Consider the following 60,948-nt stretch of genomic DNA (forward strand, 5'->3'; position numbering starts at 1 on the left):
ATGCATTTTTTACAAGGAATTTTTAAAATCTTTGTTAGAGTTAAGAAAGTGAAGGACTTAGGTCTTTTTCTTCCCTTATCAAAATGAAATTGTTAACACTAATAATTTATTTTTATTTTGAACACAAGCAAATATTTCCTATACATTAATACATTTTGTGGACCAATATTTGCCATTATCATGTAAGTTGTCACTTCTTAATAATCTACCTTCTATGACTATGTTGACAACATTTTCGATGAAGATCCTAACTGGTCTTAGACACACATAGGGAGAAATTTGCTCAGCCAGTGTCAGTCTTAAGCATGTGTATCAGAAGACCTTTATATACCTGGGGAATTTTCCCATGAAAGAGACTCAGTTATGGAAGACACAATTAACAACTTTTGCATTCTTTTTGAACACTACTTAAGGAACTTAAATCCCATGTCCATTTGGATCTCTCTCTGCACAGAAATTTGTCATGCCAGTCCTTGAAATTCATCTCAAAGAGAATTCACTCTTAAAGATGAATGAGGATGGAAGGGGTCTGTGGGGCTTGTCAGGTCCAAACCCCCTGCTTAATCTAGGATACCTAGAGCCTGTTGCCCAGGATCATATCTGGGTATTCTTTTAATGCCTTCAAAGACCCAGACTCCACAACCTTTCTGGGCAGTCTGAGAGATGGTTCAGTCACCCTCACAGTAAAAAATCATTTTGTGATGTTCAGAGGCAATCTCCTGTACTTCAGTGTGCACCCACTGCCTCTTGTCTTTTCACTGAGCATCACTGAAAAGACACTGGTTCCCTCCTCTTTGCACTATTCCTTCAGGTGTGCTGCTATGTAAATGTCAAAAACCTCCCTGAAGCCCAGGTAGCCAATATTGCCAGGCAAGTTGATCCATCAGAGGAGTCTAAAAAGTTCTCAAGCATGAATTTCCCGTAGTAAATCCATGCTGACTACATTATTTATGCTGACTACATTATTTTGTCCTCCTTAATGTGCCTGGCAATGTTTTTCAGGAGCAGCTGCTCCATAAACTTCCTGCACATAAAAATGGGCTGGATAGCTTGTACTTTTCTGAGTCCTCCTAGTTGCCTTTCTTGAAGATGGGTGACATTTGCTTTCATCAAGTCTTTGGGCACTTTTCTCAGTCCCCATGATCCATCAAACATTATTAGGAGTGACCTCATGTCACGATCTACTCATACAAGTGGGGATCGTGATGGTTCATTTTACTGATCCAAGAGTGCAAAACACAACACAGTGGGGATCGCAGTATAAATCAAAACAAATCACCTTTATTGAATGATCACAGCAAATGCACTGAAGGAACTGGGGAAAAGAAAAAGAATAGGGAAAGAGAGGGAAAAAGAGAAAATGGGTATAGCTACCAAATGTAGAAAGACGAAGTCCTCGAAGTCCAGTTGACGGAGTTCACCTGGTCACATCAGGGAGATCTCGAGAATATCGGTTAACTCAAGGTTATATTATAGTCCATTACTGAGGCCGGGAACAGATCTTGAAATCACTGAGGTGGAACAGATACAATAAAGTCTGTTGAAATCGATGAGGGCGAAAAAAGGTGTTGGAGATGAGTACAGACAGTCCATGTTCTCAGCAGGATAAGTCAATATCAGCAGTGAGGGGACCCATTGTTTCAGAACTGGTTTCTATGGGAAACCAGTCTAGGTCCAGTGAACACATCTGCAGGCAACACTTAGCAGGCATCCTGCTTCGGTCAGGCCATCACCTCTGTGTCAGAGTTATGGGGGTCTCAGTTTCAGTCCTTGAGAGGGGGCTTCAATCATCTCAGTCTGTCCATTGTGGTGGTTGAAAAGCAGATGAAGGGTCTTCCATGGGGACCACCAAAGGTTACCCCAGAAAAAGTCTAACCAGGCCAAGAGGTGCGGAAATTCCTGGGCTATTGTCGTGAAGCAGGTGCGAGCAGGTAAGGCAAGCCGCCCCCCTCTTTTACTAGGCTCAGTGTCCGTGGCAGCAAACACACCTGCAAACAATAGCTTAACAAACCAGCAGGGTTCTCAGGATGGCAAGCAACCATCTCAAGCAAGGCCAGGATTCCGACCAGGCTCTTTTCGGTGGTTCCAGTTTCTGTCCTTTCACGACGATCATAAGGCAGATGAGAGAAACTTCAGACAGAGATTTATACCTCAGAATAACATCCGCTAGCACTCTTGAGATCCATCTCAACAGGGCCTGTGGACTTAATGGAACACTTATGAATTCAGTGACTATGCTGATAAAAATTTACATGGGATAATAGGACATATTAACAGGAACCTGAAGAGTGAGTGAAAAGCTACGGAAGCAATCCAAAAGGACAAAGAATACAGTTCCCTTTTAAGATAAAGCATCCTATCATGGAGCTTTAGATCCAGGTAACCTTCCCCTCTGAAAGGATGCAGAAGACATTATTTTGCCTTATCCAGTAATAAAATGTATTGACCATTCACTTGCAATATAAAAAATTTAATTATTTCTGAAATTACTGTCTCCTAAGTAGACAATAATGTACTGGCTGGGTATTCCCTTAACAGATGAGAGCACCTGCTTGGTGTCTCTTATGACTACAGACTATTCTAATTAGGTCACTTGAGTGGGGATTACTGGCCTTTGAACTTTCTTTCTGATGAATTTGGAACACTTACTGAAGCAAGGACCTCAACATGAAAACTTCATTTCCCATCAGTGCACTCGAACATCCCTGGCTGTAATGCCACTGTTTCTCACCAATTGAGTCAATAATTTATTACTACAAAGTGGAACTGCCCCAAGAGGAAAAATAAAGGGTGGATAATATTCTCTCTTAGTAAAGCTATTTATCTCAAATTCTAATCACTCACTGGCCTGAAGCTACAAGGAGGGGGAGATGGACCAGGTTTCCTTCCACTGTTGTTCTCTTTGTCACCTCAGTGTTTAGTATGGGTATGAAGATATTCAAGAAGATAGCTTTGCTGAATTAATAAAATTCAGTCTTAAAAAATAATTTTTAGCAGCTGAAATGAAAATAACAAATAAAATGTAATTACCTCCATGGAAGATTGAAATTATTATTTATTCATTTTGCATTTGATGATGTATATTGTGTAAGTGTGTCTTGCATTGTTCTACAGGTTTTCTAACTGGCACACTTTTCTTTATGAATGCACTGTCCTTACCTAAATATGCTCATATGGAGGAACATGCTTCTGCTAAGAAGAGCACTAGGATGTCTTTACTTGACCTTTTATTTTTACTGATGCTTGGTCCTCTGAAATGAATGGGTTTTTTTAATTGAAATGTGTTAATATTATTCCCAAGGGGTAATCCTCATACTCTTCCTGTCAGGGCTGTCACTAGTCAGCTATTCTCCTATCTGCCTTTAAGTAGTTGAATGTTCTGGTCTAATACTTTTAGACACCTGTGTAGCCATGCTCTTAGTTGCCAGTGTCATCTTGAATCCAAACACCCTCCTGCAAAATACTGCTGGTTCTGTAGTCAACTAAGAAAAAAAAGGGGTCCATCCATGCTTACCAATTTAAATTATTAGGGTATGGTGTCCCTAAACAATTCTCTGCAGTTTAACACTACTTATCTTTGCTGTGTTTCTTCAACTCACTTGCAAGTCATTAATGAGTTAGGTTATCGTGAGAATTGCTTAGTTTGAAGATGACAAAAATGGTATGAGAAAGTTCTTGTGGCTCTGGTATGAGGATACTTTTCAAATCCATACAAACTTCCTGCAAATGCAGAAACCTGCATCCTGTATATATAGTGAACTACATAAGAAAGAATGGAACAAATTATTATTTAAATTTTCTAATGGCTAGAAGACATTAGAAAAGTCCATAGCAAGTCCTCAGACTTTGGAGACCTTGCAGAACAGGACTGCCACTGTGCTTCTGCTGGAGTAGACAAATTGACATGTAAAGGAAGAATGAAGTTCAGTGTGTTTCAGAAGGCAATCAGTGAAGGTGAATAGAAATTCTTTTCATCAAAAATGTTTCCAGAACCTGTTTTTCTTTTCTACCTGATTAACCCAATTGTTTGAATATATTTAACATTTTGATAGTATATTTTTCCCAGGTAGAAGATTTTGTTGCCACACAGATGAGATCCAATGCATATTTATTTATTTATTTATTTATTTCCTACTGTAACAGAAATATTTTTGGTATGCTCCTGTGCAGAGAAAAGCTCTTTTAAATGTTGTTTTTTGAGTTCGTAATTGGAGGAAATGTGTGGATTGACAACAGCAGATAGAGGTGAAATGAAGAAGATGTCCAGTGTCTTGATGGAGGGCATGTTTGGAAACTGGGATTTAGATAGCATTAAGAAGGGAAATGTAACTTTTCCAGCAGCTAATTTGTATAGAAGAATGTTTCTGCACTTTTATTACTTAAGTAGTCTGTGTATTCTTCTTTACCAACTTCTAAGAAATCAGAAAGAAAATAATATGGAACAAATTAAACATGATAAAAGCTAGCAGAAGTCTTAAAGATTGGAGGCTTGTCTCCCCGATACTCACAGATTTTCGATGCACTGAATTGATGCTGCAATGCAGCATAACCGACTACCATTTGTGCAATAGATTATGAGAAAAGAATAACCTTGTAGATACAAAGTAACCATAATATGTTTCTTCAAGAAATAGAATTTGAACAATGGAAATAATAACTTAATCTAGCCTGTTGAACTGCAGAATAGAACATCATTGATAGTTACAGGATATTTTTTTAAATTTCTGAAAACCATATTACAAAAAACATAAAAATATTTATGGTATCCTTTGTATAACCACATTAGTTTAATCTGTTTCAACTTCCTGGTAATTTTCAGATTCCCCTGTTAAATTTAAGGCAGTATCAGGACACATATATATGTGCGGCAGATGAAGTGTCAAGGTGAACAGTACCCTAACCTGTCAAAGTCAGCTATGGCACTCTCTGCAAAGTATTTATGACACCAAGATCTGATTAGCACAGCACTGAAATCTAAGTTAAAAGCCATTAAAAGTGTCAAATTACACTAAAAAACGCTGTCTGCTGAACAAATTGAGCCATAGTGAACATAGCAGTGCAATATATACTTGTGGATGCCAGTTCATTGTCTTCATTTACATTCTTTCCCAAAGCTGTCTTTTCTTTGTGGCTGCATCTTCTCTCAAATTCCCATAACTTTTAGAGGTACAAATGCCAGCTGGGATGATTAATCGTACAAGATCAATAGAAAGTAGATGGATCTGTAATTTGCTAGATGTTCCCCGTTGTTCTGCCACTACATGCATTTGGGAAAAGTTCCTTTCTAGATTTCTTGTAGATTCCCTTTAGATACTTGAAGAGTGCTGTATGTTCTCCTCAGACCCTTCTCTTCTCCAGGCCGAATGGACACAACTCTCTCAACCTACCTTCATAGGAGAGGTGTTCCAGGTCTCTGATCACCCTTGTGGCCTCCTCTGGATTTGTTCCAATGGGTTCACATCTTTCACGTCTTGGGATTACCAGACCATGATAGTTCAGTTTAAGCAACCCACTTGAGTCTATCTCTTTCTTACTTTCTCTTTTCCATGTGGAGTACTCCAGTATTCAAAGAGGTTTATGGAAATCACAGTTTATGCGAACTTAATAATTTGCATTGTAAATTCTATTTCTGGAACTGAGCAGTTACATTTCACAATTTTGAGCATCATATAGCTGAAGCCTTTTGGTTGAATGCCTGCCTATAGTTCTGTTAGTTTATTGCAACTGCACCACAGAATGCTAATGCTGCAAAGAAAAACATGTTAAAAACAACAAACAAGTCAATAGGAATTCATAAAGCAAAATGACATTTCAACCCAATTCATCATTTAATAAAAGTAATTGTGTTAATTATCACACGGTATATAAATAGAACTTCAATTAGAAAAATGTATTACAAGTGATATGCTAAAAATGATGAATCATAAATCATAGTGATGAACCAACTGCCAAACTCAGAGAGAAATGTCAATGAATTAATGTATACTTGTGACAGCTTAAATAAATACTAAACCTAGATAGTTCCTTAAAGAAAAAAATAAAAGGGTATTTTTCCTGTGCTGATATATATTGGCTGATTCTTTACAACCCTACTATTTATTATGTGCAATAGTCCTATTATCTTCAAAATTTTCAGAGCACTACTTACATACCAATAAAGTAGTCTGCTTCTTCCATTACAAAATTTTACTGTATCTTGATTAGTAATCACTACATTATAGTGATTATCCTGTGATTTTTTTTTTCGACTAATACTCTTTTTTTCAGCCTTCTGACTTCAAAATTTAAAGACCAAGATATTAAATACTTTGAGATATATGCTCATGGGACAAGATGACTTTTACATTTTCTTTTGGCATCCCCTACTGGTGTACAGCTGTGAAAACTCCTCCATGACACTGAAGATCTCAAAACGGCTCCTATGCCTCTTTGGCCAAATCCTTTTGAATGCTAATAACAGCTAAAGAAATGGCAGGTTAATGGGAAAATATTTATATTCTCTTCAAGCAACATAATTCCATTGCTTCAATGACTATACCGTCTCCTTAAACAGTACATCTAATTACACTATTTTGCTTGTTTCACATTTATCTATTTTGATTTTGGTTTAGGTTTTGTGGTTTTTTTAAAACCTTAATAACAGAGAAAGAAATGTCAAATTTATCATTCAAACTAAACAATGATAAATATGTTTTGTGATAATGCAGTGAGGCAATGCATAATTTTCTATCACTTCTTAAGTCATGTGAAGATGAAAAATCTGCATAAAAATTCCAACTCTATTCTGTGAGGAGTGGACAGATTTTATTCCCATTATTATTACTTATAAAAACTTACTTTTTCCAAAAAAAGTGGAAAAGCATTAACATCTTTCTATTTGTTGTAGTTGCAGTGTTTCCTAATGTAGAAACCTTCAATCTCACATCAGACACCTGGCATATCTGGAAACATGATCAAACGAGGCTGCCTAGAAGAATCAAAGGAGACAAACTAGCATGTCAAATTAACAAACTAGGAATTCCCTATTGGCTATAGAAGTATTGGGCAGCTGCACCTTTAGATACAATTTTTTTAGGACACCAAGCATACAGTTTTCTCACCATTATTAAGCATGCTCATGCGAATTTTGCCAAGAAAGGACCTCAGAAACGGACAACCTCTGTCTGGTCTACGATCAGAGGGTGTGCACATGAATGGGAGCTGAAGGATCTTTCTGTGGATACTTACTAAGAATAGAAAAATAAACAATTTTTAATAGAAATCAAATATGCTAGTGAAAGCTGATGTTGATCAATGACACCGGCCAAATGACAAATGATTTCTAATTGCAGATTTTGCTCATTCTTTGAATGGTCATTAATTTCTAGTGATGGGAGTATGTAATGCTAAATAGTAATACTTCCCATTAATCTTAAAATGCAGTTATGATTTTCAGTTAGATGGAATAATATTATCATCTGTGTCCTGTTAGGTTATCTAGTGGACAGAACTAGTCTCTTCCTTTTTTGCTAGACTATTTTGACTCTTCACCCACACATATCTTTATCTTTTTTTTTTGTTGTTGTTGTTGAATCAAAACTTGCAATTTCTTCAAATATAAAGTTCACCGTTATTTAAATAAACATAAAAATCCCTATTATCTAAACCTCCCCCCCCCCCCCCCCCGCCATTGTTTGGGTTTTTTTAACGGTAGGTTATTAGTATTTTTCTGGAGTTAATGACTAGAATATTCTTTTTTTGTAGATGGAAAAACAGCTACAGTGACTTGCTAAATAGGTAATACCTGCCTGGAGCAGAGTCCAGGAGTCTTTGTTCACAAGTGCATACTTTAATTTTATACAATCTATATAGCCACCCCCCCCCCCCCCCCCCGCCATTGTTTGGGTTTTTTTAACGGTAGGTTATTAGTATTTTTCTGGAGTTAATGACTAGAATATTCTTTTTTTGTAGATGGAAAAACAGCTACAGTGACTTGCTAAATAGGTAATACCTGCCTGGAGCAGAGTCCAGGAGTCTTTGTTCACAAGTGCATACTTTAATTTTATACAATCTATTTTCATCCAGGTATAGACTATTAACTAAGAGGATTTAGTTTCATTTATAATGAACATATTTGCCATGCACCCTAACTTTCAAAACAGAAGTCTTGAAAGTGTGCCTTGTATTTAAGTAAAGGATAATGCTGACACAAGTGACATTAATAAACATCCCCAAGACACTAAGGCTATTTCTGTGTGTATAAGTAGCACTGGGACAGGAAGAAGATTTATGCCATTATTTACGCTGAATTGCCAGCACCATCAAAAATGTTGCTTTCTGTATGCCAGCTCTTCCCCAGGAAGCATCTAGGCTTGGATAGTACATCCCCCCAGCCAGTACAGAAGAACAAACCCTGTGTGGTGAAGAGACAGTTTAAGCAAGAGTGCATAGTAAGGCTTTGCTACCTAAGCCTGAGATCAAAGAAGTGTCCCTTGCAGAAAATAACATGTAACTGCATCAAAATTGATTTCTTTAAAACTGCTGTATCTTTCGCCATGAATCAATATGTTTGTCTATAGAGTTATCTTACTTCCCACAGTTCTTAGATTGCACTGAAATAAATTTCCTTGAATTTCAGAGGGTCAAAAATTTCATTCCATCTGTAGGGCAAACTGTGCTGCCAGGTACAGACCAGTATCTAAACTGGACCCAAGCCTTGTTTCTTTTGAAATTTTTATTGAAATCAGATGCATCCCTTCTTGATATTTAGAATGTTCTGTATGAGTCATGAAATAATACCATATGGTATCAAGTGATACTTAATTTCAGACCTAGTGAAGGAGAAAATGAAGTCTCTACTTTTCATCATAAAATGCATCTGCCTTGGTTGCCATGCTGTTTCAATGGTTTTGTCTATGCCATTTGGTTGAACATTTTTGTCCCTGTGAAATGACATATTTTTTATTATCTTTAACGCCTCATTTTAGTCCAAACCACACTATCGATACAATTTCTGTTCAGAACATAGGCCGCTCTGTTGGGGTCAGTTTGAATAATGAACAATCTGAAGCCATGGGAGAACCCTCTGTAAGTTAGGCAGGATCTACTACCCAGGATTCTCCAGTTCTGTTATTCAAATTATTGCTAGATAGTTCCTCATTCTCTGTATTGCCATTGGGTAGTTTTTGATGCATTAATTGTAATATTCTAAATCACTCGTTCCTGTTGGAGACTCTGTTTAAACCCTGCCTTAACCGCCTCCCCTTTCAGAAATGTATAAATGCTCCTACAAAACCTGTACCCTGGCTTTTTCTGGTTCATTCCTTATCCTGTCATGCTGTTCGGTTTGTTGTTTTATCATTGTATTAAACTTGTTTTTCTCGACAACTGGGTCAAGCGGTCTTTCTCATGAAAGTCGCCAGAGACAGTTCTCAAAGAAGCCCCTGGCCAACCGTCCGGGCTAAAACTGGGGGGCTTCACCACTCTTTCATTGTAGTATAGAACAAATACAATAATAAGTTATTTTTTTCCTTTTTCTTATGGAAAAGTAGGTAGTTGGAGGTACAGTCTCTCAAGATATGGAAAAGTATTGAACTGACATCATCATCTATTTCATTGCATAGTAGTTTCTGTGAATGCAAATACTGCACTGCAGTTTCCCAAAATATTTGGCAAAAAATTTTGGGTTTAGGTTTTATCTTATGCCACTGTGACTCAATAGGAACTAAGTACAACCCCTATATCCTTAAAAGACTGAGAGCATGCTTCTTCTTAATTAAATATGTATGCGTGCATATTTGCAATGACAGTGTATGTGCTGATTGCTTTTTTCTGTGCCTTCACTTCTTATTCCACTCCTATTCAGCCTTTAATTGAATGTGTTTGCCTCACTAACCAGTAGCCTCCTATGATGGAGCAACTGCACCAGTGAACGGAGGAAAAGCTATAAATGTCATCTACCCAGACCTTTGATAAGGTCTTGCACAACGTTCTTACTTCTGCATTGGGGGGTGTATGGATCTGTTGAGTGAACTTTCAGATAGATAAAGAATTGGATGGATCTATGAGTGGAAGGATGGATGGATGGATGGATGGATGGATGGATGGATGGATGGATGGATGGATGGATGGATGGATGGATGGATGGATGGATGGATGGATGGATGGATGGATGGATGGATGGATGGATGGATGGATGGATGGATGGATGGATGGATGGATGGATGGACAGAGAGAAGGAGTTTGGGATACTGTTGGATGAAAAATTGGATGTGAACTGCCATGATGAGCTTGAAGACCTAAAAGCCAATGAGCTTGAAGACCTGCACCAAGTGTGGCCAGCAGGTTGTGCTGTGTTCACCTTCTAATCTGTTGTGAGACCACACCTTGAGTAATGCATCCAACTCTGGCATCCTCGGTAAAGGAAAGAAAAGGACTTGTTGGAGTAAACCCAGAGGAGGGCCATGAAAATTATCATAAAATGGAACACCTCTCTTATGAGGAAAAACTGAGAAAGTTGGTGGTTTTCAGCCTGGAGAAGACTGTGGGGACACCTTCTTGTAGCCTTTCCGTATGTAAGTTCAGCCTATAGGAAAGATGGAGAAAGACTTTTTACCATGGGTCTGTAGTGATAGGACAAGGAGCAATGGTTTTAAACTGAAAGAATAAAGATTTAGTGCAGCGGCGGCTGGCCTTGAGATACGTCCCGGCTAGCTGTGGCCAGCACCGCCAGCAGCACAGGGGCACTCTCCCGATCCGGGGCTCGGTCAGGGGAGCGCCTAAGGCTTTCGCCTTAAGGGACGAGGATCCGCGGCTAAGAAAGAGTTAAAGGGCTGCTATCCCACAGGAGGAGAAAAAAGAGACGGACTCCAGAGGTGGTGCAATCCGGGTTTAATGCCCAGGGGACCCACAAGCTGGAGACTGACCCAACCGGGCTCCGACCGGGGTTTTTAAAGCGGGGCGGATACAGAGAACAAGGGTGGTCTCCAGCAAATCACCTAAAAGGTGGGAGTGGTGGGAGGATAATAGGCAGGTAGGAAAACCAACGGGGGAAGGGCACGGGAGGAGTCCTGGCCCCTGATCCAGTCACTCGATGCCCTGGGTGGAAAATTCTAGATAGAAGGGCTGGGGTACCGAGTGACAGACAGGGAACCAGGGAGGGACTGAGGGAATTGATACAAAGGTTGCTAGAGGTAACAGGGAGGGGAGAGGTAACAGACAGGGCGATCAAGGAGAGAGAGTCAGGGCAGAACCTTTACAACTTACAGGGGTACAAGGAACAAACCAAATCATCATATAATATAACAAAACACAATACAACAATTTAGATTATCTGCAAGGAAGAACATTTTTAGAATAAGGATGGTGACACATTGGAATAGGTTGTCTAAAGAGGTTGTAGACTCCCCATTAGTGGAAATGTTCAAGGCCAGGTTAGAGGGGGCTTTGAGCAACCAGATCTAAAGTCAGGTATCTCTGCCCAAGGCAGATGCTTAGAACTAGAAATTCTTTAAAGGTTCCTTCAGACACAAAGCATTCTACGATTCTGTGATTGCAGATATGAGTGACATAATCTCTGGTTGTATTGATTGAGGCATGAGAATAGTATAGAGATAATTTAAAATCTGTTTACTTTGAATTTAGAGTCATGTGATTTTGATCCTTATGTTCTATATGTTCTGTTTTGTATGTGCAGCACTGAATAACACATTTTCAATTCATTCTAAATAATAATGAAGTATAGAATAGAAATGGAGAATCTTTTTAGCCTTTAGGCATACTTTACTTATATAACGCATAGAACTTTTTAAAAGGCCAAACAATTTTGCAGACAACTGTGTGTTATTATTTCAAATGTGATGCAGTAATTGATGCCACTATTTTCAGAGTTTTTTCAAAAACAGGCAAATAGATGTAGGTCAATGTGGACCAAGTACAAGTTTCCATCAGTTTCAGGGGTATGCTCTGGGCAAGCTTGTTATACTGGCACATTTTCTCAGTGTGAGACATAGCTGAAAACCTTTCTGGTAGTATTCCGATGACAAATATCATCTCTGAGCTGATACCCAGACCCTGGGGAAATGACTTCTTTTTCCCATGGAAAATGACCTCCGTTTGCAGTCACTCACACTGGCTGACACTGGGGTGCCAACGTAAAAATTTGCAAACTTAAAAGTTAACTGGCTGCAGTTATATATCACAGAGGCGCTACCAACTTCTCTAATTGGCTTAGCAGCATGTCTGTTCTTAGTGCCAAGCAGGGATTCATTCACTTTGTCAGGCATGGAGGAAGTTTCTAGCAGCTTTTCACAAAAAATCACTTCTGTGGCTGGCTTCTTCCCTCCCCACCAAAAACCAAGCCATGCAAAACCAGCACCTTAACTAATCCATAGTACTTAGTACACATCCAATAATTTCTTTTAAATAATACTTTACTTTTTTTGCCAAATGCACTGAAAATAAATGTATAAATAATATTGATAAAAATAATTCCAGTTAAAGAGAAATATTGGGTCATGCAACTCTGGTTTACATAATTATTTTTTGTGCAATACACAGAAGCCTTTTCACCTATAAGGAAATGTTTCCTGATGGTTTGGATCAGAAGATCCAGTATGGCCATCCTGAGATTTTTGTTTTGAAGGCCATAAGCTGTGGTCAGTGTTTTGGGTATATTCCTTGTTGTGCCTTGCATATATTTTGGATAGAAAGCCAGCAGAGATGATGTCCTTGCTGCAGTAGCAATGCTCAATAAGGCAGAGGGTCTGGCTGAAGTACTGGGGCTGTAGACTATCCACCACTCCCCCTGGGCAGCGAGGATCTCGAAAGGAATATAATATTGGCTATGCTCTGGGAGTTTTACAGAAAGAAAGATCCTCATAGCTCTAATGATTTGTCTCCTGGAGCTCTGAGGAATATGTTGTAGAGAAGAAGGCTGCTGTCTTTTCCAACAGCTTTCCACGCATTCAAGAGGATAATTTAATTTCTTGTCTGAGAATGAAAGAAATAATAGTAGTAATTAGTTCTTGTTCTCTGTCTGTGCATCACTAATTGAGTTTGGTTAGGTTATATTTTATTTATTTATTTTCTTGAAATATTACATTATAAGGTGATCCAAATTCCCAAATTCTGCTTCACTTTATTTTGTAGGCCAGACTGCTTCATCTTCTCTCTGCTGTATTATTGCAGACCATATCTGAATGTATTCTTTTTTTCATTTTGAACATTATTACATTTAAACTGTATGAACAGAACACTTTATCATTCTTTTACCAGTTTGCAAGGAAATACACCATTTTGAAGACAAGTGGCGCAACTCCACTTGCAATTTTCAATGGAAGAGAAGAATGTCCTACACTCAAGCATTGTTTACAGTAATATTGCAGCTAGTTTCCAGTAAGTTAGGTCAGGTTCTGGAAGCAGGCATCCATGATAGCATAGAATTCTAAAGAGTTTCAGTTTGGCTGTTTTTCTTGAAAAATAGCTAGTATGTCTCAACGTTGTGCTGAATCTTGTTGTACAGACACTTCTTTTGACATCTGAACTCCTTGCTGGACTTCTGTATCTCAGAATAAGATACAGCAAACCTGTATTTCCTTATAGCTTTAAGAATTTGGTTCTAATTTATAAAATCAAGAAAAGCTTGCCATAGTAATACAAGATAAAGAATATGTTGATAAAGCAGTTAGTGGACTGCTTTTTATACAAATTGGAACAGAGATTTAGTTATTTGATGGGGGTTTTTTTGCTTCTCAATAGAATTTTAGAAGTGGTGGGGTAAGAAACTGTGGATTTTTATAGGTTTGCCTTAAAAAAATTATGGGGAAACTGTTGAAAATAATTAATCCAGAACTCTATGCCTTTCATACAGAGTTTCAGAACTGAAAACCAAGAGGAGAGAGTGCAGACAAGATGATTTAATAGAATTACTTCAAAATAGCATTCTTTTCTCTCTGAACTACAGCTCTAAAGCTCAGGATATTAATAGGAAATACATAATAATCTCTAACATTTAAAAATGAATTATGAAGAGTTATATCCAGTAAACTGTAAGGCTTCACATTTTAATCTGATTTGCATTTTGGTTAAAGCCTGGAATCTTTTGCAATTTGCCAGATAACACGGGATTTAGAACAGTAAGTATGCAAGTAATCTTTTGGACCCTTTATCACCCTTCTTATGACAATTAATATATTTCTTATACTCTATTTTTATTCCATCAGGGGATTTGATCATAAAAATGTCTAGTCATTCTTTTCTTGTTTTCAACCACTCAAAGAGCATTAATCAAAACTATTCAGAAGTTCTTGATCTGCAAGATCAAGTGACAAGCACTATAATGGTAATGAGTCAATGGACATCAGCAGATCCCCTATGACAGCACATGGTGCGGTGTTCTGGCAGTTTGAGTGGTTCTAAGTCTGTGAAATACAACATTCTAGGGATGGGAAAAATAGAAACAGATTCTGAACTTTCAACCCAACACATGAAAAAGTAATAGGGCAGGTAATTTTCTGTGGTAATTGCTACCTGAAAACTAAGTTTTTAATGAGGTTGTTGTGAAGTTTCTTCTGGTTTTCTTGTTTGCTCATGAGGCTGACTGTCCTTTTGTGTCAGCTGCCTCAAAGGCAGCTTGTGCCTCTTCCTTCCTCCTCCCTCTTTCAATTTCCTTCCATCGACAGCTTAATGCTGTTTTCTCTTTCATACCTGAAAATCCTGCATGCTTCTGGTTTTCTCCCTTTTTATACAGATCTTCTTCCATCCTTGATAATCCATACTTTTCACAACATAAGGGCATATTTGTAGGCATAAAAAGACTTTTATTCCTTATTATATCTATGGGAATTTAGTTAATAGCTTCATGCCTTTTCATAGAAACAGTAGGGAATTGATAGCTGGTTTCCTGAAGTACATTAAGAAGAGAATGAAAAATTAATCTTGTGGAGTGGAAAAGTTGCTATTTTCTTCCAAGAACTACCCCAAAAGATGCAGACAGTGATGAAGCCTGGCTAGATGAGTTTCCCTTCTAATGGATGGAAACTACCATGAGAATAAGGGCTCTGTGCTGAGGTCTTAGAAGAATAGGGAAGCATATGTGTTTGTGAAGTGGAACGTCTGTTAGGCACTTCCCTCTTCAAAGCAGCATGTTCCAGGCCAAGCACACAACAAATAAACAAAAGATGAATGTGACTCTGCATTAAAATCATGCAATGTTCCCGTAAGTTAATTTCTCTCTTCTATAGGACAGATTTGTATGAAGATACACAGTTAAGCATACAAAATGTCCATTTTTCATTTACACATTGACCCTTTGTCTAATATTAACCTTAACTATAAAAATAATGGTTGCTTTCCTCACTCCAACATCTACACTCCTGTGGTTTTAATCCAGCTGAAGTTATCCATCATTGACAAAAACTTTGCTATTAGATCTCTGATTACACAAACCCATTGCAGTATCAGCTTCTAGACAACACCCTACCCATGCAAAGTCTTCCCTCTTCAACCATTCTACACTCGTTTCATTCGTGGAAAGATTCACACATAAAGCAAGAAATTGCTGTGCTATTGAAATGTGCTCTATCGATACCTTTCCCTTCCCTCCAAGGAGCTATAAATTTGTGGGAAAGGCAAAGTTATTCCAAAAAGGAGTTTGCCCCTATGAAGATTAATATTCTAGTAAGAGGCCAGTGTTTGCATAATCACAACTGTTCTGCAGGAGATTTTCCTTTCTTTATGTGTCTCTGCCTTGCTGTCAAAAATTTACTGAGGAATACTTTTTATTCTTGCTTTTGGTTGGGGGTTGCTGTTACATTGATCTGCATCAGCGGTTCCAGACTTCACTCCGTGCCATTGGCATCCCTGGGCTGATAGACAGGGATCTGCACCTATCACCTTCCAGCCTGGACTGCAGGTATCTCATTAGTCAGGAGTTGGGCTGTGTGAGGATCAGACCAAATGAGCTGTCCAGACCCAGGAGTTTTGAACTTCCTATAAAAGTAATTTCTGAACAATAAAACAGGCTGATTGTCACAAAGACCTTTGGAGTGTGTATCATCTCTTTCTCCAGCCCGCTCCCCTCACCATAACATCACTCTGCTCTCACTGCATGTGTGTGTGAGCACACACATCTCATTGATGATACACAAACTTCTGTCCATAGCTGAGACATTCAATGACTTTTCCTTAGGCAGTGTTTGCACGATCTAGCCAGAAAAAGCCCATTATGAAGACACTGAAAAACACTCAAGTTGGAATTTCCTGAGGGTTGCGATACGGCACGAAATGATGACACAGACACTGCTGCTCTCGAGGGGAACAAAAAGGAAGAAGAAGAAAAACTTTATTTTCTGACTCCAACATTTATAGTTTTCCAAAGGTGACAGTGGATTGGAGGGTGACAGTGCCACCTCTCCAATGCCACTGGACAGCCCAAGGGTCCATCAATTCTCTCCACCTCCATGAAAGAATGCAAAACATAGGTTATTTACAGAACTGTGTGTGAGAAAGTTTGTTGAAAGAATGCAAACATCAGAAGGCTTAACAAAGTCTTACAAAATCAGGGCGACACCTGAGAGAATTGGAAGTGGTGTGGGAATGAGAAAGATAAAAATCTTCACAGACTCAAGAGGGTTTGATTTACAGCCTTAGAAGAAGCCTAGATTGTTGTGAAAGCAAGGTACACAGACATTGAACGGGAAAAACATAAACTTATGTTTCTATAGTTATAAGTAAGAATATGCCTTAAGTAAGTAAGAAACTGTATTAAATAAGATAGTGAAGGCTTTTATATTACAGCAATGTAGTAGTGTGATTGTAATAGAATAAACTGAGAGTTTAGATATTATAATAGAGACATATATGTGTACATATAATCAGATCTTATTGGGCAAAAGTATCCACATTGCAGTACAAAGAAGTAAAGGCGACAGGTTAGAAAAGTAATACTCTCTGTCGACTGTCCATTGGATTAGAAAGTTATATGGCTACAAGCGTATTCTCACCTGACTCTCTGAATGAGCTCTTTCTCAACTTCTGCAATGAGGTACACTGCGCACAACATCCCAGTACTCTGCTGCTTCATTCTGTCATCTGAACAGAACTGAAACTCAGTGGAGGCATTTGGCTTTGCCGCTTTTCAGTGTCCATGCTACACAAGTGCACTGTAACGTCCCTCCAGGCCTTTTGTCCTTGTGAGGCTGTAATGTGCGCACCAGTACTTCAAGTAAAGAAGGAGTGGGCAGAGAGCACTGGGATCTAACAGCGGTTTGCAGGTTGTATGGGAAAGGACTGCCCCTTGAATGTGATGCAAAAACAAATTTCCACCAGTTTCAGGGGTACGCTCCAGCCAAGCTTGTTGTCCTGGCACATTTTCTCTCTCTGAAATACTTTCTGGTGTGATTCAGACGAGAGACACAGAATATGGGGCTATGAAGTGCTGAGAATGTAAGTGCCTGGCCCGAGCGTCTTATGGCAGAAGCAGTGCACTAGAGCCCTTTGCTGCTGCCACAATGATCTCTGCAAAATATAGATGCTTATTCCCCTCCAGGAGAGTAAAAGCAGGACAGGTTAACAATAGTTCAAGAACAAAGCTGCAGAGCACTGGAATAGTGGCTGCAGCATACTGGCTGTAAAAGGAGCATGGCTTTTACTGGCCTACTAACCAAATTCACAGCGGCAGTCATAAGGATTAAAGTTCAGCGAGAGCTACTTATGCTGCTACCTATGCCTCTTCCAACTCCTCAGTGGAAACAACTGCGCCTACCTTTAAGTTCCGAGATCAGAGAACACAATGGTAGATGCAGCAGAGAAGGGAGGGACAGAGTGCTCTGGTAAGTTTGATGTGGCTTATGTGGGGCATGTGAAAGGTGCAGCCCAAGGCTCATTTTTATTTCTAGAGTCTTTTTCTATGCGAATAGCTGCTGGACATTTGCAACAAAGATGTGAGAGTGAAAAACTGATGGCAGGTCTATCTGGAAAAGAAGATACAGAGCACTGTGCACAGTTTAAAAGCTCTTAAGAAAACGAGGTACTTTGAGAAGATCTTCTGTCTTGACACTTCCATCTGCGTGACCTCTAGCTGCTTGGACATGGTGACAATGAAAGAATGTGAAAATATTTGCGCTGCAAATGTCAGTTTGCACAGGAAAGAGGGTAGGTGTCTTCTGTTTTGGCACATCTGTCAGTCAGAACTGCAGCTGAAAACATTTTGCTGTAACGATAGTCTCTGACACTTTGAGAGAATGTGCTGATGCTATATATTGAGAAGGAACGTGCAAATCACTAGTGTGCTTTGTTTAGTTTACAGACTGCAAAGTGACTATTATGGCCAGTACTGCCTTTTTGTTGTAGGAGTTTTTCTTTGAGAGCAGCTGCTGGACATTTTGAAGTGGTTTGGGATCTTCAAGAGTTAGAGTGCAAGAGGGTACATAGATCTTGAGGGAAAGTGCATATCGCCAGGGAGCTGGATGCAGTTCAGTGGGTACATGTTGAGCAGCTGATGGCACAGAAAACATTCTAAAAGGAAGAGGCCATGCTGCAATTATATTTTGAAGCTTATAAACTGCACAGCCAACAACTAAATGATTCTTCTTCCTTCTCTACTACATGCAAGATCACATTCTGTCAGTGGCCAAGAGCCAGGATCCACAGCAGAGCTCTTGCCCCCACACTGCTCCCACATGAACGGGGCTGGGCTAGAAAAGTGCTTGTCTTTTTTGTGGGCACTGTCAGCACTAATCAAAATAACCACACACGGCATTGCTGACTCACAAAACGAGGACACGCACCAGCTCAACACCAACCCCAGGACACAGCCAAGTCAGCAACATCCCTCCTCTCAAATCAACTGTGTCAGGACAAAAAGATTTTGCCGATCTTCCCTTTCCAAGTGGATCCTCTTCTTTGCACCACACTCAAAGGCCAACACCAGCTCCTCTGCCCTAGCAAACTTTTTTCAGTCTCGTAGAGTCTGGTAACAAACTTGAAAACATCTGCCAAAAACAGAGCTCACAAAACTGTTGGTGGAGAAAGCTCTTTGCTGCCTACAATTTCAGTTGCACCCATCAAACTACAAACACACACCCTGCTATTGCCACTTGCCTTCTCAGCTCTAGGTACCATCGTAAGCCTTCAGTCTCACAGAGTCAGGATCCAAATGGAATGGCACCAGGGACTGCTCACACACTAAAGCTACAAGTGACAAAAACTTGTCCTGCAGAGGTTTGGCCTCTGCATTCCCACTGAGAGTTTGACAACTCTAACCCAGAGAACTGCATATTGGGAGTATAAAAGCCTTTAAATTCACTGAGACTGCCCAAAGTGTCCATCCAAACTTGCTTTCTTTGCCAAAGAGAGGAACTAGAAGCCCATCTCAAAAGAAATGGCATCCCCTCCTCCAAAATACAAAACATCCAGGGCCTGTCTGTCACCTTCTGCACACAGCCTACAAACTCTGCCAGATGTACCAGTGATTCTCACTTTCCTTCTCAGCTACATGGAAAAGCACATCCTTTCTGTGTCACAGAGTCCTTAGTGAAACCGAACAGTGGTTCACCTTCAAACAGCTCAGTCTGCCAGGACAGAAAACTTTCACTGACCTGTCCCCTTGCCTTCCTTGCAGCCTTTTATTTTCAGAGCACACACTGAGGCATTGCACTTTGCTTCTCAGCTGAGTGTATTGTCATATTGCTGGAGTCCCACTCATCCATCCTCTTCTCTCACAAACTGCTTCTGTTGAAACATGCTGATGTTATGTGCTTTACTGCTCAGCTATTCACGCTGTCACATTCTGTGTCCTGCTTGCAGTCTGAACCTAAACGGAGACGTTTCTGGCTATGTCTCACACACACAGATGTGCCAGAATGGAAAGGTTGCTTGGACCTTGCCACTTACATTCGAAAACATCCGTTCATTCCACAATCAAGAGACAGCTTTTTTGCTTTCCATCCTGCAAACTTCACACACACACACACAAACACACACAAACACACACAAACACACACACATACACACAAACACACACAAGAGAGCTATGCCCTTTCTTTCTTTCTTCCTCAGCTGCACTCACCTATCCCCCACCTTGACCTCTCTACCACTTTTCTCTTGGCCTTGCTGTGCATGGACATTGCCTCTTAAGATACTCATCGTGTTGCCTACCCCTCCCCAACACTGCCTTACCTTTTCTACCCAGCCTTGTATTTCCTTGTCATTCCTGAGCATTCCTTTCCTTTCTTTTCCTTTGCCTTCCTGACCCGTGCATGTCCTTCCCTTGCCCTTCATACCAATCCAGTGCCTTGCATTGACTTACTCACCTATCCTTCTTTTCCTTCCCACTTGTCCAGCTCCAATCTTTCATTTCCTTCTCCTTCTAGGACTCTTATTGCCTTGCCTCCCTCTCCTTTGTCTTGCCTTGCCCTTGAACCCTTTCCTTGCCTTGCATTACCTTGCTCACCTGTCCCCCACCTGGAATTCAACACCTCTCTTTTCGTGGAATTTCTTCAACTTGCATTGCCCTGCCTGCTTCTCCTAGGACTCTCTAGGCTTTCACTAGTTTGTTTTTTTTTGTTTTTTTTTTCTCAAGGCCCCAGTGTCTCAGGAGCATGTGAAAGGAAGCCTGGAGGAGGTCATGTACAAGCACACCTATCTGTTCTGACAGCTTTGTTCTGACATCAATCCTTACATGGCTTGAATTTTGGACACAAAATTCATGTTGCACCCTTGGACTTCAGGATCAGAATGACAGTTCTTTTGCATACAAAAGCAAGCAGGCAACATAGGTGTCATAGGTGCAGATTAGAGATGGCCCATGCAAGATCAAGAGTGGTCTATCCTGGCCGCTTTTGTGTACCAGCAATCTTTGAATATACCTGCCACTTGCCTTGCTTTGGCAACCCAACAGTTTCCCTGCCTTGCCCTGATGATCCTCCATTGCTTTGCATTCCCTTGCACGCGCATGCCCCACATTTGACCTGCCTACAGTTTTCCTCCAGGGCTTTGCCTTGCCTAGCCCTGCCTGTTACCATTACTTCCTATGCCCAGCCTTGCCTCTAACTTCGGGCCTTCTCTCACCTACCACTCTATTTGCTTTCCCCTTATGGCTCCAGCTTTGCCAACCTCTCCCTTGACTTGCCTACAATTGCCTACACTTGCTTTGCGTTGCCTTACCTGCATGGAAGGCAAGGCAAAGAGTGGTAGGCAAGGCAAAGCAAAGCCAGGAAGTTATTTCTAGGGCTAGGCAAGGCAGACATAGGCAAGCAAGCAAAGCAAGGGTAGCCTAGGAAAACTAGGCATGGTACTGGAGGCAAGGCAAAGCCAAGTGACTTAGACTGCCTTTCCTTGGGAAGTAAAAGGTATGGTGGCAATATTGGTAGGGCTGCTGATAAGGTACCATGGGGAGGTATAGTCCAGCAAGACATTTCTGTCCTGGCTCCTTCTATGTAGGAGCCATTGTTGGACAGAGTCAGTACCGGATGTGGTATACAACTTTTGCTTGGTAAGTTCCTGAACGAGAACAGCAGTGCTTTCTCATGGGAAGGAAAGAACTTAGCCCCAGTGTTTGAGGTGCAGGTAAGAAGCTGTGTTGTGCAGCTTAAGGGTGGCAGCAACTTTCTATCCTGGCATATTTGGTTTGGAAGCACTGACTCAATTCATACAATCATAGAGTCAGTATCTATCTTTGGAAGCCATTCTCCCTCCTGAAAGAATCCATTTGGCATGTATTTTCCATATTCCTCGAGGCAGCCTTCTTGAAATTCTGCCAGCACACTTCTTTTGGACAAAGTAAGCAGCTACGCTGGGTCTTGGTGTGGAGCAGATCTAGTGCCCCATGCAGGTAATGCCCAATACCAGTGTTCTGACACCTTGGTATAGGATCAGTCCCTGGATGTTTTGTATTTTGGAGGAGGGGATGCCATGAAAAAGAGCAAGAGGAAGAAAACCAAAATGAAAACCAAAGGAAGCCAGAGAATTCTGAGTGACAGTAAAATTTACTCAATCATGAGTAAAATTCTTAGTGTGTGCTAAGTACCTTAAGCAAAGAGTAGCTCAAGCATGACTTGTATTTGATGTAAAAAAGGCAACATGACCTGTGTTTGTCACATCTATTCCACTAAAAAGCTTACTCTGTCTCAGATTCCTTTTAGGAATACCAACTCAAACTGTGAAACTGCATGAAAATTATGATTTAAAGAATGGAATAATGGTTAATGTTCTTTTCCTTCCAACTGCTTTGTTTGCCCTTTTTAATGTTTTAAGTCCTTTTTGTTATCACCATGGTAGCACTGCAGCAAGCGTTCCATTCTAGGCTGTCCATATTGCCACCTTCTGGACTACCTTCTGAAAAGTAATGTCGCTGTGATATTTTCTGAAAAACCCTTTTGCCAGGATTTTCTCCTGAGGAGCTGAGGAACCTCAGGAAAGAAATGTAAACAATAACTATCTGCTGCTGTGGAATGCAACAGGTTTGGTTGTGATTGGTTCATGTTGGTTGTTTCTAATTAATGGCCAATCTCTCTGAGAGTCATGAGCTTTTGTTATCATTCCTCTCCTGTTCTTTCTAGCCTTCTGATGAATCTTTTCTTTGTATTTTTTTAGTATAGTTTTAGTATAGCATTTTAACATAATATATATCATAATATAATAAACCAGCCTTCTGAAACATGGAGCCAAGATTCTCCTCTCTTCCCACATCCTGGCACCCTCGAACACCACCATAAGCTTCCCACTGGTTTCATATAGAAATCACAAGCAGTAGAGATGACTAAGACTGCAAAAATCTTCTCATCTCCTTCTAGAGCAGAACATGTCTTTGACCCACTCTTAACTAGACAATTTTCATCAGTCATGAGGGAGTCTTATGTTCAAGAGCTAAGCAATGACGGCTGTAAATGACAAAAAGTACACTGAAATTCTCTTTGGACTCCAGCATAGAGCAATGAAGGAGCTTGAATTCACCTTCTTGGGAAGTTTTAAAATGCACATTAACTTTAGGACAGGAGGTAAGCCACCATAACCTTTGTTGAGTATGTCTGCATATGTCAGTCTCAGAGTTTCCATCACTGCAGAAGGAATGTCATTTAACCCACGTTATCAATACTAGTTGCTAAACTGCAGTTACTGCAGAGTATCCGCAACATATTTTACAGGGTGGGCTATTATGTGTAAACCCTGAGCAACATTTCAGAGAGAAGTATATTATGGGGGGGAAACTCCAACTCTTAAATATTTCAAATAATGGTTACATATAAAAGTAAAAAATTATCTGAACTCTTGCATTGCTACATGCATTACCAGCACAAACGGTAAATTTCCTTTCAGGAAAGCAAATGAAATCTTTCCATTTCAATGAGGTTAAATTTGGCATGCTTTGGTCAATATCCCTCCACTTCATGACATCCCATGCCTTTTGATAACTTTCACTGCAGTGAAGAATTCTTTTATTTTTCCCAGTATCCATGCCATTTCATTCATATCTTGCCCTCAGTGTTAAGACTTCCTCCTTGATTTTTCCCTGATTTTGCAACATCTGTGAGGTTAGATTTGGCACGTTTTGGTCCTTTTCACTGCACCTCATTTCCTTGCAGACCACTTTCTTCTAGTCATTAAATTTCTCAATTTTACTTATTTTTTTTTTAAGTTGCATTTCCTTTGATCATATCTCCTTTCCAGAGTGGTGTTTGTAAGTCTTTCTTTTGTGTTTTCAAGATTTCAGTGAGGATCAAAATTGGCAGGCTTTGGTCCATATCCCTGCAATTCATGGCATCCTATGCCTTTTGATGGAAAAAAAACTCCAAACCTTCCCTGAAGTGAAAGGTATCAGTTCCTATTCCTTTCAGGAAAGGAAACGAAATCTTGGAAATAGAAAAGAAAGACTTGCAAGCACTCTGGAAAGGAGATATGATCAAAAGAAATGTAATTTAAAAAAAAAAAAAAAGTTGGGAAATTTAGTGACTACAAGGAATTGGTGTGGGAGGAAATGAGGTGCAGTGAAAAGGACCAAAATATGCCAAAACTAACCTCACAGACTTTGCAAAATCAGGGGAAAAAATCAAGGAGGAAGAGAGAACATTGAGGGAATGACATTAATAAAGTATCACAGATACTGAAAAATAAAATCTTCGCCAATGTGAAAATCATCATAAGGAATGGGATGCCATGAAGTGCAGGGATATGGACCAAAGCATGCCAAATTGATCCTCATTGAAATTGCAAGATTTCATTTCCTTTCCTGAAAGAAACAGAAAAGAAAACCTAGCAAACACTCTGGAAAGGAGAGATGATCAAAGGAAATACAATTGGAAAAAAAAAAAAAGAAATTTTGGCAATTTAGTGACTACAAGAAATTGGTCTGGGAGGAAATGAGGTACTGTGAAAAGGACCAAAACAGATGAAAACTAACCTCACACATGTTGTAGCATGGCATCATCTGTAATAATTAGTATTGACTTGTGATTCCAGATGGCTGATCAATCACTTTATTATACTATGCTTCTTAAGAGACCCACCGCCCTTACAGATAGTCCAATACAGACAGACCAGATTGGTCCTTTAATTAAAACTCCATCACCATTAGCCAATTAAGAAATCACCCTTTGGTAAACAAATCTCCATAACACATTCCACATGTTCAACAACAAGCACAGCAAGTGAAGATAAGAATTGTTTATCATTTTCTCTGATCTACTCACAGCCTTTCTCAGCACAATGCCTGGGAAGGTTGTGTGCTGCTCTCTGTAGCCAGAGAACTGCTACCACACACAGATGTTGCAAAATCTGGGGAAAAAATTAAGGAGGAAGACAGAACATTGAGGAGAAGATATGAATGAAATGGCAGAGAAACTGAAAAAAAATTTTAAAAATCTTCACTGAAGTGAACACCATCAAAAGGCATGGGATGTCATGAAGTGCAGGGATATTGACCAAAGCATGCCAAATTTAACCTCATTGAAATTGAAAGATTTCATTTCCTTTCCTGAAAGTGGCATCTGGAGTTCGAGATCACAGAGCATATCAAGTGTATGTCTCAAAAAGCACATGGAACACAGAATATTCACTTGTTCAAAATTACCTTTTCCAGTTGTTGGGGCACCATGATTTTCCATGAACAACGTTGCTAAACTTGCAGCTTACAGCAATCACAGCAAAATGGGAGCATTCCTTCGGATCATAGGAAGAGAGGACATTTCAGCACAAGGCACTGATGCAGGGTGAGAGAAGAAAGCATTATTCTGCCTCATGAGCAAAGAAAGTGGGTGCCCCTAAGTGGGTCTTTTTGGCAGGAAAACAAATCCACCATGGAAAGAAAAAACCCTCCCCTCAACCTTTTGTTATTCCACTCCTCACTCTGTTTCTGTACACAGATATGCCTGGGAAGTGCTGAAATGCAACAGGGATAAAATGCTTGCCATTCTTTTTCTTACTCAATTTCAACAGAATTCGTTTAATTAGTTTAATTTTGGGATAACTGATATATTAATTCCCTCAGCCCAGCCTTCACTGCCTGGAAGTTCCAAGTAATTTTGTTTCCTCCTCTGCATTCACTCTCTTCAAATATTTGCAGACAAGCAACGCAGCTAGCCTCTCTTTGGATTCCTATCTCACTGGTTTCATTCCTTAAAAATTCCCTCTTTCCTTCCCCACACCTCTGTTTCAATTTACCTAGAGGTAGTCATCAATCATACTCCTTGACAAACAAAGTTACTGTTTACCCAGCCCTCAGCTGGACAGCTGGTGGCTTTGCTGGGGAATCCCAGCCATTACACAGGATGACAGCAGAGAGCAGCTGTGCTCCATGGAAAATATTTCCTCTTTCAGTTCCTAAACCTACAAAGGCAGCCACCTTGCCAGGGAGGTATGGACCCCTGTGTCAGTACAAAATGGGGTTGCTAGGGTAGAAATGGAGCTTTTCTCCTATAAAAACAGGAACCACTGTTTCCTAAGGTCTATAAAGCCTTTTGCACCCAAGGCTTTCTTTGTTTTCTGCCTGTAAACTTTTTATATGCAGAAAACACCATCAGAAGACTGTAAATATGATGGGTAATCTCTCACTAGCTGAGACCACACCCTGCTTTTATAGATGGGCATGTTTTAGTGACTTCTGCCCGAGGTGACACTGGAGAGGGGTAGCAGGGCTTAGAAGCTTCACTCCTATCTGGTGAAAAGATTTCTCATTTTTGGCCTAGGTCGTGCTCCTGGGTTGCATCTTTGCCCACTGCAGGTGGCCAGCCCTAGCTCTCTCAACTTCACATCTCTTGTTGCTAATAAATTAAGGCATAAATTCATACTGCTTTGAGAGTACCAAAGAGAGGGTCTTTTAAGAAAACTTGTCATTAAAGCCAGAAGTGGGTTTCATTTTCCCTAGCTTTAAAACTCCATGGCATCTCCACAGCCATGTAAACTGTAGCAATAGATATCCAGCTCCAGGTTTGGGACTGTATGACCCTCCAACAGCATAGGGTTTGATTTCAGAAGGAGGAAAGGAGTTTTGAACCATCTTCACCTGAATTTTTGAAGGACTGATCCTTAAACCTCACTTTCAGCACTCGGAATGCACAGTCTTTTTCCATCTGTTAACAGGTGTGCCTGCAAAAAGTTCTCCCTGGCTTCTTGATAAAAGAGTATTTTTAAAAGGGACAGCAAAAAGAGCAAATACCATGGGAGTAGCAGCAGCAGTGCCCATGATCCCAGCCTCTGTGGGATGGCTGTGGCTCCTGCCCATCTCCCTGGTACGTATTTGCTCTCCTGGTGCCTCCACCCACCAGGGCTGCTGGAGCCCTTGGGGCAGCCCTTGGCTCTGCCCAAGACTGCTGCCTGCCCATATTCACCTCCTCTCTTTTCCCTGGAGGCAAAGGCAGAGCTGCAGCACATGCTAGGAGGGTGGGCAGCATGTCCAGGGTCACAGTGAGACTCTGCCAAGAACGAGCAGCAGTGGATGGGCTTGGATCCAACAGGAATGCCGTCAAGTATTTGAAGTACGACTATGAAGCCCTGAAGCAGCAGTGCCTGCAGACCATCACACTCTAGGATGAAGAGTTCCCAGCCTGTCCTGCTCTCGGCTACCAGGACCTGGGATCATATTCCTTCGAATCTCAGGGGATAATCTGGAAGCACCCCACGGTAAGAGTTCTCTCTTATTTCACTGGGTTCAAACCTAACCAAAGCCCAGCTGAACATCCAGGTTAAATCAATGGTGAGCTGGATAGCCACAGTTCCTGTAGGTCTTTTTCTCTTAATTCTATCTTGTTTTGCTTCCATGGCAGAAGCCAAGTTGGACAGGGGGTGGGAAAAGGAATCACTGTCTTCTAAGCCCATTATAAAGCAGGGAATCCTATAACTGCTTCATGGGCACCTGCTTCTCAGCAACCTGCTTTCTTCCTGTCCATCCCAGCTCCAGAGAGCTACAAGTCCAGGGTGCAATCCAGAGGTGGATGCAAAAGCCCTACCAGGTACCATGGGCCACCCTAGGAGCCACTATCATTTGTAACATCACCCACACTGAGCCACTGTGCCCCTCAGGAAATCACGCTAATACGTAAATAAAATCCTAAATAAAATCCTCTGTCTCACTTCAAGCTGCCTGTAACAGTTAAATAGCAACTGACTGGAAATGTTATTACCTAAATACATATATCCTAGAAATGTCCTGTGATTCTAAGAAAGTAATTTTCATCAGGAAATATTAGATTTAATTTTTTTAAGTTACAAAATCAGGGCTTCAGAGATTTTTCTGAACTCTATTTTTCAGTCATTTATTTCTGTCTCCATTTACTTCCCCTTTGTCATTTTGCAACATCAAGAAATATTTTTTAAAAATGGGAATTCCTTCCCCCAGATTAATTACCTCCATCTGGTGGAGGAAAGGAGAATGAGAAGAACAGAAAATTTCAAGTCTTTGGACTTTATTATTTTTTCACCTGACAAGTGAGAAACAGAAACTTGCAGTTTTAGTAACTCCAGGTTTAATAACCCTGGCAACCCCATTTATCCATCATCACCTCACTCTGGCACCTGGATGTTACCTCAACAAATACCATGGATGTGTTTCTTGGCTTTGCCTATCCTTAGGGAAGATCAGCCTTAGAAAACTCATTAAATTAAACTTTGGTTTCTCATACAAGAACAGTGTTGAGCCTGCTGCAGGCAGACACACAGCCACAAGCATAGCAGTGTAAGGAATAACTGAGGGCTGAGATCCAGTAGGGTTAAATGTCCCAGCCCTGCCTGCCAGAGACCAGCCTGTGGGACCCCTGAGAGGAAACTCAGTTGTGTAAAAGATGCATGTGGCATCTTGGAGTGGCTCAGGAAGGACACGTGTCTGGGTGAGTAATAAGTCATATGCAGCTGACTGACACCAGGTGCAGCACTTTGGAAAGAGAAGAGAAAAAATTACACTGTTTGACCCAGAAGTGAGGTTTTGGGAAGTTATGGTCAAACCAATCAGTGGCCAAATTTCAGATTGGCACCTGGTGTGGCCACTGGGGACTTGGATATGCCTCTGAGAACACACAGGGGTTAAAGCAGAGCACTCCCAGAGAGACTTTCTCTTTGGAGTCCGGCAGGTGAGCAGACCGGACCTCTCCCCTGCCCGGCTGCATCTGGGTGGGGGAGGGGGACGCCATGCGGCTTGAAAGAGATAAGCCGGAGCCGCTGCAAGATGCTGTGTGGTGGGTAACCTACTGCTGGACCCCTCTCCACTGGACAGAAACAAAAGGGTGTAGCTGAGATCATTCCTATTGGAGGGAAGATGCACAAACTGGCTCTCCATCATACAGAAGAAGTCCTGGATTGTCTCTGTCTCTCCACAGAATGCTCAGAGCTGACAACTTCTGCTCTCGAGGAGAGCCGGTGACTGCCCAAACTGTCTTCAATTCTGCTTGCCAAGTTAGGCTTCCAATAAACTGCTTCTTGCCGCCACCCAGAAGTTCACGGCAAATTCTCAGAAAAACAGAAAAGGCTTTTGTCTCTAGAGACAATAATGACTTCCTAATATAGGCCATGAGTTGTTGGAGAGCTTGGAGTTGGGGTAGGAGTGACAGTCATTGCCATAACCCACTTGGCTGGCCCCAAAGGGCCAGGAAGAAAGGGGGGGTTGTTGCTAATAAAAGCATTTCTGTGGTTGGCCTCCCAGAAAGCACAGTCAGGGTGGGGGAACATCCTCCACACTGTTGGAATTGGAAACTCAGCACAGTTCCAGTGGCACAGGCAGCAGCTTATTTGTCACAAGTCACAAGCTTATTTGTGCTGCTTGAACCAAAGTCTCAGCAAGATGAAATAAGATGTAAACGCTGAGGTCAATTTTCACCTCTGTCTCCACTGTAGCAGAAATTCTCAGTAGTATCAGTGACAGTGCCTAGAAGCAAAGGGCATCAGGATTTGCCTCAAAAAAATACATGCAGCCCTCAATTTAAAAAAGAAATTTTGTCCTGGGACCATGTTAATCAGACAGAGAAGGTATACTTTTAAAGAAATGTTCAAAGTGTTTAATAGTTTTTGGATATTGAAACAAGGAACAAGAAAAGGGAACTTTTCAGACCAGAAAGGGTGATGCAAACTTTGAAATCGTGTCTTTTCAGGAGTTATGTGCCAACCCTTAGTTTATAATTGGAGGAGCTACTCAAACAGATGTCTGCCAAGGAGACCTGGGTATGTATAGTGCTTCTGAATTTTGCTTTGGAAAAAGAAAAAGAAATGAAGCTTCATTTAAAAACTCCTGATACATGAATCATTTTATTGGCTATCTCCCAGACATAGTATGGAGGGACAGATACCCAAGAAGAGGACTCACATACCAGCACTGCCGCCTGAGAGAGGGTATATGTGGACTTGTAAGAGCTATGTCAAAATTAGAAGACACAAAACTGTCTCCTGGAGGAAGGAAGTCATTATGTGGAACAGAAAACCAATTTGCTTTTGACCTCTTAAGGCAGAGGTGGATGCCAGCCTAATCATGGGAGCACTTGCCCTGAGACAAGAGAGTAGGATTTCTGCCCATGCCAGCAAGAGCAGCTCCAAAGACTCAGGGGACAAGGAATGTCAGGGAAGTTTTCTGCTGTAGCCTAGTCCTTAGGTGCTTTCATTTGGGAGGCAGAGCAAGTTCCTGCCTCAGCTTCACACAAAACAAATACACAACAACCAAGGAACAGAGCAGGAACTGGTTTAGTAGAGGGGCTGGGTCTGTAATGTGCCATTTTGTGTCAAGCAGGATGGTCCAAGTATGAGTTAGAAACAAGGACCACATCAGAAAGAAATGATCAGAGAATGCAAACTCTGTAATACCATCCGCAGCAAACAAATTGTTCCAAGCTCTTCATGCTGAACCCTCCTTTCTGCTTGAACTGCATTCATGTAGAGCTGTGAACAGGGACAGGAGCAACCAGGAACCAGCCACAGAGACAAAAAAGACAGTGCTGCTCAGCTTCCTGAATCAGGGCCTGATGCAGAGGAAGTATCTCTCAGGCAGCACTCATCCTCTCCCAGACATCCATCATAAAAAAACTTTCCTTACCCATTTTTCTGCAGTGCTTGCCTTTGGCTAAACTGAGCTGCTGTGCAAGTGGCCAGAAGGGAGCTGTAAGGGGACTTTATTCCCCCTCGGAGTTGCTGCTGCAGCAGCTGCCTTCCCTGCCTGCCTCGCTGATAAGATCCAATTGCAGAGGACAGAAGCAGGAAACACTTGACTGCATAGAGAGGCAAGAAGGCTGAAACTCTTGTAATGAGAATTTGATAGATTAGACACAGAGAAATCAGCCTTTCTCTCTCCTGTGCTTCTAACTGCAGTACTCCTGACCTCACTGGTTTTCCAGCACATCCATTGTGCAAATGAGATTGAAACAATTTCTGCAAGTTGTTGATAAATAACACCAGTGCTGCTCTTATAAACACAGCACTATTAAAGCAATTGCTAAAAATTTCCCTGGTGTGTGAGCTTGTGCTCCAAATGCTAAAAATTAGATGCCCAATCATAGACTTGCTCCAGGATATTTATTTGGTGGATGCTAGAGCAGACGATGGGGAAATCACTTACTGTATTTCAGGAGAATGGCTCAAATAAGTAGTAAAAGCAACATTTCTTGTCACCTCCTATTTGGAAAGTTTCTAAAATGACATAAAAAAAATTAATAAGATTCACCTGAAGTAAAACTTAATTTTCCCAGACAGTTTACAAGATATAGGACTGAAAAATAATATCTATTCTTAAACTAGAAGAGGCCAGTGCATTGTGTTTAGACTAGAAACTGAATACAAATACCCTGAGTCCTCTTCTGCTTCTGTCACCTGCTGATGTTTCTGTGGAGTCTCAGTCCCTTGTGCTAAATGAGCTTTCATTAGAGATCTGTGCCAAAATTCATCACATTGTGGTAACAACAGAATTGGATCCCAAAACCCGGACCCCACCATGGTGCCTTGCTCTGGGTTTTCCCAAGACGTCTTTTGCTGGGGCAGTAACCCAAAGGCTGGTCCTGAAAACTATCCCAAACTTAGAAGAAAAGCCCCAAAATCTGATTCTGCTCTTATTAGGTGATTTTCTCTCTGTCTCTCTCTCTCACACACAGACACACAGACCAAAAAAAAAGCCCCAAAAAAACCCCCCAAAAAAGGATAATCCAGTTTGTTTTTGCAAAGCTGCTTACAATTGCTTCTACACACGCTGACCCTTCACAAAAATAAACTGCAGGCTTCTACCCTTCAGGTATTTGCTTTGCATCTCAGAAGCATACTAAGCTTTTTTGATATTTGATCCAACACCTTGAATATCAAAGTCCTTGTTACTAAAACCCTCATGTAAAACACTGCTATTGGAACAGACCCTGATTACATGTTTACATAAGCCACATATATGACTGGGTAACACATCCTTTAGGGAAACAGAGCCTATTTTTGATAATATTCTCTGACATGTCTCTTTTCTTTTAAAAATAACACTGCAGGTCCAGGTTTATGTGAACAAAAGGAACAAGAAAACCCAGAGTTGGTCTCACTCCATTAAACTTACTTCTTTGACAACAGTGTAAGCTAGATGAATATCATCTTGGGAAGTTTGATGGGGACTTGAAAGTCTTGAAATATTTTAAATGTTCTTTGAACCATATCTTTTTGATAGCCTAGTAACAACTTGAAATGTAGTCATAGTCTTAGTTATTAAAGGTGACTTATGAAGTTTTCTTGCTGCTATCTGAATAAGTTAACCCGAGGACTGTTTGCAGAAGTTCTTAAGAAGTAAGTGGCATAAATTTAATCTAAATAATATAAAATGTACTGAAATACTGAAACCCCCTCAGTGTAATATTAGCTTTCCAGATCCACACTATTTATATTCATGAGTTGCCTTTTGTTCTGAATGCCCAGAGGTCACCCCAGGCACAGCCGCTCCCTGGGCCTGGGCTGGCAGCTAGAGGAGCTCTCTGAAGCCAAGGCAAATGCACCAGTTCACAACAGCCCAGGAGCCCACCCCACATGGGTTTTGGGCATGGCTTGTCCTACAGGCAGATTTGGGGAGATTAAAAGTATACTGGAGAACAAACCAAAGCCTGACAACTCTGAGATAGATCTGATGCCTGTTGAGGGAGCCTTTGAAGTGGTTGTAGGCAGGAGAGAACTTAATAGTACTGTGCTTGTTAATTTATTTTGCTGTAGACATTAATACATGGCCCTTCTGACATTCAATTCCATGGGCTCAGGGATATTTGAGATCCTGGTTCTAGCAAATATATCCCATTGATATTAAAAATACATTCACTAACAACTCGGAGACCCCAAGGAGAAGAAAGCTTTTTGCTGCATTCTTCTTTGCCTTTCTGTACACAAGTGCAGCACAAAATTAATTTCCATAGAAAACCTAAGAAAGTCTTTAGAACTCTCAAAGCAGAGGCAACATGCACTGCCATAAATTATAAGCTAGCAGGCCAGTGCTTCCTTGTTTTCTGGTGTGATGCTGCGGGTACTACAAGCTCTGAACAAGGGCTTCCAGCAGAGACTAAAGCTGAGAGTTAGAGCTGCTTGGCAATCCAGGAAGCCACAGCACTGGTTTTGGATCCTTTTGAACACCAAGCATTGCTGAAACAGCAACAAGCCAGAATAGACTCAGGACAGAAATGTCTCTGTGCTGTCCAGTTGCATCCTGGAACCAGACACTTGGACTTTTGGCTCAAACTCATCATCTCTAGGTCAAAGGAGAGTTTAGATGCTTTGTGTCTATACACTCTCATGGTAGCTAAAGAGAAAGTGAACATAGCTCTGGAGCAACCAAAATGAATCAAATTTCTCACTTATTTTATGGCCTCTGCAAGTGGAGCATGCTTGGATAAACATCATCAATATGGAGGAGTCGCTATGCTGCCAGGTCACCAAGGATTCATTACTTGCTGCAACAATTTGATTATCTCTGTAAACTAGGGGCTGCCTAGGTAGCACAAAGAACATGAGCCAACTCAGGACATCTGTGAGCAGCAAGGGATTCTATTTCAAGTGCACTAACAGTCAAAGTAGTTCTCCAAGATCACACGTCTGTATCTATACACACACACACACACACACACATACACACAAGGGAGATAGGCATGGCTTGGCTTCATTTTTTCACCACAAACTCCAGGTCAGGATTACTTAAATTACATCACCATCCTCAGCAAAACCTGGAGTAGTTTTTCACTCACTGGCTTTAAAATCCTGGCCGGGATTTTAGGGGAAACCATTCCAGATGTTGCACATTGGGAGAGCACCAGTTTGTCACTGCTGCAGGCCTTCTCTGGTCTCATAGGGTGGAGGGACACAACAGGAACACCAGGGACACCCACCATGCCACCTTCTCAGAAATAATCTTCTGCACTTCACAGCATGCCAGGGACAGCCAGAGCATCGGAAAACTGAGGATTTCAGTTCTGACTTGATAGAGCTTTTCATCTTCCTCCTCTGAAAATCCATTCCCCAGACTTATCACCATTATTTCTACCTCTTCAAGGAAAACAGAAATTACAACAACTTAAGACATACGCTGTACCAAGGAAAGCCTCGAAGAAATAGCTACAAAGAAGATCTGAGTGTTCTCAGTCACATATTTTTCCTGCATCTACATTTCCTGGGGAGCGAATGTTCTTAAAACCTATTTTTTCCCACACCTTGTGCTCTTATAATTTTGCTTATTTTATACGTAAGTACCTAAGGCTGGGAGGAAACTTCCAGGCCAGCAAGTTGATCCCTTCTTGGGAAGGTTTTTGCTCATAGGTGTTCTATAGTCTGAGGCTTCTGGACTTTCTTTTCTATATGCAGAGCATCAACTTTTCCCCATTTCCACTTTAAACATGCCACAATCCTTTTATTTTATCTTCTTCTCCTCAAAGGAAATATTATCTTTCAACTAAGAGCTCTTGCCTAAAACAGCTTTTCTGCAAAATAGCATTTAACCTGCTTCACACTTCCTCTTCAAACTTCATTTGTATAGGATGAGCACAACAAATTTTTTTAACCTCTTCTCATAAAAAATGCAAGTAATCCAAACATTTGTCTGCATCCTTCCAGCTTGAATGCTCTTCTCTGAATGTGGCAGCCAAGATAAGGCAGAGAATCCTGGGGGAAGGCTCAAGCAGCACCTCACATACTAAGAATGGATTTTCCCTCCTCTTTAGAAAGGCCTGAACTGCCTGAACTGAACTGCCTGAACTGAACTGCCACAACATATAGAAATATATCATATTGCATGGGTTTGGACCCATAGTGTGATCAACCAGCTCAGGTGGTTACACAAGGAGACACTCCTTAACAGAGGTTTCTCAAAGCAGCTCATAGGAGCTGTCTGGGTACCTCCTTGTGGGGTACAGGCAGCAGAGAGCACCTGGCAAGTCCCTTCATTCTACTTTTACGCTTGTATTCACCATGGCATTAAATCATAAATCCCAAGTCAATATAAAGAGTTAACTGCTGCTCTAGGATGTTCAGTCTTGCTGCAGATTAAATTCTTTCCATCGTTTCTCAATTCGTTTATTTCCTCTGAAGCAAGAGCTGTGATGCCAATTCCTTCTGCAGAATGTGCATCTGCCAAAGGAACTATGTCTTGGAACAAAAGATCCTCTGTAAAATGTTAGTACCTTCAGAGCAGTTTTGTTGTGCTAGGCTTTCTGCACCCCTCAGAAATAAAGCAGAATCACAGAAGTTCCTCCTGTTGTTTGTAGTGTGCAAACACCATGAGTCACCGTGTTTCCCAGGGGCACAACCTTTGGTGTGACAGAGGCCTGTGCTTACCCAGCCTCCAATCCTCAATAAACACGTAACCAACCCAGCAAACAACTCCAGCTGCAAGGCACACAGCCTCCAGGGAGGGCTAAGCAAGCCCAGCCTTTCCAGAGTAAGGAATGGGCCAAAGAAAGGATTTGCCTCCTCAAGGTCCCAGGAGACTTCACCTTCCGTTAGACCGCTGGGCAAATCTCTGGCAATAGCTCTAAGTTCAAGCTCAGACCTTCAAAGAAAGGGCTGAGGAGGAACAGGCCCACAAATGTTCCTGCTGTCCATTGAATCTTCTTCAAAAGATAGGAAAGGAAGTCCCACCATCCTTCTATCAACCCAGAGCTTTTGCCCTCTACTGGACATCTCCTGAGCCCTTGTCTGCACCAGATGTGGTGGCTTGAGTCTACTTAAAGTACCACAGGTCATTAACTCTGTCCTGCCCAGCCACTTTGCAACCCACAAACCTCAAATGGCCTTCTTCTGGCTGTGTTCTTGATCTCTTGAGGGTGTTAACAAGCTTGGGTGAAGCAGCCTGTTTTCACAGTTTCATTACAAAATCAATGCACAAACTGCACCATTGAATTACTACCATGGTCAGCCTCAGAGGGCCCAGGGTACCCGTGTAGTTTGGGTGAGTGGAAAATGAGCAAAAGAGAGAAATAACAGAATAAGAATGAATTGCTGAGTCAAGACTGAGTCTGGCATAGCTTTTACTGCTGGTATTGTAGTCCAGGTGAGAGTGTGACTTAATGGAGTTATTAATGAACTTTTGTGCCTTGTAATGTGTGGTTGTAGTGTGGATTGCTGGCTCGTAACTGCCATTGCAACTATCACTTTGAATCCAGATATTCTGTTCCGTGTTTTTCCCAAGACTCAGAGTTTCCAGAAGGACTATGCTGGAATCTTTCATTTCCAGGTACCCTATGATCAGGGGATTGAGAATAAAAAAGAAAAATGCTAGTATTTAACTAGAAGCAGCTTTTTCTTTTATTTTTTTTTCCTGTGGGTTTTTGTTTTGTTTTGTTTGTTTGTTTTCTTGTTTTGTTTTGTTTGGAACCTGTGAAATAATCAACAGTTACAGTGTGTATGTGAAATTGATGGGGGAGAGAGAAAGAAAATAAGAACAGAATTAAATAATGTTGAATGAGATCTGCTCGCTCACTGGTGAGGTTCTGCTGATGGGGCTCTGGGAAGTTATACAGATTTTGTAAACTGAGCTGAACCATCAGGCTGCATGAGCCCAAACCAAGCTATGTTGCTGCCAGCGATTGAGAGTGAATTCAGGCTAGTGTGGTTCCTTCTGCTTCCTCCCTTTCCCTCCCTGCTTTGCCTTTATTTCCTTGCCTGTGGAGCCAGAGTGTTATGATTTATCCAACCTGCTTTGACTGGATGTTGGGCACAGGTGGGAGCAGTGTGGATTCACTCTGCTAAAGGAGGTGTTCTGGTGAGGACAGAAGTTTTAGAACACATACTTAGCCTTTCCACCAGCTCACCTTTGAGTGTTTTGGTGTGAATTATCATCTCTCCTTTCAGGAATGCAGCAAATCCTGGAGTAAACATTTCTAGCTTTAAGGCCAAAATTTAGCACTAGCACATTTCATGCATTTCCTACTATTTGCAGAAGGGATTGGCACTATTGAGTGCTTCCCCTTTAGATGACCTCTACTTACAGGCATTTTTACTGGCATATTGTTTTGATTTTTTTTTCCTTAAGGTTTGAGCCTAAAGATAGTTCAGAGTATCCTATCTCCATGCTGGCTTTCTGGGCTGTCCACCATATAAACTCAGTTTTCATGTTCAGACAGTGTTTTTGATGCTATGTACAACAAGATGCTATTAGTATTTCCTATCAACAAAATTTATTATAGCATGAAGAAGCCTGCTGAATGATCCAGAACTGGGAGGAGTTTGTCTTTATTACAAAGGAGAGCGATCCAACCCAAGATTAACACTACAGTGGCTTATGCTGGGGGAAGTGATGACAGGTGAAGGTGTAGGAGGATGGTAGCAGGGAGCTATTTTGGGTGCACCAGCCTCCATCATCTTTTCCTTTCTTCTTTCCCTCAGTTCTGGCAGTATGGGGAGTGGGTGGACATGGTGCTGGATGACAGGCTGCCCACCAAGAACAGGAAGCTGCTTTTCATGCACTCAGAGGAAGGCAACGAGTTCTGGAGCACGCTGCTGGAGAAGGCCTATGCCAAGTATGGGGTTGGGCAAGAGCTGTGCCCCTGGCTGTGCCCCAGCTGGTGGCCCAGACCAAGGGTGTCAGTCACAACACACTTCATTCTGAGGCAGCCTCCCTCCCACTCAGAATCTACAGTTCCTTCTAGGTCCATAAAGGGTGTTGCCAACTGTATTTCAAGGGGCTTGAATTTTCTTGCCCCAGGTCACATTGATGACCAAGCAAATTAAGATATACTGAATGATAACTCCTTCTTTCTCTGGTACATTGTGCTTGCAGGTGGAGACGAACCCTTGTATAGCTCTTCTCCTTTCCCCCCCACACTGAATGGCGCTTATGAAGCTCTGGCAGGAGGCTCCACTGTGGAGGTCTTTGAGGATTTTACTGGGGGCATCTCTGACTCCTATGAGCTGTGGAGGGCTCATTCGAACCTCTACCAAATCATCCAGAAGGTCCTGAGAGCTGGGTCACTTCTTGGCAGCTCCCTCGATGTAAGAGGCTGACAAGGCTTTATTCTCCCTGCTCCTCTTCTCAGGGCTCTTGCTCACATTGTGACAAAAGCTCAGACCAATGTAAGACATGGGTAGGAAGGTCTGATACAAGAGCAAACTGAATTAATGTAAGATCTTTATTGATTTCAGTATCAAAAAATTTGGAGAAGGCTCTAAATAATCAAAGCTCATCATGTCTCCCTATTTACATGACAGCATGTGCTAATACTTAGAACTGTGAACAATCTGCTGGTCTTCAGGAACTCCATCCTCTGAATATCATTTCTCATTCAAATTTTGTTTAATTTCAGCTCCGGGCACTTGACTGCCAGAGACAAGCTTGCTGAGACACTTTGTTGTAGCCTGTAGTCTGATTCTGGCTTTGGTTTTCATTCCTAAAGATTACTGACACCTGTAATACAAACACTCTCAAGTTACAGATGTTTGAACATGTTTTGAAAACTTCACACCTTTCACATCCTGCTTCATTATCTTGTTTGCATTGTGGCATTCAGAATTACCAGAATTCCAATTTTGCTATACTGGATCTCATCTGAGACAGGCTAGAGCTAAGTTCATGTGAACATGTCTTAGCAGGTGACTGGGTCTGTCACCTGAGCTGGGAATTGGATTTAGATTTGGATTTCACTGTACATTCTTGAATTTCTTCTGTGCTTGGACTGCATGTTAAGGGGCAGTCTTAAGGGCAGCTGAAACTGCAGCTTTTGCTGTGGATCTCACCTTAATTTAATGTACTTTGCATCAAGAATATTGGTATTCATTGTGCACACCACTTTGGATATCCTGCATATTAATTTGCTTATGAAAGCTGAGTTCATACACAATATATAATCATAAATGTGCATAGTTTTATTGCTCCACTAACTGCTACAGCTGAAATAGAAGCAATCACAAGTCTGAAACTGGTAAAAGGACATTATCACTGGAGCAGAGGAGATAATCCAGCCTCTCTGGGGCCATCATGCAAACCAGCTTGGGGCTGCAACACTGCAGTGCCTTCAACTTTCTGAATGTCTTTCAGTGACTGACCATAAAAATGTTCCGAACTTATATACATTCACACAGAAAAAGGAAGTACCTGTAGCACTCAGACAGGTCAGATGCTCTCTCAGGTAGTGGTGTGGAGCACACTGTGCAGTCTGCCACTTGTATGGTACCAACAGGCTGGGGTAGAAAGTGTAGAGGTGGACCAAGCTGTTACCAAAATTCAGGGTACAGAAAGGAAGAACAGGAGAGGAGGCAGCCATTCCCCATGTGTTTATGTTGTGTGAGATGGGAGCAAGCACTTTCCCAGTCAAAGCTGATGGGAAAAGAGTAAAAGCCTCTTTGATGAACTCTGCTGTGAGTCTCATCTTCAGAGCGAGCCCCAGGTATTCCTGCTCCTCTGAAGCTGGAATCATTACACAGATGTCCATGCCAGATAACCTCCTTCCAACCTTGCTGTGTTGTGCAATGTTTCCTGCTTTTGAGGACGTAGATATTCTTCTGGTTTGTAGCTGATTTTCCTTGCAGGTTGCTGTCATTATATGAAATGGTGAATGCTGCAGCTAATGGCTTACTTGGTGGCACAGGATAATGTAAAATAAGGGTGGAAGGCATCTAGGTGTCTTTTAACTATTGCAAATTGTAATGGACTGCATCATTCAAGTACAAATCATGTTTTATCCTATCTGAAAAGCAATTGCCCTCTGATGATTGGAATAATGGAAGTGCTCAGGCTCTGTTTGTTCTGGATCTTTTAGGTATATTACCAAGGACAGCCAGAGAAAGTAGTGAGGCTTTGGAATCCCTGAGGTGAAGTAGAATGGACTGGATCTTGGAGTGATAAGTAGGTTTTTATATGCCCCTGCTTCTTTCTCTTTGGTGTATTTTGGAATCTATTAAAAATTAAATTGGAACAATGCAGTTAATACAATCACAAAGTGTATTTAGGAGAGATACTAAATCAGTTGGAATAAAACACTGTTAATTTATTACCAATGTTGGATATCGATCCATTCTTTCCAGCAGGTATTAATACCTGCCTCAGACGGAGCTTTCTCATCAGAGACAACAGCCCTTCGTTTGACTCTGAGAAGCGCAATGCAAGCCACATCCATGTCATTTTACAAGACAGTTTTTCTCAAATTGATCCCACCAATGAGTTCCAAGACCTAAGTAAAATATACAAACTGGTCCTATTCCTGGGAGTTAAAGCAGGGATAAACCATTATAGCTCTGCTTAGACTCTAAGGTTGCTGAGCTCTAAATCACACCAGAATTTGGTACCTATCTGAGAATCTCAAAAAAGTTGGGATGCTGACTAAGATAAGGACACAAAAGTTTCAAAATCTCTCAGAAACTGTCTGGGCTTCTTGGAAGCATGGTAGTGACAACACTTCTTTAATTTTTATATTTAGAATGGCATAAATTTTACTGTCATTTGAGCCACAATATATTTTTTCATGCAACACTTTGAGATTTCAGTTTCCTGTCCTGACTGACTGTAGCCTGGGTGCTGATGTATCATAATTAAGAATAGAGATAACATTACAATTAATTTTACTTTTATCAGAGCTGCTTTGCTGAGCCCCAATGTAAGGTGCCTCAGGCACACACATATGCCATATCCTGCTTTTGTCACACTGTTTTACCATGGGACAACCTTGCTGAGGCAGGTGCAGCACTGCATTGTCACATGGGAGCAGATCAGAGCAGAATCCATCCTGAGCACATTAATATCAGAATGGCAAGGGAGCAATGCTGTTTTCTGCAGTAAATTTTCTGATTTGACTTTTCTGCTTTCCTGTTCCTTCAAGACTCTTAAAAATGGAGGTTGTATCATTTCCATAGGGAGGATATCAGGCACCCCAATAAATCTTAAAATGCCGAAGCTCTGACTGACTTTCAGACTGTGAATTTCCTAATCCAACCAGTCTGTTTGTACCTTCTGGCACCTGGCAGGGGAGATTCAATTCAAGGCTTAGTTGCAAATACTGTTGCAGTCTAATTCCAGCCCAGCACAGTCAGGTTGCAGGGTGTGCTGTCATTTGGAGGGGCACAAGATCTATTTGTTGAAGAAATATATACTCCTTTATCAGCCCACGATAGAATCTAACTCAGATCTCACTGTACAATAAAATGCAACAGCTGAACAGTGTGCTTTTGTGCTTTGTCTGGAGTGGTCATGAGTGGAATTATGTTGATCCCAAACAAAAACAGGCTCTGGATAAGCAAGTAGATGATGGAGAGTTTTGGTAAGAATTGTTCATTAAGCTTACTATTTTGGACATTGTATGTGCCTTAAGCAATCCTTTCAATTGGATGGAGAAAACTGCCAGCACCGAGGGGATTAATAATGACATGCAGACATTGTTAGCTTCTTATTTATCTCCTTTTCTATTCAAATATTTCCTTTTATTAGAGCTTGCATAACTCGGCACTAATCCAAAATATAGAGACCAGATGGTAATAAAATTAATGAGGTGGCAAGAATGAACCTCAGCTGCTCTACATTTCGAGATTTGTTTTTTTGCCTAAACGCTACACGCTAATGAAAAAGTTCAGATTACCAGCTTGGGAAGAGTCTGTTTACTCAGACCTAATAGAAAGCCTGTCATAATCCTGATCTGATTATATATGAATCAGTGCTGAACTGATATCACTCTGTCCTAGCCTGGAAAGATAAATGGCCACTGTCTTCCAGTGCAATCAACTGCGTGGGGCATCAGGCACTAGGAAATGAGAGCAGACCTCTGCTAGCAGGATGGAGCAATCAAGCTCTCTCACTCATGCAAACATACCAGGAATGGTAAAAACAAACACCAAAGATAGGAATGAAGCAAAACACCAAACTGAGACTGTTTTTCTACAGAGTGATGCTTTCACAAGGGCCAGATCTTACTCCCTTTAAATGGGATCTCCTCACACATATTGTTTCACCAGTTCCAGTGAATTTGTTTATGGAGCATGATCCATGGGGGATTGCCCACAGCTGGGGATGACAGAAAATGGTTTGACTGAGCCCAAAATGTGTAACAGCCATGGACAGAGGCTGTCTCCAGAAGATACAGTTCATTCAGGCAGTGGGCAATTTTCTTTTCTAAAAACCAGTTCCAAGTTTCAGAATTCAATTAAATGCAGCTTTGGACAGGTCTGCAACACTGTTAGGAAAAGTGTCCAGCCTCAGCCACTTCATCTGTTGCAGGCTGATGGACTAACCTGTCTCTTTGTATGCCAGGATGTCATTTTCAGATTTCCAAAGGCAGTTTAGCCACCTTGAGATCTGCAATTTGACTCCTGACACACTGACAAGCAACAAGGTCAACAAATGGGACCTGACCCTGTTTAATGGACAGTGGAGATGGGGTTCATCTGCTGGGCACTGACAGAATTACCCAGGTAAGGACCCAACAAAATGGGCCTTTAGTGAAATACCAAACAAAACATTAAAAAACTGCTTGTGGGCTGGAGGGGGCTTTGGTGGGAAAAAAGAGCTTAGAGGTGCAACAATATCTGTGGGGTTTAGACAGTAAGAAAAAGCCTGGGAGTTTAAATGAAGATCTAATTGACACTTATTTTCTTATGGGGGATTACCAGTGCACCAAGCAGTTAATTTGTAGCAATTTTTTTTTCTCTGTCTGCTTGTCCTTCTTACATGGCTTTTGCTACTCGCTGGAGTAATCCTCTGAAGGGTTGGGTAAGCCAGGAAAGTGTCACAGTTCAGTGGCACTGTTATTTCTAATTTGTTTTCAGGTTAGACCTCTGGAGAGGCTGTCTGGCATTTGGTCCTCTTGCAACAATAAGAGCCTTAGCCAAGGACATTTCCTGGAGATACATGACTGGCTGGAATTAACAGTATCAGCTCCTCCCTATTGGTATTTAGTCCCAGGAGATACCCTGGTGCATTGATTTCTCATGGCTCCAGATGATACTCAGCATAGCTGTGAAAACATAAACCCATACAACTCAATGGAAAGAACTGGAAAAACTCCAGGCAAAAGTCCTTCCTGAGTGATATTCTCTGCAATCTAGTGACAGTCATCTTGATTGCAATGACAGCAAAGCCTCCTCCTTTTTGTCTCCTGTTGGGAATTCTTGGCAATATAATGGACCAATCCCCAGTTTAAAATCTGGTTGAATGAACCAGATGATGACCATGAAGGGAGTTTGAACGAGCCATGCTGTACCATTCTGGTGGGCTTGATGCAGAAGAACCACAGAGAATGGGAGAAGGTCTGCTTAGTACTGGTTATTCACTCTATCAGATAAAATTTGTTCCTCATTTTAAAGACTGTATTCCTTGTCCTGTTAAGCTGGAAAAAATTAGCAGTGTGCTACATCTTGACATTGAGCACTACACTTCAATAAGGTCTGGATTTTGAAGAATGATTCAATTACTTCTCTTGTTTCTTCCTGACCCCCATAACATGCGAAGACTCGGATAAATTGAGGCTTAGTTTTTTTCCCACTTCAACAGGATAGCAGTGTAAATTATTGAGCCAGTAATTTAGTAACAGTCTCATTGAGAATCTTTTTTTACAAAATCTGAATGGGGACAGGCTTGGGGTGACTGGCAATTACAGATAAGTGTTTCTGATTGCAGCCTATCATTAGCCCTCAGTTTTCACTTTCTTTTTTGTTATTATTTCTCCCTTGTATTTCAAATGTCCTTTTTTTTTAATCCATTGTCTGCCATATGCTATACTGTTCTGATTCAGTAAATTTGGGGCTTTGTTTTCCCTGATTTTCCCAGTGTTTCTAAAAATATAATGTAAGGAAAAAACCTACAGTGTAATCTCTAATTTCTGTGGCGTGAGGGGAGAGAAGCAAATGTAAAATTTCCAATCAGCATCATCATGACCAATAGCATATGTGAAGAAAAACAATTAAGTCTGCTGTACAGACTCCACTGGATGAAGATCATTAGCCAGCACAGGCGGAGCAGATGGAAACAGCTGGCTTTTGCTAATAGATCTTGGATGGTTTGGCTTGAAATTGCAGAAGGTTTTCCCTAGTGCCCAAGTGCCTGCATGCACACACTGAGCACATTTCTGAGCTGCCTTCTTTGTGGTACCAGGCACCTTCACTTATCAGCATCCCAAATTCGTGCATTATGGATGTCTGTCTGCTCTCATTACTGTGTGCACAGTGGAGAACTCCTTGTGCTTTACATCTATTCCATCCCATCTGTGTCCTCTGTGGCCTTACCCACAGTAGGGTAGACTTGATGACTCTTAAGTCACTTAAGTGAGTTTTAAGGTGTTAATTTTTTTAAAAAACCTTTCTGCTAAGTAATTTCAGGTAGGCTATGACCCAGCTATGATCCCAGCTCCCTTGGGTCACACATTGTAGTAGGTTTACTTCATCGCAGCTGATGCTGTGGCTGGGGAACTCCAGTTGGGACTACAGAGATGATGACCTAAAGCAAATCTCTCTGCAGAAGAAGGTGAAAAGATGTGTGTTCAAGTCTGTCTACCTGCTCTGCAGAGCTTTTGTAAGTCATGTATCTGCCTGCTGACAACAACTGTGTTTCCATCACCCAACTCCAGCTCTTGCTGCCCCAGTGTGCTGGTTATAGGCAACAACAGACCCTGAAGTCTCAAGGGGCCACTCAGGCTCCACAAACATTGTATGGGTGATGTTTGTAATAGCTCTTTTGGGAACTGGGAGGACACTCTCTTTGGCTCTCACTGGAATCTGTGCTCTCAAGACAACTCATTGCTTTTGGAAAATTTGCCTTATATTTGGAGGTACAAGTTAACATAGCAATTCAGTTAATTTAGGAAGAGCCAAATATTGAAACTTGCAACTTGTTATAGTTGCCTCCCAACAATCTCATCATCCCCAGGCTGACTGCTAGTGACAGTAGTCTTATATTTTCATCATATTCAGTAGCAGTAGACTAGTGGAGTTTTGGTCTGCTGTAATGAACGCTCTAGTTTTGGTTAGCAAAGTAGGACTAACTTGTTGACTTTTCCTGACTGAGCATTTAAAGACTTAGTCAAATATTTCCAACCAACAGTATCATTCAAAACACCACATCAAGGGAAAAGCAATTCGATATGCTATAGATTTCTCTGGATGAAAATACAGTTTTTGCTTTGGAACAGCTCTAGGAAAAGACAATTTCATGTGTATCTGATACTATTATATGTGGTTGTAAGTGAACACTTTTTTCAAAAAGTGTCTGAAGTAGGTTTTATCTGATTATTTTTTTTTTCCTACTGGTAGGTGCAGGTATATAGCAGCACATTAACACTGTCTTTTTCTCTTCCTTCCAGATTCCTCAGGAGGTATGTAGTCTCTGCTGAAGACTTCCAGCCTCCACATGGGCACCTCCTCTTGCACTGGAGAATTTAGCTGCCACGATGACTTCTTTCTTATGAATGATATCTTTTATGGAGAGCTTTGCCCTTGAATCACTGGACCAATATCTCAAGTTCTGAATAATCATTTTCAAGGGACTGGGCCACAAGGCTTTATTACAGATGTCTGACTCCCAGTCTTGATCTCATTTATACTTGTTGAAATTTGGCTTCCAGGAAGTTTGTATAACCGAGGTCAGAATTTGTCTGTTTAGTTCAGGTGAAGGCAGAACAGGACCTCTGCACTCTAAAACTGCGAAAATGTTTGGAAGAAATGCCAAGCTCTGTGGATCTGTTCTTCTTACAGTTCTGAGCTGAGGCTCCTGGTAATGAACAAGCCCTGCTCAACCTTCCCTAATCCCCCCAGATGTCAATACTGACGCAAAGAGACTTTTCATTGCTGAAGAAAGAGACCCCAGGGTTGTCTGGCAGTAGGAATATCCTATACTCATTACTGAGGCCCAGCAGCCTGTGCTGCTAATTTTTCCTTGGCTTTTCAACCCTTTTCCTCTCTCAATAAATGAACATGTGGTCATGTAGCAATTAAATGTGCTCTTTTAGCAGCCTTACAAATGCAAAGGGAAAATGAACTTTATATATTGGGGAAGATATGGATCTGTCTCCTTAACCTTTGCAGTCCCACTTAGCTTAATATTGAGTGAGGGGAAATGATGGGGCTGTTGAATAAATACCAAATTCAATCTTATCTCAGAACAAAAGAGGAAAAGCATGAATATTTTTCTACAGTTTACCACAGAAAACCTGAATGATTATACAATGTTTGTTAAGATTTTTTTTTTGTCTGCTCTGGTCTTAGACAGACAGAAACCTTATCCCTAAATGATGCTTCCCATCCTGCATCAGCCACACAGCATTTTCTGTGTGTCACTGAATCATACTTTTTGAAAGACATCTTTGTGGACCAAAAGTCATGAATAGGAGTTTTATAGCAGGGATGTTGTTCTTACACTACTGTTCCTTCTTATGTCAGTGTTTTATTTTATGAACTGTGCAATGTTTAACTTCCTACAGAGTATATTGGTATTAAGGAAAATTTAAGTACTGTTTCCTACAAAATCCAAATGTATATCCTTAGTATTACTAATAGAAGTTGGGTGAATCAACTAATGTGGCCCCAAAAGTCTCACCCTTGTGACTACTACTTTGTTTTGTTTACTGGGTTTTTTTCTGTCTATTTAAAGAAGTCAGAGACTACAATTCCTAAGCAATTGGAAGGTTTATTCGATACCATAAATTGCTCAACAATAGTCTGAAAATTAAATTTGTCCATAAGCTAGCAAAAAATGCCCAATGCATGGAAAATTTAGTGTAGTAATTTGATCAGACATGAGCACACATTATGATACTTTTATTTATTTTATAGTACCAAGTGTAAAGAGTCATGTGAAAAGATAATCTTTATAGAGGAAGATCCTTGCTCCATCTAATCATCTGCCTGTTTCCCATGACAGAACCCTGGTGGTTTTCTTTTGTACCATCCCTCATGGACTTATTATTTTACGCAATGAAAACTTGAGATGGCTTTGAAGCACTGAAATTGAAATCAGGTGGCTGGCTTACCAGGGAACTGCCAAAGGATTTCTGACAAAACCACATTCTCCACAGCTGGAAAGCAGCACAGATGTGCACGCAGGCCATGTTTCTTTGCAAGGCACCAGCCAGCAGCCTGGACTGACCCTTATGTGAACCTGTGTGAGGTCGCTAGCTGTAGCCATGATATTATGAAAAATCCTCTGCTGGGATTTTTCCTCTCCTGAGAAGCTGAGGAGCCTCAGGAGAGAAAGGTAAACAATTACTATCTGCTGCTGTGGAATGCAACAGGTGCAGCTGAGATTGGTCCATGTGGATTGTTTTCCATTGATGACCAATCACAGCCACCTGTGCCAAGGCTGTGAGCAGTCACAGGATTTTGTTATTCTATTCTGTTCTATTCTTGTTGAGCCTTCTGATCTCTCTGTTCTTTATTATAGTTTTAATCTAGTAATTTAATATAATATTTAACATAATAAATCAGCCTTCTGAAATGGAGTCAAGCCTCGTGTCACCACACGCGGAGAGTCCGTGACAGCTAGCTGCATGATGCTGTCCTGGGGACAGTACCTCATTGTGCCCTCCACCTTTGAGCCCTACAAGAATGGGGAGTTCTGACTGAGAGTTTTTGCTGAGAATCAGGCTAAATCACAGTGAGTACCTTCCCTGAAAACCCCCCCTTCTGCTGGGAAGGCACGCAAAGGAGAAGGTCACGTGTTGCATCCATACCCTGGGCTTGATCTTTTGTCTTAACCAGCAAAATAGGCCCATTTCCACAACCCATTTTTTTCTACAGTCTACCATAGTGATCACACATCCATGGCAGATGGTTCTCAAGAGTCATGGCTCTTCAGAGGTCTCCCCTAAGCACTCAGCTGGGAACAAGGTCCCTCAGCTGTGTGAAGGAGAAGTTCCCACAATGAAAGAGTGCAGGATTTGAGACTATGATGATGATGAGATGGTTTTAAAAGGGGTTGTATCAATAGCATCCATTGGACGAAAAAGCAGGAGTCTGGATGGAAGACAAGAACAGCAAGGCTGCATTTCCCATGGGAAATATCTTCAAAGAGTTGGGGCAGGCAGAGGTGGGATGTGGAGCATGGAAAGCAGGAAACTTGGGGGCTTGTTTTGTGCATTTATTAACATCTTATAGTTAAACAGCTTTTGTGGGTTTTTTTTCCTAATTATTTTAAAGGCAAGACTTTAAAGTAGACTCATAATTTCTGGTTGTTTTACAGTTTTCTTTTTTTTTCCTTACGAAAAATGATGGGTGATGAGGTGTCTACAAAGCCATATGAGGTTAGATGACCTAACTGGACAGAGTTTTCCTTCATAATGTGGAAGTAAAACAGGGGCATGATTTTTATTTCTTATTCGAGCTGCGATTACAGAATGCTTTTGTGCTGAGGAGAAATATTTTTTGCATGTGGGAATTTTTTACTTATGTCCATGTCTTAGTTTCACGTTCATTTTTATGTACATGGGCCATGCGGCACAGAGACTTCACCCTTGTAGACTGAACTGGAACACGTATGATTGTCCTTACCTCCTGCATGGGTAGGAGAAGGTGGAGAGGGCACATTTCCATAGAAACAAAGTCTTCCTGAAGCCTGGGAGAAGCTGCAAAAGGCTTCCAAGGTGCTGCTGAATTGCTCTGGCCAAATGCAGCAACATTTTCACTGTGGCTATTTTCTAATGCTGTCTTGGTAACAGAAGAAAAGTTTCTCATCAGCCTTAGGAAGTATTTGCTCTCAAACTAAGCCAGCCCCTGGCTGGTCATGACTAAAGTAGTGCCTCTGTTTTGCCATTGCTGCAGAGCACATGCTCATTTTCTGTTGCTGTAAATAAGCCCCTGTACAGCATCTTTACAATATACACAGCTCACTTTCTAGAACCTTGTTAACCACTCTCTTGGCCATCCCCTTCCTCTAGCCTCATGTTGATAACAAAGATATAGATGATTAGTTCAAGACTCTATTCCAAAGGCTGTCTGGAGAGGTAAGTGGATTAAATTGAACAAAAAAACCTGAGACCTCTCTGTTATGATTATACAAATATTTGATTTGCCAATTCCTTTTACTGTCTGTTAAAAAAAACAATTATTTCTCCCCTTTTATTAACTCATAGCTTCAGTTCAGTTTATTTTACAATAGAGAAGATTTTCTACATTGTTCCTCTCATTGGTGCAAAATGTGATTTTTTTTTTTTCCCCTTGGTAGTGCAAGGCTGGGAATAACTTTGAAAATAGGGGTGGATAGGAGTGAGGACTGTGAAAATATTATCCCAGGGTGAAATAACTTACCTGTGGAGTTATCATATAATTCTGACAATTGCTTGGCTGGCCAATTTCTTCCTTTTTGTTTAGCCCCAGGAATCAAAAAACTTTTGGCTGGGCTTTTTCTCTACTTAATGTATTTGAAAAACAGTATCTATAAAGTCCTGCTGTGTTAGCCTGTGGCTGTCATGTCAAGTTTCCTCTTAATGAACAGGTGGCCACTGTTACTGGAGAGGGAAAACATCTTTTTAGTGGGGAAGACCATTCTGAGTTTTCAGATGGCAATTTTAGATCTGTTTGGTTGTAGTTTCTGTAAGTCCTGAAAATCTCAAATGTTTTCCTGAAACTTTTTATTCAGTCAAACATTTTAAAAAGTTGCCATTTACTTGATCATGTCACCATAGCACCTAACAAACCACTTATGTCCTGGTTGAGTGTCTAGGAAATATGATTGGTTTTGAAGATCTTCTCCCTTTGATACCTGAGGGTAAATGTGAAGGGTTAGAAAAAAAATTAAGGGTTTACATGTCTTAGATATGCAAAGAAAATAGTCTCTGGATGTCTGATAGCACATCAATAGAGCTTGCTTCAAATAATTTTTGTGTTAACACCTACAGTATGCTTTGTTTTCTGTCCAGGACTGTGAAGTGACTGCAAGTGAACTTCAAAGGATCCTAAACTGGGTTTTTGTGAAGAGTGGGTGACACTATGTACTTCCCATTGGATGGAGCTGAGAACAGGGTCTGTGCTAACAAAATCCAGCTCTGTCAGCTAGGGATGATGAAAAACAGAGTTTTTGTCTGGTCCCAGCTGAATTTCTCCTGGCTTGCTGAACCTCTAAATATGGGGTGGGGTAGAAATAGTGCCTGGTGCTTCCCTTCCAAATGCTGCCAGCAGATGTTCTGCAGAGGCACAACATTCCCTGTACTTTTGCGGGAGGACCACCATGGACAATGTTATTATGCTGCTGCTGCATGACTTCTGTGGACAGATAGAGACTTATCACCACCAAAACCAATAACATCCCCTCCCACTGTGGGAAAAAAAAAAAAAAATAAAAGCAGCACCATATTAATCAATTGAAAGGACATAATGGAAGAGATGGCAGAGCCTTTGCTTTGCTACCAAGACCTTAAGGTGGTTGGTATCTTCAGCATTCTCTGCAGAAAAATATTTGTCTTAAACTATTTCTCACTTAGACTTTTATATTTCCTATTTGTACAGGAAAGGATGTGAAAAGTGATAGATTCAGCATTAACACTTGCAGGGAGATGATCAGCCTTTTAGATTTATCCTTTGAATGTAATTTCATCACCTTTAAAGTTTCTGGATCTCTTTTGCAAAGCTTCCTGACAAGCTGGGCTAAGTTTACACTTCTGTTGTCCCGGCACATGGCTGGGGGCAAAAAATTTAACCAAGCATCTCTATCGGCTCATGGTTGCAGAAACATGAACCATTTAATCATCAGCTGCTTCTCTCACCACCATCTCTCACTGCTTAAACATTTTCCTAAATATAGTGGGGAGAAGTAGGGCCTTTCTGCCTGGCTGCACCTGTGCAGTTCCAGGTGCATACACAGCGTGCTTGGCAGGATGCAGGTTTTGAGTACATCCACAGCTTCTGTTTCTGAGTCTGGTCCTGATTACAGAGCACCGGGCTCACAGCAGCAGGAACAGGCTGAGCCTGTTCCCAGGGGTCAGGCTGCAAGTACAGGCAGGGCCTGCCTCCCTTCTGCATAGCTGGGGGACACTTGGGAGCTTATAAGGTTTGTGTAGCCAAGGGAAAAGGAGAGGTCAACACCTCTGCACAGGTTTGTGTAGCCGAAGGAAAAAGGGAGGTCAACACCTCTACCCAGTGCTCCTTTGCAGTGGTGGGGTGATGACCCATGCTGCCAGGATCTCACTGGTGTTGGTGTCATGGCATGGCCATATTGAGGCTAGCAGAGACTCACTGTGGATCTTGTGGATAACTGGCTATTAGGAGAAGTGATGTCATTGCCCTACACTCCATAGGCTCCCAAGCTTAATGGGGTAACTCAGTAAGTACAATGTCATAGTGTCCAAATCCCTGTTTCTGCATAATTTTCCATTGGAAGGGATGTTCAAAGCCCTGAAGGACATGGGACAGGACTCTGTAGGCAGCTACTGACTGTCTTCACTTGCTCCTGCCTCTGGTTTCTAATAATTGTTTGCTGCAAGGCCAGGCCCTTTTCCCCCTAAGGTGAAATCCAATCTACTGTTAAGTGTCCAAAATGTGAATGCCTTTAATCTTGCTTACATATTTAGCAATCCCATATATCATTACTTGAGAGTGAAGACAGCCTAGAAATTCTTGGCATGCCTTTTGCCAAGCAAATGTGAAGTTGTGGGCATGTGTGTGGGAGATGGAGATGCATTACAAATAAGAACTAAACTGGCATTAAGATGACACTGTGATGGGTGATTTGTTTTTATCAGAACTGCTCTCCAGATTGCTCTCCAGTGTTGCACAATCCAACTCTTGTCTTTACACTCCGGTTTTGCTAAAGATAAAGGAATCATGGTTTTTGAACCATGCCTTAAGATGACCCAGACCAATGGGACCAGCACTTTGGGACTTGTAAAATTCAAGACACTTTGGATGAAGATTCAAAAGGATTTGGTAACAACATCTCTGACTCTATCCCCTTCCCTCCCCTCTCAGCTCTGAAGTACAGATCCAGAACTGAGATGGAGTTAAACCCTCACAGGCAGATATAATTGGAAGCCTTCCTTTTCAGGGCTCAAATTTGTTCCAGTGCTCTGAAACACCTCTCACTCAATAGGGCACAAGCAAATCCTCTTTCACCTTGGCCCCATAATTCTCCATAATTTGCAATACCTTACAGAAAGACAGATAACTCTCTTTGATTATTGGCAAAGACAGCTCTTTCTGCTGCCTGCTCTATTAAAGCTCATATGAACATTTCAGCTGTTGCAATATATTGCACTGCTGGCTGAGCATAAGCAAACACAAGAAACATATTTTTGGGACCTACAAACAACTGCCTTTGTATTTTTGAAATCTTGTAGAACTGTTGAACTATTTTTTTTTTTTTCTGATAGAGGGTTTAATATTCCAAGAAGTTCACCCAGAACAAAGCGGTCAAAAGGAAAGTTACAGTTGGACTTGCCTGGTGTGACCACATCCCTTTCAGGCAAGCCTGCTGCCACCATACTTGGTGTTGTTCATCACAGAGCATCTGCGCTGGAGTTCTATGAAGAAATATCGGGTTCATGAAGACACAGCTCTGCCCTAAGGCTTGTCAGAAAAGCTAGCCTTAAGACCAAAATCCACTATTAACTCTAGGTCTGGGTGGCTTCTAATTCTGGATAATAAATCTGCTGGCAGTAGGAGGCACCTGTCATCTTCTCTGAAACATTAAGCAAGATGGACTTGGTCTGTTGTAGTGTTTGCCAAATGATAGGATATTTTCCTCAATGGCCTGTCTGCCACCATGTAATGTGAAGGCAGGCATGCTGCCAGCCCATGGGAACATGTTTCCCACTCTTCCTGGCTTGCCACCTGTTGCTTAAAATGTTTCTCTCGCTCGTTATGTTTCAGAGTAGGAACTTGTGGTGGTAGGGATAGTCCCTGTCCCAGCCATCAGAGGGCACAGCAGTGACAATGTGAACATGGCAGAGGTAGGAATGATTGTCCTGGCACTGGTTAGCTACACGAGCAGGGACAATGGCAGGGCATGGTGGGCTAGCAAACCAAGGTTAAAGCCTAGAGGAGCCCTCTGAGTAGTTCATTGTGGCTTGTAGCCCCTGATGAGACCTGTGTTACTACAACTTCATAGCTGCTGTGAGCCAGCTGTGCAAGCCCAGCCTGCCTCTGGTGCCTACACCATGGCATTGCTGCAGGGCCATACACTCGAGTCCCCCCTCCATTCCCTCCTTCCTCTTTGCCACAGGCAATCTATAAGAAAGTAGACAGTGACTACTCTGGTGCCATCAACTCCTATGAGATGCAAAATGCCCTCAGAAAGGCAGGTGAGTGTGCTGCTTGGGGATTGGATCACCAAACACTGGGAGAACAGTGGAGCATTTTAATGCTTTTCTTCTCTCCCGTCACCTTGATCACAGTATTGCCAGTGACATTCTCCCTTCCTGACAGTCACACACTGCAATCCTTTTGCTGTTTCATACATCAAACCCCATCCTCTGTTCTGCCTTATGAACCACTGGTACTTCTGTCCATGCTGTGACCATTGCTTATGCATCTGATTATTACTTGCTCTATTTTTAGCATCATTATTTCCTAATCTAATAATCCTCTTTCAGAGCTATGCCCAAACCCTCTTCTTCCTTCATGTCCTCCCACGCTCTTTTTCCTTCATTTCTGTCCTCTGGAGAAGGTGCAAGCCTGATCAAGGCATGCCCCAATGATGTCCTCTCTGATGTGTTCACTTTTGGACTAAGGGACGTCTAGAGGAGCACTGGTTTTCGGGTTTTTTTTATTTGTCTTGTGCTCAGTGGATTTTATGTGAATGATCCAGAGAGAAATAACATAAATATGAGCCTGAATAGAGCCCAATGTGTTATGTGAGCAATTGGCTCTGCCGCAATCACTGCTATTCAGCTGCAGTGCCAAGACTCGCTAATTAGGGGTTTATCTGGGGAACATAGGACTGGTTATACTGTGAAACAATGTGAAATATGCAGTCTGACAAAATTCTGTAGGAGATCTCTATGCCTCTCTTCAGCCAGCACAACTGGCTTTGGAAAGGACCCAGAAAGGTGGGTGTGGAAGTCCAACAGACCTTCTGGGAGGAACAATCCTGCCCTTCAACCTGCAGCTGCAGCAGTCCATGGATAAGTCACATCCAAGACAGTAAATTTTAACCTGCTGTGTCAGTGACTCCCGTCCTCTCCTGGCCCTCAGGTTTCAGGCTCAAAGATGAAGTGCAGCACAGCATCATCACCTGCTATGCCTGCAGCACCAAGCTGACCATCGACTTTGATGGCTTTGTGGCCTGCATGATACACCTAGAGACCCTGTTCAGTGAGTGCCCAAGGGCTGTTCCTGAAAGCTTTGGGGTTGCATTAGGTATTTGGTGTCTTTTAGCTGTGAATGTAGCAAATTGCATGGAAAGGTCAGGGTGCCAGCAAAATTGAGTCAGAGGAAGCAGCGGAGAAACGGCAAAAGCTTTTCTGTCTGAATGCCCATGGGGACTAGGGGACACATTTCCATAACACACCATTCTCTTGTGCTTTACAGTCATCAGCAACTTATGTGGGGGTCAGTGCTCTGGCCCCCACATTGTCGCAGCTCTGATAAATGGGACCATTTATCACTTGCAGTCCTTACTCAGACCTGATTTACAGGTTTGTCCTCAGATCATGCCAGATGCCACCATATCAGATTTTATAGCTGTCCTGCTGCCAACCCCCATTTTGCTGCTGTAGGTCTATTCCACCACATGAAGCAGCTTAGAAATTATTTGTAAGAAGAAAGAAGAACCACTGTAATATTATCTTACAGAACCAGTCTAAATTTCCAGTAGATCATGGCAAAAAGCCAGACCTTTATATTTTGTTGGGTAGCGATTCTCTGCATGCCAAAGTCTGTGGTTTATATCCATTTTTTTTCCCCCACTCTTCTACATTTCAGAAATGTTTCATCTCGTGGACAAAGACAAGAATGGAGTCATCCAGATCTCTCTGCTGGTCAGACTGAAATACCACCTGATCCAACTGTAGCAGTAGACCACACTAATACACTTATTTTAAATCACTATTGTAAGTGATTTAATCATTGTTGTAAGAGAAACATGGTAGTGATTCAAAGGGCAAGTTTGATTATGTGAAAATGTTCTTCAGTCCACAATGCCTATCTGAATTAGTAGAATGAACTTTTACCTTTATATGAGCAAAAAAATAAAGATACTTTCAAAAGTCCAAGGGGCTGATGGAGAAGGTGCTTACACAGTGCATTTCACTATCTCTTTTTTGAGGGCAGTGGTCAATTCATTAGAAAACACACAGCAGGGAGCTCTTTCTGGCAGAGAATGTACTGATCAACCTGCCAGAATTAGAAGAAACCTTTTAAGATGCCAGGTCTTTTTTCTTCCCACATTGTTTTTAATGCAAATTTTTCCTGTTGAAGCTGTTGTAAAAGCAATCAACTTGAGCCTTCCCGTTGCAGAATACAAATATATCTCAGAAAACAGCTGGAAGGAGCCCCAAGAGGTCCTTCAAATTAGTCCTCTCAGCAGAAGACTGGCTCGAAGGGAGGAGGATGGCTAGAAAGCCTTGTGACCCTCAGTCACAGTTAGTTAAATATGGCTGAAGTTGTGCATTGCATACGCCCACCCTAGAGGTTTCAAGGTTAAAAGTTGAAGCTTTCCCCAGCTTGCCCTGCAGAACTCATCTTCCTTTGGAAGATACCCTAATTGCAATGTTTGAGGCTGATCCTGGCAGTAGATTTCCCTGAAGTTCAAGCACAGATGGATCCTACACATATAGAAGATTAAAATGCAATTCCAGCCTTTCCGAGCTTGTTCTCCCAGAGGCCCACGGAAGAGTGCCCCAGTGGCATCCTGTAGACCTTCCTGATGCTCTGACTCCTTGTTCTGCTTCTCCCTCAGTGGCTGTGCTGCACACTGGTTTGAACCACAGTCAATCAATTCAGCAGAGACTCTGAGGCTCTTCTGAGCATAAAACCACTTGTTTGGCATCTCCTTGTTGTGAAGAAAAGAAAGATAAACTTGTTTTTATTCCTGGCAAGTCACTTTAAGCCAATAAAAACAATGAGCTGTCAGTTATAAAATAAATAGCTTCTTAAACAAACAAATAAACAACCCAGGACTGACCTCCTTTACTTTTCCTGCCCAAAGAGTATTGCTCTGTGCCATGCTGAAATCTCATCATTTCTGACAGCATGGTTGGACTCAGGTGGCTGTGATTTGACTTCTGACTGTGCAGCAAAGTTCAGCAGTGTTCAAAATCCTGGAAGGGATCTCCATTGCTGCAAAATCCAGCATACATTTTGCTCCATGCTCAAGAATGTGAGCAAAATTTATGTTGCTGCCTTGGCAACCTCCTTTTGCAGACAATTGTCATCTTTGGCTGTGCCAAGTGTCTTCAGAAGCTGGGGGTAAGGAACTTGGAGGCAGATGCAGAGCTACTGACAGCACTGAGGATTTGGGCACAGATACAGCCCCAAGGATTAACTGGGAATCAGGAAAATGTGATGGCACTCCTCCACAAGTCTCGGCTCAGTCCTCCAGGAGGAGGAGAGAGGATGGAAGGTCAGATGCAATTTTCTGCAGTTATTTCATCTGAGATCTTCTCCTGTGAATGCTTGTCCGTATGCATGCCAAATGATGGGACTTGGAGCTTTAGTTTAATGAGTGACTGGAGCTCAGAATCTCTTGAAGGCAAGAAACAAAAAATGCACATGTAGGGAGTCTAGGAGCCTGAGAATGTGGGGGATGTGTTAATGTGGATTGTGACTTGAAGAAGAAACTGAAGCTAGCTGGCTTCAAGTGTCAAACTTTGCACTGGCTCACAGTGCTATGCTTTCCTAAGACCTTGTAAAACATTTGTTCTCCAAAAAAAAGCTCTCCCCATTAAATTTCATAGTATTCTAAAGAGTAATATAACAGCAGGCAAGATAATCTAGCACGCTGTATTAGCAATCAGAAGATATTTCTGGAACTTGCAGTAATGATCTGACAAGACCATGAGTGTCATGGTCAGTGACATGTCAGACACTTCTCCCCAGGAGCAGGAATGGAGGCTGACATCTGTGTCCTCAAGGCAGATGTGGGGCCATGACTCTGTCCCCCTCTTCCTCTTCAATGCTGTGTTTATGAGAGGCCTTTCTGCACACCTGCTGGTTCCTAAGCTCTTCCTTTGAGCAGGAAGAAAGCTGTTTGTTGTTTTGATTCCCATCTCTGACCACAGAATGCCTGGTGACAAACCCCACACCTCACATCTCCCAGCATTTCTTCCTGCTCCTGGCCTTATGTGACTCAAAGGGATACATAACCTGTGTCAGTGCATGATTCTGCCTTTCTAATTGATGTCTGTGCCAGTAAAAGAGAAAAAAAATATTTCGTTTGGGTTGCAGGATAAAAGAAGCCAGAGTAGGAACCACAGGCTTTCCCCCACTGTCCCGCTGCACATATCACTAGCCTTTACCTGTGTGCAGCTGTCATAGGTTGCCACCAGTTTCTCCTGGCAGATTCTTGCCTGCTGACCAACAACAGACATCTGTATACCTCCACTTGCCTGGAAAGAAAAGCTACCTGGAGTAAGATGACCTCTCAAAAACCACAGAAAATTCTGGTGAATGTTCTGCCTTTTCAGTAGGATGAGTGTGTCCTTCCCTGCCCTATATTTTGCATATGCAACATGTCTCCTTGCTAATGATGCAGCAGGGTGAGCTGGTTGCTTGCAACTTCAGATCTGCTTTCTGCTCACATGCGCTATTCATGAGTTTGTTCTAATTATGGTCAGAGAGGCCTCTTTCCACAGGACTGGGAAAACTCAAACACATGCAGAAATCCATTGAATGCTCCCACTTCTCCTTTTAGAGCAAGCCAGATGCCCCCATCACAATAATTCTCAGTTATCTCAATGGTTCTCACCCTCCTATACATGATGGGCAGAGTGCTGCACTCCATCTTCCTTTATCTTTGGAAAGCAGGCAGTGCCAGAGGAGCCACCTCTTCTTTCATTTGTTCTTTGAGTACAACACTTGGCTATCAGGTCTTAGAGAACAACTGCTCAAAAATAAGCCTTTTCACAGGATTGAATATGCTTCTCCTTTTTACTTGATGCATCTGCAAAAAGATGATTAATGTCCACCTGATTTTCCTTCCCTATGCTGCAAGCTGGGCAAATGTCTGTGCTCGTCACTTCTGCCAGTTAGTCCTGATGGGGCTAAAATAGCTTTTGACTAAAATTCTTGCAGCAGCTCCTGTGGAAGCAGTGGGGCATGGTGAGTTGGCCTCTGCATCTGGCCTCTGCAATCTTACACTCTGCATGTTGGCTGTGCTTCATTTTTGGAGCTGTGAAGGGCTGCAGCTCTCCTTACATTTGAGCAGCTCAGTCATGGGGAATTATAATACAGGAAATCACAAAGGTTCATGAATTTGTGATCCCTTCCCTGTCACAGTGAAAACTGTGCTGTGTGGCATTCTCAGCACTTCATAGATATGGCAGGGCTAAAGAGACACTTACAGAAACTCTGCCACAGGTCTTCAGATCTTTCCTTTCCCTCTCCATTTGCCCATAGAAATATTTTCCTCTGCACTGCAGGCTGGTGAACTGGAAATTTGAACTCTGTACGTTGCTCTGATAAAATGAGATTCACATTAGACCACAGTCAGAGTCCCACATGGCTTGTGCACTAATTGCTTTGTGGTTGCCTACAGAGGAGCTTCCCGTGGGTATAAATCCCACCCTATCAGCACCTGACTCCAGCTTTGCCCCAAAGTGTCTGCATTGTGGACAGGACAACCACAGGAGAATAAAAAGAATCAACCTTGTATGCGCAATTATCTGTCCACCCTGCCAGAATGGGAGATTTACAGGGGGATCAATCCATCAGTGCAGGCTAATGATCAGATCCATGGCTTATGAGTAAGCACAGAAGGAACAGTTCTTTACAAATTCCCTTTCAATCTTTATTTCAGACAATCCTGCTGAACCTGACTCAATGGTATGTTTTCATTCCTCCTTTCCATACAGTTCCAACAACCAGGCAGGCCTGGAAGCACTGAGCTACTGTAGGCACATTCTTCCTTTCCATATTATTCAGGATGCATTCAACATCCCAGCCTGCTATTTTTACCCCAGGCTAAGCTTATAGATTGGAGATTCAAATTCCATAACAGCAGATGTGATTCTAGGTGCAAAAGGAACCCAAATTCCAAAGCTTATGAAGTTTCTCCACCACTAATGATGTCCCCAGTGATAGTTCATCTTAAAGTAGTGCCCTGCTCCTGCCTGACAAGCTTGTTGCCATGGTATCTGTCTCTCTCTGTATAACTGGCATGTACAGCATAAAAACCTCTCTTTCTTTAATAGAGCAAATTACTTCACTTGTTACTGTTGGCCACTCACTAACTCCTTCCTCAGTCTTTGAAATCTTCGATGCAGCTCTCACCTGACTTGCACTGTGTGGACAGGAGGCAATTGGGGAAGGCTGTGTGCAAAGACGAAGAGCAGAAAATAATCCGTAGGAATGTATCTGAGAGATGGACTCAAGAAGTACCTAGACAAACAACCAGGAATAACAACTGGAATAACAAACAACTGGAATAACAACCAGGAAGAAGTTAAATGAAGCAGCTCCATTCAGGAGCTGAACAATGTCAGGAACTGGAGAAAATGGGTTCTTCTGTGACCCTGCAAGTTTCAGGGAAGAAGACATGTATACTCCCTTCAAAATACACATGGCTGACTTAGAAAAAAAAATGCTCTTTTGCTATTTGGAAAACTCTGTAAAACATGGGTAGTTTTGTCTCTTCACTCACCTCTAAATATATAAAAACTACATAGTCAGCCCAAGGAGTGATTAAGGTATTTCTTCTAACCCACCTTTTATTCATTCAAAAAACCCACAAACCACCAAACTCAAAGGTATTTTCTTTAAGTTCAAACTTAATGTGGTGTGCTCCTCGATGTGATCCCTCTCACTAAATTAGGTTTCCCTAGGCTAATTTAAATGGTGTAGCTTGATCTCACTCTTACAGAGAAGATAACAGTGAGGGCCCTCTTCCAATGTCTTAAAGCATTTCAGGCTTCCCTAAATTCCTATATCCTTTTTGATAGTCTCTCTCTTATTCTCCAAAATGCACAGACTATCACATTTTTATCTCTTCTGTATGCTTCTTTTCAGATGGCACAGTGAAATGTTTCAGTGTTCCTTTGCTATATGTAAAACACCACTGAGGCTGGTTTTGAAGGGGAACTTTCATCATCCTCCTCAGTTGTTCACTCCCTGCCAGCGAAGACACAAGCCATACCTAGATCACAGGGTCTGTACTGTGCTCCAGACTTGCCATACCACCTCCAGCTGCTGAGGTGGAGCAGCAGGAATAGCTACAATCACTGGCAAACATCACCCAGGTGCTCTGCTGAGGGCACTTCGAAAGAGTTTGCAGAGCCCAGGAACACGGGGCGCAGTCCCCAAGAAAATTTTCAGTCTGTCCACGCAGAAAGCACCATAAATCTTACCAAAGACTGCACCATAGATTGCATCATAGATACATGGGTACAGTAACCACATTTCCATGTAAGTGGGTGTTTTCTCTATGTCCTTACTCAACCCTGTAGCTCCACAGGGACACCACTGAACTTCCCACCACAAACATCACTGCCCTGGCACTGGCATCACAGACTATAAAGAGAAAATAAGCAGCCAACCTTCTTGCCATTGAGGGCCTATGTTTAGACACAGAAGCTGGTTTATTACTAAACCAGTAGCTCTCATTGCCTTTAACACCTCTGAAAGGAGTCAGGCTACTTGTTTGTCTGATGAAGCTTTCAAAGGAGAAGGAGGATAGGCCAAGGCAGTGTGACCGCTTTAATGGTAAAATCATCAGTGCTCTCCTTTGTAAAGATGGGCATCCTTTTGCCACAGCTTAACTACAGATAGCACAGGATTTGGCATTTCCAGAAATTTCTCATTTCTCTGTCTTAGTTTCTCAACACACCTTTACTTGACTACCCAGCACTCCTAGGCCACTTCTTGGGCATAGCTCTCTTGATACCAGGACTTCAACGTTACCTGTCTTTGATGTCATCCATGTAGGCTTGATCAGGAAAAAAATATTTCTTTTTATTTAAAGAGGTTTATTTGGTAATTGATATGAATAAGGTATCTGGCACAGTAACTAAGCCAGCCAGCTTA

The 60,948-nt window shown here is 41.7% G+C and overlaps 1 pseudogene; it reads left to right on the forward strand.

Annotated features, from left to right (window-relative positions):
* The first annotated feature begins 26,862 nt into the window (after positions 1–26,862).
* Positions 26,863–55,693, forward strand: LOC121336450 (annotated as a pseudogene).
* The last annotated feature ends 5,255 nt before the right edge of the window (positions 55,694–60,948 follow it).

This window comes from Onychostruthus taczanowskii, unplaced genomic scaffold, assembly GCF_017590055.1.
Source record: "Onychostruthus taczanowskii isolate IOZ18803 unplaced genomic scaffold, ASM1759005v1 scaffold236, whole genome shotgun sequence".
Taxonomy (NCBI): domain Eukaryota; kingdom Metazoa; phylum Chordata; class Aves; order Passeriformes; family Passeridae; genus Onychostruthus; species Onychostruthus taczanowskii.